A 53,634-nucleotide genomic window follows, 5' to 3' on the forward strand; every position below is an offset into this window, starting at 1 on the left:
AAGCCTTCATTTCTCCTGCTTTGATGTTATTCTTCTGGAAGATTGTCTCAGATATACTCAGCTTGGAGATAACCAAAACTTGGGATTTCTTGTTCCTAGGAAGTTTGGTCTCTTCAGATTTTGCTCTTGAGGGATGTGGAATAAGAGAATATTTTCTTAAGACTTTTTTTTTCCCCCACAAATTTTTTTTTAAAAAAAGATATGATAATTGTTAATATTATAATTTAGAGAGCATTAAAGCATTTTCATGCAGCATATATTTCCCCAGACTCTGGCAGCAAATAAAAGGAACTGACATTTTTGACAGCTACCTGCTTTAAGCAAAAAAAATAAAAATAAATGTAAAGTAGAAAGTTTAGGCAACAACTGAGGCATTTAGGTTTCCTGAGTTGGGAAGATTTTCTACCACGAGAACTGACCTTCAGCACTTCTGAGGAGCTGAGGCTTCTCTGCAATCTAATGACTGTGTTTTCTGTAATATTTTACAATTGGTGAAACAGTATTTTGTAATGAACATCTGGGATTTTTTTAGTGTAAACACTTTGGTTCTTCTGCAATTATGAGTGAATGTACCCCATAAAAGATCTGTGCCAAAGCCTGATCCTATAGACGAGCCTCAAATCAGGGAGCTATGTCTACCACAGCAAGACTAATCCTCCTCCGTCTGTGAACAGGTTACACAGTCTCTCTTAGACATAATCCTGTGCACAGAATAGAAGAGGGGGCTGATGCTTCTCCCATAAGTAGTTTTGTACCCTGGTGTCTTTATTAAACTTTTGCACTGGCATATGTTTCACTGAAGTTCAGACCTCTGCAGTGCAGATGTCTACGTGTGTCCTAATCAAGGGATGCACTTTGTAGTCAGCAGAGCAAATGTAACCTATGATCTGCATTGGACAAGTGTTTCTCTTCGCTAGCTATAAAGGAAATCTAGACAACCAGCTCAGATGCAGACATCAGTCAAACACAGGGCTGGGGTTGTCCACTGGATCTCAGCGTGTGGGTCCTGGTGTGCTCCCCTGCTTGATCATTGTCCGGCCTCTACAGCTGTGAACCAGCCACATGCCCCACATCAATAGAGTCACTTCCCATGGTGTCTTTGCTTTCAGTTGTCCCACAGAGCACAAGCACCCCATGGCCCTGGAGACACGATGCCCTCAGTGCTTGCATTGGTCTGCTGACAGACTGACTTCTCTGATGATTTGTTGGGGTACATTTGAATATATACTTACTGCAAAAGTTTCTCTATAAAGAGTGGTGTGCGTCAGTAGGACTTTGACAGAGCTCATAACAAAGTGGCTTTTTCATAATTCTGCACATGTTTAGGGTTTCTAGTTAGATAGATGTTATAAATTGTCACAAAAGTTTTGTGAAGTAAGACTTTTTAAGCTTTATGTCCAGGCTCAGTACAGATGGAAGTGTATCTGGTCTGCTTGCCTGGTTGATTTGCTGTAACATCTTCCACTACTGATCTGGAAAGCAGAGGCTTTTCTTTTGAAAGGTTGGCATGCAGAGGCAAATCTGGCCCCAGCACTGCAGATGCATAAAGCACTTTGGCAGAGGGATAAATGTGGTTCTGCTGCACAGACGGTGCTGCTTCTCTCTGGAAACCAAACTCTTCTCTCCAAGTATCTCTGTAGGAAAGATAGAGCAGTGTTGATGGCGGGGCTGAATCTGCAGCCCTTCACATTCATCTCTGGGACTGATTCATTGCATTTGTCCAAAACCTGTGAAAAGGAGAGCTCTGAAACCACGTCTGCATTTAATGAAGATGAAAGGCTATTTGGAGACTTCAGGAGACATATTGTTATTAGTCAAGGGTTGGAAGAAACATCTGTCATCAATGCTTTGTATAAGACAGAATTTTGGGCTTGTTTCAAGTCTCTGAAAATAGGTCTGTGAAGGGTACCTTTAAAAGACAGGAGACCAGAGAGGCAAATTTTGTTTTAATGCATTACCATGAGATATATCTGAGCAGTAGCATTTCAGATTCCCTCTGAATAAAAGGCTGAACGACAGAAAACTAGGCCTAGGATGGGGACAGCATTGTCTTTAAGTGGCTTTCTTCTCAAATTATTCTGGGCTGAAGTGGAAAAAATGGTGGGTTGGGAATATAGAACCATTATTTTGTCCTCACGCTATTATGACCAAGGCTTAATTATTCTTCAGATGAACTGCCTCAGCTGAGAATACATTAATACAAATGTTCTGCTTATCCTGCTTTGCTGGTCTTTCTGAAGTAGAAATTTGGAATAGCTTAGGTTTATCTATTTCTCATAAAAATGCGTTGAAATAAGTTAATGTTGCTTACAACGGGCATTGGAATCAAATCAATGAATAAAACATCACTGTTCCTACACAGTCTTGTAACTGAACAGAATTATATTTTAATAGTTAGCATATAAATATGAAGGCACTGAGAGACAGGGAAAATAGAGGGAATTTGGTGTTTTATATAAAGATCTGCACTAGCAAGAAGAAATATGTGCAAACTTTGACCAGACATGAAAGTGCTGCCCATCATTTTGGTCAGAGTACCACAAGTTGTCAGGCAGGGAGAAACAACCTAGCATGACAATCATCTCACTCAGACAGGATGGTAGGAAGTTAAATATCTGTGTCAGTGGGATTTGTTTCAGTAGGGAGCACTGGGCAATGGGAAGAGACAGGTGCCTCCAGTAAACAAATTATCTTCCCTGGTTTTAGGATTAAATGTATCATTCTCTGGAGATGCCTAAGTTTTGTAAGGAAAGTACCACACTATGAGACAATGAATTTAGCTATAAATTATATTATTTTAGATCCTTAACTTGGGGTGAATCCCACCACTAAACTAATGTGAGATGTGGAATCTCTTTGAGATTAATTTTTTGAGCTTAAGCATTTTATGGAAAACAAAACAAAACAAAACAAAACAGCACAACAAACCACCACCACCAAATCTTGACTTTAAAGTGATCAGTAACGAATAATCTTTTTTAGTAAATCAATCCAGCTGTTAATTATGTTAATACTGAGTTTAAAGCTTTTTGCTGTATTTGTAGCTCAAATTAGTATAGCTTCAAATTTTAGCTGATAGACATCATTAAAGCCTGGCCTGCTCCAGTGAGCTATTGCATAGCTTTGTTCCCATAGAGTGGAAGTGGGGATTAATCTTGCCTTAATTCACTTGTCTCAGAGTCAGGTGCCTACTCTGAACAAATCATTAGTTTCCCCCACTAGCCGAAGGAGACAGATAATGATGTACCCAACCTATTTGGGAAATTTATTTTATGCTGGAGGAAAAGCATTCTGTGGTGACGATACTTTCTCTTTCCATTGGTTATGGAGGGGGCCTGTAGCAGGTGGCTTATGAGAGATGACTAGCTTTAAACAGCTAAAATCAGGTGGAATAAATTCTTCTCTGAGATGCACTCACGGTATCCTTGACCTTTGCTTCACTAAATTAAACAGACTAAGCTGGTGAAAGCAGCCTTTAAAGAATTTTTTTTTTCTTTTTTCTTTCCTCTCTTCTTTGGTCTGTTATGTTATTCTTCTTTGAACTCTTAACTCTTGAAGAGCAGACACCAGACCTGGACATTCTTCCCACATACTACCATACTCTCCTTCTCCTACTTGGGATTTCCATTTGAAATTGTAAGGATCATGTTAGGGTATTGCTTTAGGACCTCAGAATGAGTAATTGCCTCCCTTGACCCCCAAATCCTTTCTGAACAACCATGTCCTGGAGCATGGTTGTCCATCCGGTGCACATGGCCTACTTTCTTTGAAAAGATAAATCTTTTGAGGGACTAAGCTAAGCCGATTTCTTTTTAAATTCCAGATCTCAAGACATGTAAGGCAGGCATTTTTTAGAAGGGTAATACTTCATCTGTAAAATTTGACCTTAACTGAAATCACAGGGATGTGGATCAGAGAAGGGGCAGTTTTTGTAAACCATATAATCTCATCTCTCACATATTATTTTTCTGGATTTTCAAAGGGAATGATTGATTTTTGTCTCAGGAGACAGAATGCAGCCACAAAAAATGGTCATAAATTAACTGTTGGAATACCTGACAGTCTATGCTGCACAGGAATCCTGCAGAATTGGCCTCATGTTCACACATACCTCATATTCGCAGTGGCAGTTCTGTAAAAGGAGACATTTTCTGTGCACATACAGATTGATTTGGCAGGAATCCAATCTCAGCTAAACTAGCCTGAATGCAGAGTAACACCACTGACTGTGCAGCTGTTGCTCTAGGTTTGTACATTTGTAACTCAGCCTGTGCTGAAATCTCAGAGATGGCATCTCCACGAGCTGTTACTGGCCATTTGTTTGCCGAGGGAGAAGATAACATAAAGAGAATACTGAAATGTTTCTCCATTTAAGGGATGTCCTCAGAATTTTAGAAAGTTGTGAAATATTTTTAAAGAAAAGACACAGACACTAATCTGGCATGCTTTATTCCAGATTGTTTTACTAAAGGTGCATGGGTATTGCTGGGCAATGCCTACATGCCCAGTGGCAGACAAATGCAAACCTGATGTCCTTCAGCACCATCCAGGAGTCAAATGTCCATTACTGTTGCCTGTGCTCGAAATATAAGATCCTGCCAAGTTTTTTTATTACCTGGCATTGAGTATAAGAATAAGCAGCCTATGGTGAGAAGAAGACAATTCAATGTTTCAAAACCATATTTTTAAAATGAAGCCTCAAATGCTCTGCCACAAATGTATGTATCAGAATATGTGTAAAGTCTGGGCCCCTACACCCCTTTTGTTCCATACTACCATACTAGAGGTCCTGGAGATCTTATTTATTTATTTATTTATTTTAGCCCTATTTCTCATATGTTCACTAAAACCTTCTGACTACAAACAATAAAAAATGTTCATGTCAATAAATGTACTGTTTTAAGTACCAGTTTTGTACAAAATAATTTTGTCAGAATATTTCTTTGTATTTATTTATAGATCTTCCCTTCTCTCCTTTCCATACAGCCTATTATGCAGCTTTTCCTCTTGTGGTGAAAACAGATCAGTTAAAGATGAAATTATTATTAAGCGTTTTATTTCTAATCCATAACCTTCACAGCTTCAGACTTATTCCTTTGGGAATGCATTTTATTTTAGCCAGTTAAGTTTTGACTGTATTTACAGAAGGCTAGCTTTAATAAAGGTGGCTGAAGAATTTTCTAGTGAATAATTTTCTTTTGGAAATGCTCCAAAGAACAAGTCTTTCCCCAGAATGCATCAGAAGATGAATGAATTGTAGCAGGAAAAAAAATTAAAACAGTCACAATAACATCAAAATGTTTTCTGCTGGTTATGTGGAAATATGGATTTTTGTGCTTCATTATTTTCATTTCAAATATGCTGTAGGTTTGGAGTTTGTGCATATAAAAATGTAGCATGAAATCTGTATCTCCTATTAAATAGTATTATATATTTTCAAAAGTATTTTAAAAATAGCACAATAAATTAATCTTAAATTAAAATAAATTATAGCTACCCAAATTCATACAGAGAACTCCAGACAACACAAAAACAGCTCCTTTTGTACAGTGGCATGATGACTGAGTCTGTGCATAAAAACAAAGCCTGAGCCCCACCACAGTTTCAGGCACCTGGAACAGTTATTTTTGGAGCTCATGCTTGAGCAAGGCCTTCTCTGAGCAGCTTTACTTCACACATTTCCTCTCCTTCTAGCATGATAGCTTTATTCTTTTTGTTTATTTGTTTTTCCCAAGCTGTCTCTGCCTCTCCTCCTGGTGTCTGCTCCCGTGGCTGTTGGCAGAATGATACGTGCAGTCCTGGACTGCCCCGTTTCTCACATAGGAAGCCAACGATGCCATCTTCGAGCACATGACAGGAACTCTGACAGTCGCTTTACAAAGCAGAGAATTGGGACTGGCTCTGAAACATATTTTCTGTAAAGATTTGGGCTTGAGGAGATACAATGAGAGCAGATGGCTTTAATGAAAATAGTTGTGGCATGATATGACTCAAAAGCCCTAGCTCTAGCCACCATTTGCCCTTGGTTATTTATATGCTAGTATCTAAAACAGGCAGATTTGAGCCAATTAGCAAGTATAAGTCACAACTGACTTGGGGAGGAATAGCTTATCCACTTGAGACTCTTTAGATGTGTAACTAATAAGAAGTCGTCAGCTTACATTAATTTTTACACATCTTGGCTACACCAGAGATGTAAAGGCAAAATCTAGCGTTCAGAAAGCTGACGCGGAGCTGAAGGTTCCACAGGGAACTTAATCAATGCACGCATTACATTGATCACAAATAGTTTTTCTTTGTGTCAGGCTACTGATGAGGTTTTTCTCCTTACATAATTCTTTCAGAAAAAAATGTGTAGGAGAAAAGATAATAGAATGGAAATTGCATCTGCAAAATACAAGAGACAGTTGTAATATTTTGTGAAATGCTGCTCTGTGAACTGAAACATCTCTCACAAGATGAGTTCTCTGCCTGGAAGATGCATCCAATGTGCATAAAGGTGAGTGACATTCAACCACAGGAGCATGGATTACTTACGAAAGGCTGGAGTCTGATCTCAGCTACACCTGCACGCCCTGAAATAAATTATTTGACTGTACTGTTGAAAATGGAATCTGAGTCTGACACCATTTTTAACCCGAGGATAGTGTTGCCCTTTTCTGTAAGTGTTACATTTTCAAGGTGAGTCGGTAAACATGAATATTTTAAAATAAAAGTTACTTATTTACAAAGTAGACAGAAAATTGAAAAATTATCCAGAACATAAACTTCCAGCCACCTACCTGACACCAGGAAGCAGCTCTTCTGCTCTTTTGCATTTGGATTAGGAAGACATGCAACATGGGGTACACACTTCCAGGCGGCTGGCAGAAAATTCTGAGTCTGGGTCCCACTTTGGTTTTGGATTGAGCTGAGGGCATCTGTAGCTGGTGGCCCCAGAGCAGCTGTCTGCATAACTGCCCCAGTGCCCGCACTGCTGCCTCAGTTCCTGGGGTCTGACAGTCCTTACTAGGGTTTTATACCCACAGCACCACTGTGAATCAGTACATGAACATTCTTCACATTTTATCTATGCGAAATTGAGGCACAGGTAAATTTAGTAACTTTGTCTGAAGTTACAAAGATCTTCTCAAGGTAAAAAGGCTCATTCCTTGCTTAGAATACAGTTTCAGCTTTAGTGCCGGTCTAAAGAGAAGCCTGGACCAAAATAGAGTCCACTCAGCACCATTTTGTGCTCTCCAGAGTTGGCTTTATCATCTGTCATGCTCATGTACAGCTTTCTGCAAAAGTGTCCCAGAGTGTCACAGATGCAAAGCGTCCTTAATGTAAAAGATAGAAAAAATCATGTCACATAAAAAGACATCATTCAGCTGAATGTTGGTAACTCCGAGCCTTTTTTTACTCCATCAAATGTGAAAAATAAATTATTAAGGAGCCCAGTGTCATGCTTCTGATGACTGAATGTGCCCTGAATACTTCAGTGTACTAGGATATAAATACTGTGGGAAATCCAAAATGTCTCAGTCAAAGTTCACACTTGGGGTAAAAATTGAGAAGAATATTACTAGTTTTGCAAATCTCCATCACATTGCTGCTTTGCTGTCAGGATCTCAGAAGAAAACAGACTGCACAGTGGGCCCTAATTCTGCTTTCAATCTAGTTTATTGTCATTTTATTATGTTTAGTAGTTTCTTCTGATGCAACCATGTGAAAGAGAACAGTCAAGCCCTAAATCTGCATGAGGCTAAAATATGTCTTGTATTCTTTATGAGTTTCCACTTCAAAATGAAATACAGCAATTAGCTTTTAATAAGGTCTCATTATTTTAATAGAAAAACCTACAGACATTAAGTTTTCAGATGTGTTTAAAATCACAAGCTTGTTCAGACTCCAGCTCTGTGTTTGTTAGCTGATAAGATTTTGAGACAGGTCTGACTCCTTATACATGCCACTTATTATGGACATCTTAATGTCTTCCACTGACGTGGTGAGAGATCTCTACCTCCGTTGTGGTTCCTCATTACTTCACACTGTAAAAAGAAATATATGATGTGAGTATAAGGTGGCTTTTGCTACAGAGGCTGGACCTCAAAAAAAAGGCAGAAAAAGTGGTAAAGAGGTAGCTGTAGTGAGGTGGCTCTGCCTTGCTCACCCAGCAGATCAATGCCCCATTTCAGTGGAAGTGCTATTGGAAATGCAATAGGATTTGAGGATGAAATATTTTAATACCTGAAAATACACCTACAGGTTATATCAGTAAGTAGTCAGCAGTTAAATGAGGTGTACTGTACACAATGAAGGCAACCCTACAGTCACATTGTTTTTGAACACTTTTTGCAATCACATAATTTTTTTTGTGGGGCAGAAGGAACATTTCTGTTCCATCTATGGTGACAGGCTCATCTTCTGAGCAAGGAAGTGAACCTCTTTCATTTTCAGAAGCCCAGCCCAGACTGTGCATTTCCTCCTGCTGAGTGGCACTAAACCAAACCAGCAATACCACTCTTTCATGCTATGCTTCCTTTACTGCAAGCAGACTCCAGACTTCCTCAAGGTCCCCAAAGTGTTTGACAAGTTTTCCCATCTTTGTACCCCAAAGACAAGTTAAACCTGCTGGCTCTCACAGAGGCTACGGAACAGAGAAAGGTTCACCTGGAATGATCAGCATTCTCAGCCACAGCAATATCTTGGTCCAGTGACTTGGAAACATTTGAAATGTGAACCCAAATGACACTTGGTTTGTGGAGCTGCTTCCCATGGTGGCCCATGCCTTTCCCAGAAGCCTAATGTTCAGTGCGAGACGATTTCAGGACAGAATTGCATTCGCTCTGGTGACGGAGTGACCACAGTTTGTCTGACAACTAATTTATTTAGCATCCTCTGGTACTATTTCAAACGCACTGTTGGGACAGAGGAGATTTCTGAATTACCATTTGTATGAACCTAAAGAGCAAAACCAAAACCAAAAAAAAGGAAAAAAGGATACTTCCATTTTGCTCATATTTCTAGAAGAAGAAGCAGCACACATGAACTATTTCAATTTCCAGTCACTTTTATTCAAAAGAATTTCTATGTAATCTTAGACAGTCTTCTGTTGCCAGCATCCAGGACAAGAAACCTGCAGGACAAGTCATGGGGCAAGGCTAGGGGGACCTAAACAAACATCTCTTACATAGAGCTATAGGGCCAAAAATGACCTTACAGATCCTCTAGACCAACACCGTACACTGAAGAAAGATCAAAGATGCCTACAGCATTTCCAGCACATGCAAGAGCCTCAGTCAATATCCTGTTCCACTGTTTTACTGTCCAGGTGGCCCGAAAGCTGTTCCTATTATCCAGCCAAGGCCAGTTAACTTGTCAGAAAGGAATCGGGTCAATACAATTTGTTCTTGTCAGATCTGTCAGCAGCTTTTATCATCTTAGTATGCTCCAGGCACTTATAAATTGGTTACCTAACCACTTGTTCCAGAATCATTCCAGGAACTGGCTTTACACTGAATAATCTATAATTCCTGGGCTGTTTTTTAAAAGGTAGGTATTGTATTTGCTCTTCTTGCATTATCTGGGAGCTGCCCATGTTTTGTGAGTTTTCAAAAAGATAATAGTGAGTACTTCAGAGATTTCTTCCTATTCCTTCAAACAAGCAAAAGTGAATGTCATCAGGCCCTTGTGGTTTCAATTGCACTTAGCTTATTCAGACATTTTTTCACCTAATTTCTCCCTATTCTGGCTATGTTCCTATTCTCACATTAAATGTGGTTAAGTATCTGATCAGAAATTAATCTTTGTGTGTGTAGACAGTGAACACTTCAGTACTCTGTGCATTGCCTGTTAAGCAAAGAGCTTTTACTTTTCCTTTCTTTTGTTTCTCATGTATTTATTATATCTTGCAGACTTTTGCTGCCTTTATGTCCCAAAACAACGTCAACACCTTAACCATTGTGATCTCTCTATGTTCTGTTTAAATTCATATCTAATTATGTTCCTTATTTCTACTTGTTTTATGATTCCTTTTGATTTCAGGTTCTTATCAAGGTCTTGGTGCCATGTAATGCACTTTGCCCCCCTATTTTTTAACTTGTCTCCTCTAAGTTTATTGTTGTGCATTTGATGTAGATATCAGCAATTCCTACCTTTCCTGATGTCCTCCATCCCTCAGATTACCTACTTCAGAGACTCAAGTCACACTTAATTTTACTGATTTCTAGGCTTCTCTTATTGTCCTTTCTTCTAAAATACAGTTGAAATCTTTTCTAGCTTTAACAGCTTCGCTGATGTTGTGATTGCTAGATAGTGGGTGACTAAATTGGAGGGTTTTGTTACTTATATTCTTAAATTGGAAACAATGATAGAAAACTGCAGTGGTTTTGTGCTTCAGCTGCCAAAATTAAAATTGCTCACAGACACAGTGTATTTATATATATTGTTCGTGTCAATCTGACAATTTCAGAGGATTTTTGAAACATTCAAAGAACCTCGCTTTGAATATTAAGAGATAAATTTAGGCTTTGGCTTCAATCCAGAATGATGTGTTCTATGTTGCCAGACTTTACCAGACTTTACCTGGATATTTCCAAATTATTCACTTTTTCAGGGACTCCTCGGGTCTCCTCTTTGGACCTCCTGGGTTCTCTTTGGACCTCTTGCTAGGTGCACATGTCAGCCTCAGGTTACCATGAGCAATGCTCATGAGATACAGAGAAAAGGAGATAAGGGAAAAAGGCTGCACAGGAGCCATGCAAGTAAGTCTGACTTATGTTCATGAATTCATGTAGAAATCAAGTGAAAACAAGAGCTTAAAAAAGTACTTCCAGATTCTGCTATTGTTCACAGAAAGAAGCAGAGCTGGTGGAAAGCAAAGCCTGAGCCCAGCTTGTCTCAGCAGATTGGTGTCAGTAACACACCAGTGCTACTCCATGGAGCAGTGAGTACTGACCGCTCTTTCTCAGCAGTGAAAGGCTTTGAATCCTTGTAGTGCAAATCAGCATTTTTGGCAGCTGGGAAAGGTCAGCTGGCATCAAATCCTCACTGATCAGCAGGGCTCCTTTCTGGCTACTACAGCACAGATCTAGACTTCAAGGGCTGGCTTCATATGTCAGATTTTGGAGAGTCTTCCAGCACAGATGTTAGAGAAACACACATGCCGCTGCCAACAGCGTCATGACCTTTTGAGAGGATTCAGAGAGTTAGACTATAGCATCATTTCCATAGGCTAATGTACATTCAATGACATTTGTCTCCCTAGATTTCCTCTCTCCTTTAACTATCCTGGAAACCTAAGCAGATGGCAGCAGGCTACAGTAGAGTCTGTTTTCGCCTCTGTGAAAATATTATGGTCACAGCAAGTAGTCATCATTTATTTGAAAATACAGTCATTGTATATTGGTAACAAAGGTAACCATCCATGAAATTGATAACTACCTGTGAAAGTATTTTTTCTGTAAAGTAGAAGGCAAACTTACTGTGGTGCCAGGAGACATTCAAGAAGGGTCCATGGTGTGGACAGATCCTAATATAATATGAGCTATTGTAATGCTTTCTGACCCAAGAAATCAAAACATTTTGCAGCTGTTGATGAATCAAGCTCCACAGGAATGCTCTGTGTCAGATATTAAAGCAGGCATTACCAAAATACCATTACACAGTACTTCTGCTGTTGTCATCCAAGGAGTCATAAATTGTGGCTTACAGTTTCCTATGCATGCATGAAGCTCCTTTTTCAAATCTTACAGGCCTGATCAAACTCCTCTCACAAGCTCTGGCAAAGAGAAATGTTCTTTATCAGAAAGATAAGGCTTATCCTAGTCTGCTTTATATCACTGTATTGGAATACCTGAAATTTGTGGCATCTGTCAGTTCTGGTGGCAGCTGCAGTTGGCAAAGCTATCAGACAGAAGAGCTGTGTTTCTTCTGGCCTTTATGAGGACATGCTTTCCCACACTGGCTGTTTGGGGAACCTTAGAGAGCCATCCTTACCTTTCTATATTTAGCCACCAGGGATGTACACACGTTTCCTCGTTAATGTGTCAGCTATTCTCCCACCACAAGGGTGCAATATTAATTGGTGAAGCTGACAGCAGCACACATAACCTGTTGCAATGTCACACCCTCTAGTGAATATATTTTTAAAGAAGAAAATGTTACATTCTGTCTTTAGGGCACAATTAAGGTAGTTACTTGGTTTTCTGTAGATGGAAAACAAAATCCTAAAAACTGCTACTTCATTAATGAGATTTTAGCATCTCTCCTGAAAGTTATTTATTTTTATAAGCAAGAGCTTGAAGATAGTTAGAGGTCTACTCAAAAGCACAGAAACTTAAGGAAACACCTAGGTCATTAGTCCTGTGCCACCTCTTACAAATCACTCCAATTATCCACTGCCTCTTAGGGATATAATGGATTAATATTACAGTCATTTTCCTACTGTGAGCTAAGTTGCCTAAACCCATGACATGATGACAATTAAAGATAAAACCCAGAAAGTATAAGGTTTGCTCATTTATGGGATTAAATGATCTGCATCTGCATTATTGAGACAACAAATAATGTTTCAGTTTGGTATACAGGAGGAAATCATTAAGGCAGTATTAAGATTTAAGATATTTTCAGAAGCCTGAGTTCCTCCCTAGGTACTGCTGTTACTTTCCAGTTTTCACACCTGATCCCTGCATGTTATTTTCTCACCTTTAACTCAAAGGGTAGCATTTCCTCTGGCAGAAAGGTCCCTCTATGGTGTTTCTATTTTTAATGATATAAATAATAATAATGATATAAATAATAATAATAATAATGGCAGCGTGGGGACCAAGCGGAGCTCACTGCTTCTGAGCCACAAAGGAACAGGGCCATCCCTGAGCCCCAGGCCTCACTCTGCCCCTTGAGCACCGTTTCAATAATAAGGACTACTCACACACCTCACCCTAATGAAATGCATCCTACATGGTACAGCAGAGGACATGCCTGCAGCAATAATGAGAAATAGTCCATAATTCTTTGTAATATCTGAATGTACCCTTTGCAATGCTTATAACTTACAGTGCCAGGCTGTACAAGAGCTGTGGGAAGTTTGTTATTCCCAGAGAGTGTAGTATTTTGCATAGGTCTAATTTGATATTGTTGTCTATACAAGAGAGAGAGAGCTCTATTTAAACTTTCAAAGAATATGAAAATGGCACAGTAATAACAGGGTAGCTTTATAACCATGCATCACAATGATGAGAAATTTAAAACTTCCTTCTGTTACATTTCTTTATTATGAAACAATTACAAATCACCATGGATGTGTCAAGTAAACAGCGTGTTGATCCTTCTGGCTTGCTTTCCAACAATTTCTCTCTGCTGGAAGGAGCAGGGTCTGGCCGCTTGTGTTCTTACCATCCCCAGGCACTTACAAGCCATGACAGGCACATGACTGAGCTAGGAATTCATCGCGAGGACTCTGCATAAAGCAAACGGCACTTTGCAATGGCAATTTTACAGATGGAGCACCGATGAGAATTCATTTTCTCTAGTACAAAACAATAATGTCAGCAGCCACGATGCTAACCCTATAAAATTCTTGCAGAATAAATGATGAGAATATGGCTTCTAAAAACCTGCAACATTTCTTAAACAAGACATAGACTCCACCTAAGATGAAATTTTATTGCAGGCCTTGCAGATGTGAGCTAAAATATTGGTATTCAGAAAGAAAAACTGTTTGCCTAGCTAGCTTAAGAGAAGAAGACTGTTTTCACAACTGATATGAAGTAGGTGTTGTTGAAAGCCAGACTGACTCTGCATTAGGTGCAAATTAATAGCTGGGACTACTAAAAGAAAAAGACATTACAACAATAAAGGACAAAAAAGATGTTTTTAGTAAATACCATGATTTCTGTCATTTTGCTATATATATATATCTGTAGTGGGATAGAAATCTTAAGAAAATTATATACCACAAATGTAGCAACAATAATAGCTGCATGTCTAAATATATTTTTAAAATGTGAAACGATGCACAAGACAACATACTCAACAAATCAACTTATCTCTACAGCACATATGGATCACAGATACCATTCACAGCAATACGATCATATTGCTTAAATTGTATGCAGTGATTATCTGTGCTTGAAAATAAACAAGCAAGGGGAGGCATATGCATTGAAAAGTAGATAAGCTATCTTCTTTAGGGAAGAAGAGAAAAAATCAAGGGAAAGTTCTCTCATCCCAGAATTACAAATCAGTACAACCAGGTTGGATTGCGATAATAAATGTCATTCACTTGTCCTCATAAATGCTAGTTTAAAAATTAGGGTTTGAAAGGATTTCAGGCAATAGGTCAAATATACTTTCTGCTTTAAAAAACAATGTTGAGAAACATTTATACCCTCTTCTACTTTGATAAACATCTTCAGCAGGACTCAGCCTTGATTGACAAACCTGAGTGTGCTAGCAGCAATAATAACATCAGACCAATACTGTTCCCTCCACAGCTTAAATCAGAATCTCAGTTTTGGCACTAAAACAGGAGAAACCTAGCTTTGTTTCCTTTCCACCGAGGTTTCAGCAATAGCTTACTGCCTGGGGAAAGACTTAAGATTTTACTTGTCTTAAATGGTTAAATATATATATATATAAATACAGTGGTTTTCACTGATTCTGGTGCCAGTTAAAAAGAGCAAAGGGGGCAAAAGTCAGATGTAGTCTGGTCTAAAGCTCTATCTAGTGCTATAAAACCCTTCAACTCCAAGTGCAAAAGGCTAATTGAACTGCTCCAGGCAACAGCAGTGCTTATCTGAGTTAATTTATTTTGTGGTATATTATTGCCGACAGCACCTCAGCTACCAGGGAAAGTGCTAGAAATCCTTTCATTTCTGTGAAAGGACATTGTGTCTTATGCAAAGGGCAGTGTTTACACTAGCCAAGGCTCTGTGCTCTGCAGAAGGAGCACACATCAGAGCTGCTAACCCCTTCTGGAGTTGTTGATTATGGCTTCTTTGGTCCTGGTAAGTATTTTGGTTTTAGACTCCACTGGCTATTAACCCTGGAGGAGAGAAGCTGGCAGCTCTTGAAAAAACACATTCCTTCCCTCCCTGATGTTTTTCCCATCTACTGACCTTCCCATCAGGGATACATGCTGTAGCAGCCTGTAGTGCTCCACACATAGTTCAAAAGTGCAAACAGAGGCACCGAACTGGAAAGGCAATCTGTGGTAGGGCTAAATGAGGATTTCAATTGAGTTTGTTGATCGAACTAATCTGATTGAAGAAAGCATCTTCCCGCATGTCTAGGAAAGGTCTGCATGATGCAATCTGGCTCTAGCTTGCCAAGGAAATACTTTCAGATGATCCTTGACTGTCCTCAGAAATATTCATGCAGACTGTACAGTCTCTCTGTATACCAGAGTTGCAAAAAATAATAAATGTTAACATAAACGTTAACAGAGTTGTTTCACATTATTGTTGTTTTTAAATCAATGAAGTTGATGCAAAAAGTTGCATGAATAGTCTTATTTACCTGAAAAATAATAGGCTTAAAGAGACTTAAATAACCCACAGTAAGTTAGTCAAATGAGACAGAAAATTTCAGTTAAATTAACACAAAGTTCAGGTTGATGCCTGGCAAAGAAAAAAAATCAGTTGCCAACTGACTTTTCCTGATACCTGTGTGTCACCAAACTGATTGTGCCATTCTTGACTGTCCTCTCCTCACACACCAAATGTAGTTCACTTCATTAGAAGAAGCAAACGAGAAGATATTTATTCCAGTTGATTAAGTTATTCTGCAAAGGAAGATATTATTTGTATCAGGAAAAAAAATCTACCTAATAGGAGAATAAAACAGTAGTTCAAAAGAAAAATGTTCTCCATTGTATCTATTCAGTTCTTTAATATTAAAATTAGAGCTTTATATTCAGTAAGGCAGAGAGGCACAGTCCTTTTACTTATGACATGATCTCCTCAGCAAAGTTGGGATGTTTTTTCTTCAGAAACAAACATTTATATTCTTACACTTTGATTTTTTACAAATCACTTTCGTATGTGTATTACTGACAGAACTCTGTTAGAAACACCAAGACCCTCCAGAATACCAAAAAAAATCTGTATTTAGGCAAACTCATAAAGCATTTAATCTGATGATTTTATCATGTACCCACTGAAGGTAAGAATTCAGATATCAGCCCTTCTAAAAATACTAACTTAACTTTGACCAAAATTATTTCTTGCTCTTATCCCCCTAATTCTCAAATTCTCTCTTATCCACATCTGAGCCCTATTGGACTAATTGCAAGATATAAACATAGTGGAAACACAAAAAATGACTTGAACATGCACTTTTTTTCCCATATATATATAATGATTCAAGCATCATTTACCAAAAAGAGCAAAAAGAAAGTCAGTAAAATCTAAATTGTCCTATCTGTAAATGAAAAGTGTATCCTGTATTTTTAAAAGCTTCTATTTATCAATGCCAGTTCCCATCATTTAGAAGCCATTTGGAAATAACTGTTTGGAAGTATCAATTAAATTGATCCAGCAACTTTGCAGTAGGTCCAGATGATATTGTCAGGAAATCAGTCTTGACATAGAGAACTATTAGGGACCAGGCTGGAAACAGTCCCTGCACCTGCCGCAGCCAAGGTGCAGCCAATATACGCAGCCAATTGATCAGCCTCTAAAGCCCCCTGACCTCACTAAAGAGAGAAATGTGCTGGGAGGAATGGATGGTGGCTGTCTACAGAGGACTGTCACTTCTACATTGCTTTAGAGAAGGCCACAATGTGTTCATCTTCATGTGGTCGCCTTCAGATACTTTTTTGAGGTCAAGAGGAGAAGACTAGCAGTCTTTCACCTGCTACTCTAGGTGCTGAGTAGGTGGTATTGTTACTGTTATGCTTGCTATGCAGTTATTGGTACAGTTACGCAGTTGCTACTGCACTCAGGGCAGGCCGGAGAGGCTCCATGCTGGCCTCACATAACTGCTTTCCAGCACATGCACAAAAACTTATGACTTGCAGACATGGGCAGTACTAGAAATACACGGCAGCAATGACATTGCCTCCGAGAGCCACCTGCGGCTGTTTTAATTATTTTTGATCTGTGAGACAGCCGGAGCTGATGCAAGAGATCCTTGAGTAAAAGAAAAGCCACTCACCAAAATTAAAGTAATGGAGGACCTAGGTTCAAGGGAGCCCCAAGAAAAGATCCTGTATTCAGCTATAGATTAGAGCCCTTTCCTACGATCTTCTGTGGCAAAATCAGGCACTGGAAGTAGACAAGAGAGAAAAAAAACTCAACCAAGGTTATCTGAGCTGCACATGGAAGACCTCCTGCTGGACATCCAGCACAGGCAGGGAGCAACCCCACGCCCAGCCATGCATTTTGCCAGTGGGTTGGTACCTCTGCCTTACTGCAAATGAGATTAAAGAGCATGGCTGGACTGGAGCCAAAGCACTCGACACCTTGCAGAACTAAGCTCACTCTGCATTAAAAATAACATACAGCTCTTTGGGGCTTGCTGGAAACAGTAACTTGAAAACCAAGATGTGTACTGATGGGGACAGCAGAGCAGTAGGACAGGCCTGCCAGACCACACCAGAGCTGCTGGGGTGGCACCGGCCCTGAGCCCTCCTGTTACTGCAGCTCCCCTGGGTGCCGTGAGGCTGTGCAATGGCCCAACAGTGTCGGATCCCAGCTCAGGAGCCTCAGTGGGGCTGGTTTCCTGGTGGGAAAAGAGGAACAGCTGCTTTCCCCAGGAAAAGATTGGGATTGTATATCCGTGGCATTGTTGCGGTATGATGAATATTCATTAAAGACTTTAGAAATCTTTATTAAAGCTGCACCTACTGAACTCAAGAGACTGTGATATTTAAAGCAGCAGCAAACAAGCCAACAGCTCCTCCAAAATATTCAGTTTTAACACCTTGCTCATAAATCACTATTGCAACTCTGAGCGCTTTGAAGCAGTCACTGAAATACAGTCAATTAATAACGACAGCAAATATCCACAGCTTAGATCAACACTCAGCTGCTCCACTCATCTGGCAGCGTTACTCTGATCCCACAAAGCCTTATGCTCTTCCAGCAGGATAACAGCCCCATGGGCAAAGGGTGTAGGATCTCTCCATATTTTATTTTACTTTTTAAGATTACATAGAGTTTCAAAAAGAATAGTTCAATGCTCTGTGTCACTGCCCTGTGAGCTGGAGAGGGGGCACCTGCTCAGCCCCAGCTGTGCAGGAGATGAGTGCAGCTGGCACTCAGCCACCAGGCACCAGGCTGCTTGCTTTTCCACTCCAATTTGGAATTGACCGTCAGCACACTTGTAAACATGGAAATCCGGGTCAATTAATGTTATGTATGACAACGGACCATGACATCTGCCCAGCACTGTAACTGAGACACACAGCTTTCCCCGGGAATATTTGCATCTCAGTTTCCTACTCTGTCTCCTCACAATTTCAGCCCAGTCCCTGATTCCCTCCTTGAAGAAATTGGAGGACATGCAGCACGAGTGGGGCAAATCAGAAGATCATGCAGCTTATTTAAGTCTTTTCAATTAAAAAAAAAATAATCTTAAAAAGGAGTCAGTGTCTTAAAAGTCAGGCCTTTCCCTCGCTGCCAGATGACCCAACTGTAGCACTCATTTCAGTTTTTCCATCAGACCTTACATGTAAACTTACTAATTTTGTTTTAATGTGTATTTACAGATAAAAAAGAGCTTTATAAAAAGGACACTGACTTGCTTGATAGTGGAAGCTAGTTTTAAATTTACATAGATAAAGGCATAAGCAAAAGACCCAAACCTTTGGTGATCCTTCTCTCCTAAATATTTATTATTTTAAGCCTAGAAAAAGAATTCCTATCTTTCATTTCCCTAAATATCTGAATGAAAATCTCCTGCAGTTTTTTAATTCCATGTACTTTGTGCACAACCCAGCAACACCGTTTCCTGATCTTATCTGTTTTCCAGCCAGCTTGCTTTCAAACAATTAGCTACATCAAGTCTTCCGTGTAGCAAATCAATTGTTGATAGCTTTGGCTCAGCCAGATGTAAGCTTGAGCATGACAACAGGCCTCTCAAAAGAAATCATGAAAAATGGCAAACAACTATTACAGTAAGCCTCACAAAAATAAATTACAGTTGCCATGTCCTGTGGCACTTTGACTCCGATTTTATTTATCCTTCTCCATTTCAGTATATTCCCCAAAAGCCTAATTAAACAGACACACTCCAATTATTCTTTGGTAAGCTGTATTTCCTTGTAAAACTCCTTTGAAGTTGGTAGCATTCAATGCGAGAAAGACTGGCAAAGCCCAGCCCAATCCCAACGTAAGCAAACTTTAAATAAATAAATAAATAAATAAATGGAAATAGCAATTATAAGTGTAAGTTCTCTACAATAACATGACACTTCATGCAAACAACGCTGAATGACCAGCCCAGGCCAATATTACTGAGTTCATAAAGTTTGGCAATGATACATTTGGGCAAGGAGGGAAGCAGTACGTATAAGACTGGGCCAAGCACGGAGGAAAAGCTGCAATTTCTGAATTCACTGTGTGTGAAGTGTTCTGCACTTTCAGAAATTTGTCCAAGCACTATTTCCTCCTTCAATAAAAAAACAAAAGTTAAAAAAATTAAGAAGCACATTTTGTGAGATTACTGGAACCAAGTACTCTGAAAGGATAAAATGAGATATTACCTCCCTTTTGTGAGGTTACCCCTAAACACAAGCAGCCCACCCCTAAGATGAAGCAGGAGCCGTGGTGACAGTGTTGGGCTTGTTCACCACATGTGACACCAAGCATATTGTGAGCACTGAAGGTTAAGACAAATGACAATGAGCAATCACATTATTGCAGCTTAATTAGTTACTGCAGATTAGCTCGAGTCCTCATGACCGAGAACTCCCCTAAGGCAATTACAAAGGTAACATGTTAATTTTTACCAGTTTTCTTTATGTGTCAATATTTATAAACAAATACAACTACATTTCATAAGCAATCCCTCAATTGAGATTGGAATAAAATGAACACACACATTTAAAGTTTTCACACAGTTCTTGGAAAACACATTATCAGTTTATGGCCATAAACTTTTATCCAGTACTTCTAGGCATCCTGGTGGCAAATCTAATCTTTTTGTTCAGATCAGTCCAGGAAAACTCTTTTCCTCCATGATTTTATTGTGAAGATTTTATGGACCTGTGAAAGGAACTGCAGGAAGGTTGGGCACTTTCCTCTGTAGCCACCTCAGTTTGCTCGTATGTTCCTCGCAGAGGAGGGGAGCACTCAGAAGAACCAAGAGTCTCGTGTGGGAGTCAGCATCTGCCCTGAGAAATCAGCTGTCTGCACTGAAAGCACCTTTAAATAAGCACGAGAGATGGCTGCATACATCCCAGAGAGTAAAAACCAAGGCTAGGCTTTCACCGAAGGCATTCACATGAATGCCACGCTGTTTGCTTTTCTCAAGCAAGGTACCCCTGTTGCATGGCCCTGCACTCACAAAAGAGAGGAGACGCAGTTCAAGGACTGACAATAGATACTTTTTTTTAAAACATTTTCTCTCTTTATTTCTTTTTCCTGATGGATGCTACAAGCAAAGGAGGTATTCAGAAATGTGACTGCACAATACAAACACAGGCAGCAAACTAAGTTGATGGCATGAAAGGTGTATCTGAGAACACAGAGTTGACGGAATCAGAGTCGGATTTTGTTCGAGTGGTTTTTAAGATGCTCTCAGCTATTGCATTGTCATTAGGAAACAGTTTTACTTTCCCATTCTGATTGTGTTTTGGTTCGTGTACAGGTTCCAGGAAAACCACTCGTTTGCCAGTGCTGGCCTTCTTCTCATCAGCAGGCAGCTCTTGAGGCGGTGTGGAGTTCAGTATGGATGAGTGGGCACTGCTTTGGTTCAGCTTCCTCTTCCTCCTCTTTGTCTTGCATTGACATGGGCAGGGGGTCAGATAGAGATAGAGGAGTACTAAAACAATACTGGCTACACAGGCAGCAAGGGTCGTAAAAGCTGTATTAAATGCTTCATGAGCATGGGACTTGTTAACTGTGAAATTGCTCACATTTATTCTAACCTCTATGGTTTCATTCAATAGTCTTTTCTTATTTATTGCAATGCAGGAGTACACCCCAGAGTCCTCTAGCTGGGCATCTGTTATCTCCAGGCTCCCGTTATGAAACACCCTAAAGTTGCCTGTCTCCTTGTCTGGCTCCAGCAATTTATTGTCTGGACTAACCCAAACAAAGTGCGTGCCTGCATCACTGATTCTGCTGTCACAGTGAACGATCAGCCTGTCACCAACCTGGGCATCATGAATAAACCCAAAGGCTTGGAAAGAGCTGTTGATGGTGCTTTCAGAGCAATTCAGAAAGTTGTCGTGCAGTAAAGGCAGTTTATTGTAACCTCTTGGGTCTGATCGCAGCAAACAAGTGTACTCGCTTTTGAAGTCCACGACAGAGTTGAAGTGCCTTTGATACCAGAAGATCAGCATGGAGTACAGTGTACAGTCACAGTAAAACGGGTTGCCATGAAGATAAACTCCACTGAGATGCTTGGCTGGCACCGAACTCAGGCGCTGGATAGGCATCGACTGGATGTGGTTATAGGAAACATCCAGCAATATGAGTTCTGTCAGCTTGTGTTTTCCAATGTACAAGTCCAGCGGGAAATGCGAGAGTGAGTTATAGCTTAAGTACAATTTCTGTAATTTGTACAATCCTCCAAAGGCTGAAGACTCTATCTGCATTATCTGATTGTTGTACAGCAGGAGAACTTCCAGGGCCTTCAGCTCCTGGAACACGGCGCTGCCCAGCGTCTTCAGGCTGTTGGACGACAAGTCTAGGTACTTCAGGTTTGGGGTTGTGGAAAAGCTTCCAGTGATAATGCTGCTAATGCTGTTATGATTGATTATTAAAGTGTTCAGCTTCTCAAACAGCACCGGGACCCATTCAGGCTCTAAGAATCCAATTCTGTTATAACTCAGATCCAGCCTTTTCATACTTTTATAGAGATTTCCTGGCACCCGAGAGAGGTTCTTACTGGTGCAGCTTACGATATCGCTGGCACAGATGCAGGCTGTTGGACACATCCCCGGGGCACTGCCACAGAGACTCACTGTGAAGACCAAGAGGCATGCCAGCCCTCTGCAGTTCACCTTACAAACTCCAAGTCGAGTAGGAAGCGTCCGACAGTTTAAAGACATTGTCGCTGGCTCTTAGCTGGATCCCAGTGCTCCTTGACACAGATTACATGTGCAGCTAGCTTTGCACTAATCGCTGTCAAAAGAGGAATACAGAGGTACAGCACGTTAACATTTAACATTCATACCCTGCCTGATTTCTTATGCATGCCTTCTGAACAAATACAGTGAATTAATCAATGTTTCATACAATTAGTTAGAAAATCTAGTTGTTCTTAGATGATTTTAGCTTAGTGTTGTCTTTATGTAAACATGACATTCTTCACTCATCTGTAAACATTCACATTAGAGACACGTTTTCCTCTTCAAAAAAAATGCAACCGTTCTTCAGTCTTGGACTAAGGAATGCAATTTCTGACAATTTACAGAAAAAAAATAATCAGAAATGCTCATCTGTGGAACCTGAATGGGCAAAAGCATCTCCTAGCTGTTTCCAAATCAGCCTAGGCAAAAAAATTCTGGTAGAGAGAAGAGGAAAACAAACACAAACAAAAAATCTTATCCAAAAATATTGCTTTGTCTAGCAGGGAGCAGTTACGATATGTGTTTCTTCCCAGAGAATGCCTCACATTTTTAAGCAAAGAATTTTATCAGCCTCTTTAACTTTAAAGGTCATATGATTTATTATTATTTTTATTTTTAATTCAGTAACTGATAGTTCAGGTATCAACAGTCCATTTTTAAAGTTATTCAAGGTGTTCAACTGGAATGCTTGGTATTCTGTTACTTCTACCTTTGCCAAAAAAATTGTAGGGGAGGAAATTTCTCATGCCTGTGCCTACCTCAAGCAGAAGTTTTGGGACCTTTCAGTTAGGATGAGTCAGACGTTTCTCAAAACTCATTAAAGGGAAAAAAATGTTTTGCTAATTTTCCTTCTCAAGTAATAAGAACAAAACCTGCCATACTCTTCTGAGAATATTTTAGTGTCACTATAGTTTGAAGCAGGGACTTAAAATTTGTCAGTCTAGTGGTTCCATGCCAAGGTATATGTTTTTTGCCATCTCCTAGGAAAATGTACACATAATTAGCAGAGCAATGAACATTTCTGTTCATTCTTGCTCTCCCTGGATACCTGTTAAGAGTTTGCCAGTAAATTCCCAGGTGAATCCATATGCATGGATTATCCCCACCCCTTCACAGATCAAGCATATTCAGCTCCCACATATTAAACTCAAACTCATTCCTCCACTCTCACCCACCCGTTGGTACAGTATCTGAGCAGGGCAACCCCACACTGACAGCTCCTCCGGGCTGCTGACACTGATATGTCCCAGAGCTGGGAGATGGGAGGCTGCCAGAGGGCAGCAGGGAGAATCAAATGGAAATTAAATGGAGAGAAGCAGAATAAAAGGTGTTGTATTCATTGATGAGGGGAGATGGATGAAGAAAGGATAGGGATGTTAAAATCAAGACCTAGAAGGTGGAGGACTAATGCAGAGATGCAGGCAAAGAAGGGGTTAAGGGGAAAGAGAAGATAAGATATGCATGGGAAAGGAAGGGCAAAACTAGGAAAGGAGGATGCTAATGGAGCATCATCATTGTAGCTAATGAAGCAAGCATGAGATAGTTTGGATGCCATCAGGGCACAGAAAGCTAAAGCGTACGATAAGCCTGGGAAAGCAGACGGGGAGGAGATAAACGACATAAAAGGGTTAAGCATAAGAAAGACAAGTGTATCAAGAGATGAACATTAAAACACACTTCTATGGAGAATTTGCATCTGCTACTTGTGAGTCTAAGATTACCTATGCAATCAATTAATTAATGTGAAATGCACTAATTTCCACTTGCCCCTCAGTTCCTTATTCCCCTCCTCTCTAACACGCTGCCAAGCTGACAGGCTGCTGTCTTCTGCCAAGTCTTCTATTCTTAAGTCAAATGGTAGAGGTTGCGGTATGAATCCAGAGAGCTGAACCTTCAAATGACCCATCAAAAGAAGAAATATGAAGGCAGCAGGAGGGGAGAATTCACCTTGCACGAGAATTTATATATACATTGGGTTTAAATGCTTGCATTCCCCAAAACTATATTAAGAGAGTGACAGGGCAGCCAAATCAAATATTCAAAAATTAGCATCACAAGTAAGGTTTTCTGTGCCATTTAAATTTTTATATACATCCCTTAGTTACACGATCACTTAGATTTCTCCCTTCCCAAAGCCTTTTCTCATACTGTGCACAGGATCTGTTGAAGAACATGGAAAAGAAAGGGTGATTACACCAAGAGCTAAGTAAATGCCTGTACATGACAACTGCAACATATCCTAGCTTCTGCCACAGAATTCCTGTGACATCAAGCAAATTATGTGAACTGGTGACTGTTAGAAAATCATGAGCTTATTACAGTCATCAGCTTGAGACTCAGAAAATAAGGAGCTTGTATATGTTAAATTTGGGAAGGACTGATCTGAAGAAGTGTCTAGATGAAAGTCAAAATGATACGACTCTAGCTGAGAGCTTTGACTATAAAGTTTTCTCCTTGCTCCCATGTGTATAAAAGAAATATAGAAACATAATGTTAAGTATAAGAATATTGTAAAAATAAATTAATTGATTATGAATCTTGATACTAAGCTTTCATTCTAAAGTCTTCTAGGTTTTTAGGTCATTTTGAAGTATCTAACGACGTGTGGTTGTCAGTGGGAAGTTAGGAACCAAGAGGAATTAGCTTTAACCAATCCTAAGCACCTAGCTGAGGTGTTTTTGCTAGCTAGCTAGTCGTTTATGGAAACAATTAATAGATATAAGTTCATCTAGAGGGTGAGACCTATGAAAGCGCTAAAGAATTGAACATCAGGAAACGATTCTGTACTCCACTGTGGATTTGTATGGCAAGCAGTACATAAGGCACAATGGAAACACTGAAAGATGTAAAAAGATTTTCATAACTGCTCATTTAGTTAGCACATTGCTCGAAACAAGGTATGTGAAAACTGTATATCATAAAACCTTGGTGCATAAAGACTGAATTATAACACATTCACAAAATGGGGGATAATTTAATGTTGCATAGGTTGCCTTTTCCACTAATATTTGACTGTCTGATTTTGCAGCCTCTGCAGACTAATTTTTCATGGAACTGCACTTGCAAAAAGATGAATGGCACTTTCAAAATCAGCTCCTGTGTTGAATATAACTGCAATCCTGGAGATACTCCAAACAGAAAGTACTAGGTCAATGCCCAGTTTGGGAAGGCTTACCAAGCTGAATACACTAAATAGCCTTGCATGTTTGTTTCTGTCCACACCTACAGTTAACTCCCCAGAAACTGTGAGATCGCCTGCAACCAAGTCCCAAAGGCAGATTTGGGGCTGGTGTAAATCAGCATAACTTTGAATTCCAAGGAGCAAAACCAGTCTACAAGTGCTGAAAACTTGCTTGTCCATTTCCAAAGCTCCTTAAAGTTGCCAAATGAGAACTGCTTCAACTTGGCTTGCTTGTCAAGGCAAAGCCAAATTATGGACATACACATACCAGGTTATTTTGAGAGCACCCTACCAAGCAGAAACCTTCCTTGCTGTGCCCAAATCACAGTGCAGTGCTTTTAACCTCAACAGGGCCTTTGCCCTTCTGGAGGTTTGGGCTGCTGAGGTGCAGCTTGCTCCATCCTTTGAGTACTTGTGTTCCTCCACACTTCTGCATAAATTACACTTGCTGGTAGCAAAGCTAAGCATACTGAACACAAATATTCATAATCTATGTGATCATTTGAACCCATTCAAAATGGCTGCATAAACAGTTAGCTGTTGGTTATGTGCAGCTGTTAAGTGGCAAGGAAGAAAAAGGCTTACAATTAGCCTTATGTTTAAAAGCATTTTGTTTCATCCCAATATGACTTGGGGTCTTATAAAAGTATCACTTTGCAAACTTCAATATTACATATTTTCTCAAGAATTAATGCTATTAAATACTAGCAGCTAACATGTGCCAACAGGCTCTGGCTAAGTACTTCACCATTTTCACTTCTCTTCTGAATGAGCTGGGTAAATGGCTTTTTGTGAGTGAAGGGCATGGTGGGGGGATTTGCACTTGAATTCTTTTCAAAGAAATCATTTCTTTGTGGTGTTAAGTGTGATATTTTAAGTTCACTGCCAAAAACACAGTACTTCCTGAGATGAATCATCTGTGCAGTAATGGTGCACATGTTTTTTAACCATTTAAGAAGAAATGCAGGATGTATTCTCATATCACGGAGAATATTCTCTGTTGTCAGCAACAGTTGACTACAACAGATCAACTCCTAGATGATTTGGCTCCTGGTTTTGATTTTTTTTTTTTTTATAAGGTTTTCGGAATTAACAAGCACCCAGAGCTGCTTATGGAAAATGGGAATGCTGGATGCCTGTGAATTTCCTCACTATCAATTATCACTGCAAAAATCAACTAATGTCCTAAACAGTCATTACCATTTTCTCTGGGTTCTCTCTCCTATTAATGTTACATTTGTAATCTCTACACCAGCTTTCTGTTTCTTCCAGGAAAACCTATATACCAAATTATTTCTCTCAGTTCATTTAAGACTTTGCTTAAAAATATATATGTGGCACCGTTTTTAATTTAAGTAGTGAAAGGGACTGGAAATTACAAGTCACCTGAATGCTTTTGCAAACACTACCACTAGTCTTTTCAGTGTTAAAGTGGATCGATCTGCTTTACAGTAGGAATAACATCTTCCTATACACTGGTGATGCAAACAGTCTCACTCCTGGCTGGCACTTTCTGCACAGTGAAAATGCAAATATTTGTATACACCCCCCCACTCCCCCACCCCAATGTTGAGTTTATAGAATCACAAGCTCAAACACTAAAAAATATTAAAGACCTCAGTCTATCTTCCAACAGGTCTGCACTATTTCCACATCTCCTAGCTCTTCTTGTGCCACATCCTCCCACTTTATACAGTCCCCTAGCCGATCTCACCAGCCCACAAGTCATTCACCCACCTCTGCACCTTCCCATTGACTTGCATGCCCGCACAGTTGCTCTCCCCCTTTCACTTGTCTAGATATCAGATGAATCAAGGACTTATTAGTTAAATAGAATAACAGATGAAACAAAATGGTGATGGCACAGGTGTTAAAACTGTTTCCTCACAGTCCTTTTTTTATGAAAAAAATAATAATTAAGAAAGCTTTCATCATGAACAATTGGGGGGGGGGAAGACCATCAAAATGGGGTTTTAGTCATCTATAGCAACAATATTATAGAAGTACAATTATTAATACTTTTAAGCCTAACTTTACAAATCCTGCTTAAGTACACGATAGAACCATTAATTGCAAACAGACTAGTGGCATCTCACATAATAAATCTTTCTAAATGTTAGACTTACTAGGAAGGTCTGCACAGACTTCCATTCTGTGTGTAGTGGGGAAACAGTCCAAGGAAACATCACTGTAGTGGCCACCTCACACATCTCCAGGTTTCACTCTGCTTTTAACACTCTAGGATGCAAAGGCACTCTGCATTGAACCTGCCTCTGACAGCTGTGCTCAGCGTTTCTGACGGAGCAGATCTGGATTACCCAGGCATCATAATCCATGATATTCAGTGACATGACAGACTGGGGAGCAGAGCCTGTTGGTGAAGTACGTCTGGGTGATGCCTTGATATACTGGACTAAATCCCTGAACTGGGCTAAGCTGTGCTTGGTGCAGGACCTAACAGAGATGAAAAAATGGCTTTACATCACCTTTGCAGCAAGCTGATCCTGAGGTCAGCCTGGCAAATGGAGTGGTCTCTCTGGCCAGCACCTGGCCAGATCTCAGCAGTGCTGGATCGGGGAGGAATTTGTCCCAGTAAACCTGGCCAACTAAAACTATTTTCTCCCACACATCCCTCACTAAGGACCGAATCTCTCTGAAGACAGACTTATTTATTTCTTTGCGCCCATGGTAATTCACTTGGCTTAAAGAAAACTGAGCAGCAGGGTGACGTGCCACAGGGACTGAGCTGGGCTGATCGCGGCAACGTGTCTACGGCACCACCATCTACGTGAAGTCAGCATCCCGCAGCTCCTGCCCCTCTTTAAGAGCAGAAGGGAAACACGCTCAGTGGACCAGCAAGGCACCCCTTTCGCCATGCTACTCTGTAAATCAAGCTGCGTCCTAGCTCCAACCTCGCGGACGACTTCAGTTGCTAAGGAGATCGCCAAATAATTAAGAAAAACGCAGTGACAAGCAGCGGTGCCTCACGTCCAGCACCACCAACCAGTCTCCAAGCGATGCCAGATCCCACGAAAGTTTACTTGCCCAGCGGAGCATCCCCACCGCCTCCAGGAGCTTCTCCCACAGCGTAAACTTCAGAGCCCCCCTCCTGCGCAGCGGGGGCTCGGGGCAGCACCCCGAGGACCAGTGCTGGGACCCGGGGCAAAGTTTCGGCGACCCTTTCGGAGGCGAGCCAGGCGGGGAGCACCGCACCCCGCAGCCCCTCGCCCCCCTGCTCTCCTCTCCTCTCTTCTCCTCTCCCCCCGCCGCCTGGCGGGCTGAGATCGCCTCCGGCCTCCCCCCCTCCCCCGGCGGGCAGCGTTACCTGCAGCGCCCGGCGGCCGCCTCATGGCCGGGGAACGCGGTGCCGGTGCCGGCCCCGCCGCCAGCCCCGCATGCTCCGCTCCTCTCCTCTCCGGCGGCTGGGGGAAGTTTGGGGTCGCGGCCAGCGCCGGCAGCACGGCTGAGGATGGTGATGATGATGATGATGAAGAAGATGAGGAGGAGGATGAAGATGATGAGGATGAAGAAGGAAGGCAGGAGACTGCCAGCCACAGCAGCAAGGCGCGGGCCGGGGCTTTTATCCCCTCCTGCCCCCGCCCCCGGTCCCCGCCGCCGCTTCCCCTCGACGGCAGCGGGACGGAGCCGCCGGTGCCCCGGGGAGGGCCGCGCCGCCCGCCCCGCTCCGCTCCGCCCCGCTCCGCACCGCCCCGATCCGATCCGCCCCGATCCGATCCGCGGGGATTTCCGCGGCCCTGCGCCGGGGGGCGCGCCCGATCCGCTCCGATCCGATCCGCTCCTCACCGAGTCGGCGGCGGCTCCCCCGGCAACTTTCGGGCTTGCCTTGAGCTGTGCGAGAGCCGCTGCCAGGTCAGGGAGAGGGAAAGCTGCAAGCTGAAAGCATCCAAGCAGCCTTCCCTCTGATCCTGGGCGGTTGTTAACCTTCCCCTATGAAGTTGCTGCCTAAATTTCCTTCATCGTTTCGAGCGCCCTGCGTGTAGAGGCTGAAGCTGAACAGGGACTGGCTTAGCTAATAGCAGGGGTTGGGGATTTATTATCATCCGGGCATACAGTTTATAGAAAAATTCTCAGCAAAGGGGGCTTGTGTATTAAAGCTGCTGTAAATCACACTTCTTCTTGCAAGGGCACATAACGAGCCGGTGTTTAATAACAGGGTTCGTGCCCACATGTAATGCTCAAGGGATCCTTCTTGCTCTAAAATTCATGCTACAAGCAAACTGAAATTTTTTAGTATAGTACAAGGAATCTGTTAAAAATGGGATTCATTTCAGATTAAAGCCTGGTGAGCTGTGGGTGATACTGCTATTGATTTCAAATACTTTTGGATCACTATCTTATGATAAAAATTCAGCTTTTTATTAGGCATTCATATTCTGTGTTTATTTTCTGCATTTCTGGGTATTTAGATGATGCACTGGTGAAATAATTTCAAACTCCAGGTTATTGATTTGACACTGATTGGTTTCAGACACTCCAGGTGAATATTCATTTGTTTAAAGAAGCTAGTCGTCTTCATCTAGAGTAAACCATCAAGCATTTCTAGTTGCCTCAATATATAAAATAGTGGGTAAAATTTGAGTTGTTCACACTGCCAACAGACTCTGAGGAAGGCGATATTAGTGTTTTGTTTCCTTCCCCTGCTATCAAAACTGAAAATGTTAAACCTGAATTCTTCTTACAGTCTTACTTGTGGAATGGTGACATGATAGCATACAGAGTAGCCATCCATTTGTACTTTGCATACTTTCTTTAAATAATCTGGTTTTAAAATGATAAACAATTTTAACTGCAGTTTGTTCAGACCATGATAAGTGTGAAACACAGGTAGGTGCAGTGATGGCACTGCTTGTAGCCAACTTATTTAGATTCCTACCATGAAATCTTGACATAGTGATAATTACTTTGGGGAAGCAGGATCCAAATCATAGTGAAGTGCCTAATACTTAAGGCAATAAAGATGTTGTTTTCCAGGATTATTTTTCTCATGAATGCTGATGGATTTACTTTTGTGTCGGAGAAGTCAGGGCCCAGATGCTCAAGAAATCAACAGGAGTTGTGATGATCCTTACATGACCTGCTTAGCTTATGAACAGAGGCCATCTGCCAAGGAGCAGACTTTGCACAGAAATCACGATCAAGCGATACATCGAACGGTCTGAAGGGAGTTCAGAGCTACAGAATTCTTGTAAGTCTGGCAACAGCTGGTTGTGAGCCCAGCAATTCTTTGTTCCCACTGAATGTTGACAAGTTTGCTCATGGCATGATGCAATCTAATGTATTGTGCTAATTCACAGCCTAAAGGTGCTTTTGACACTTGTTACATACTAAATTACAAAGAATATTGTTTTTAAAATTCTAACTTGGATGGGAACAATTGGTAATTAGCTTTCTTCTAGCAAACAGTAGTGGTGTGAAAACAGTACCTATCCAAAATCTTTGTTGATCGTATGTGGGCAGAAGCTGTGTGAAGCTGACAGTCCATTAATTAGGACACCAAGCCTTTCTTGTGATAATCTCTACAAATGTAGGGTTTCTGGCATCACCAGTAGAGATTTTTATTGCAGAGAATTGCTGATAGCTGTCTCCTTCTTCCAAAACCATCAGGATCCTGCCTGTGTTTCCCTGCCCCTGTACAAAACTATCCATTAGAGTCAAAGCTTTTCAGCGACGGAACTGTTCTTGTTTTCATGTCCTGTGTAGTACTAAGGAGACTGACGGGCTTGAGATGGGCTTTTAATAACAATATTTTCCTTGTGCTCTTGAAAGCCCCACAAATACATAAATGCCTGTAGTATCTTTAAAAAAAAAAAAATCTCTTTTTAGTAAATCAGCAACTTTATTACAATTATATCATTAAACTGATCATTAAAGGACTTTTTTCAAAAGCAGCATCCTGATTCGACTTGACTTCAGGGAATTTACAGTCCCTTGATGAGCAAGCAACAAAACTGTTCTGCTAGGGACTGACTAGGAGAAGCCAAGGGGCTGCTGAAAGAAAGAAATATCTTCCACCTCTCCTGTCACACTCTCCTTCTGGCTGGAGCATGGTTTTCTACCATAGTGCTCACACAGAAAGAAAGAGTGACAGTCTCCAGTCTAAGGTCTGCTATATACAGTTACAGCCACTGGGTAACATGCAGTAAAAAGGGTTAGACAGCCATCTTTCTTTCTGTGATTCCTCTGCCTCAGTCCTGAATTAATTCTGTTTCAGTGTAGGCCCACTCCGATGGTCAGTGTAATTCAGTGGGCTGGGGGCTGCAGTCCCACATGTATGAACTCAGAGCTGCTGCCGCATGAGGACTTAAACACTGATTTGTGTGTACCTAAGAGGAATAGTATCTCCTCTTCCCCCAGCCATGTTTTAGGAGAAAGCAATATCTAACAATATATTTTGTCTAAAACCAAAGAGCTCGGACAACACCTAGTGGAGCAAGCCCCATGGGAGAGAACACTGGGTCCATGGATCCTGTCTGGGCTTCAGTGTGAGATACATGCACAGGCACTGGGTCCTGTCAGGACCATAATGCTTTTGGCATGCCCTGAAGCAGAACATGACTGCTGTCATGTCCAGGGAGCTGGAGACTGGAGGGTCAAATACTGCCGTGCCTCAGGGGTTGACGAGAACAAAGAGGTCTGGCAGCAATGGCAGAGGCAGGCCTGGGTTTTAAGGCTGTCAGTGTATGTCAGATGATGAGCAGGACTGTCACCTGGGGGTTGTAACCGCTCTTTCCAGCTCCGTTTTCTGTCCGGTTTGAAGCTGGGCCCAGTGCACAGCTCTTCCATTCCACCACTGCTCACCAGCCTTCTCAGTCTCTAAGGGTTCAGCCTCTTTTCTTCTTTCTCCTGCTGAAAAGGTCCTTATCACTCCCCCATGTGAATAACTGCTATTCATTAGACTAAGGAGAAAGAAAATAAAAGACTGATTCTTTAGCCCTGTGACTGGAACTCTTACCTAGCAGGATTGTACTCACTCCCTAGAGGTTCAAGCTATTCCTTGCTCCCCATCCTTACATCCTCAGAAGTGCCTTTTGTTCCTCTCTGTCACTCAAACCTATTCTATTGCTCCTTATTTTCAGGTTTATAGATCTGCAGGTCTGGAGGGGATGTTCAAAGAGCTATGGAGTATCATCTGTCTGGACTATCATCTTTCCCCACTCTGCTCTCAGAATTGCCACCAGCTGGTAAATACTGTTGAACAGGGAGACAGTGACTGGCATTAAGTTGAGGTTCTCATTGGGGGGAGTATGCTGCAGGATAAAAGATTTTCAGTACTTCTGTTTATTGATTTGGCCCTGACTTCTTGCCCTTTCTCCATTCAGATGTTCCTTTAGAACCCCAAATGTCAAGTTTCTCAGTTGGGCAGATTTGCTGTTGTCACTTGCAGTCTTCTCTGATGTCTTTGCTACCTCTAGGATTTCATAAGACTGAGGATGGGAAAAAGACCAGCAGATATATCTTAGATGTCTCTGTCAGTTAAATAAATTGATTTACTTTAAGGGTTGTCTTGTGTGCTAGTCCCATCTGTATAACTTACAGAACACACAGTTTATATCTTGGTTGATTTCTAAAACAGTCAAAGAGCTTGTACCTTGGTGTTCACAATACAAAGGTGTGCTTCCTGTGTGTTATCAAAAGAAATGAGAATTCTAAGATGTGTTTATTTTGGACTAGATTAGCCATTGAAACCTGAGGGTTTAGGAATAACACAGGTGAGTAAGTGTCAGTGGCTGCTGTGTCCCCATGGATTGTTAGGGTCCTTGAATCTTAGAGTCTGCAGATCTCAAACACACATAGAAACTTTGTTCAGTAGTCTTCAAGTCTTTGGATCGCATTTACATGCAAGGAAGGCATCTTTAAGCACTGGAGGATAATTTATTTTCATTTTCTATTCCAAAGGCAGCACTTCAGAAAATGTTACAAATTAACAGAAAGTTATTGGTTCACTGAATTTAGCCTTTAATAGTAAGAACATTTGGGAAAGTAATTTGTCATGGCCTCGAGCACTCTCTTTTAAAGCAGTACGATAGCATTTGTGTGATAACAGGCAGGTAACCTAACCTTTAAAATGCAGTTCTCCATGCAAATAAACTTTGCTGATGGACTTAAAAAGGTGATTTTTGAATGCAGTCAGGTGTTACTTATTTCTTGAGACACCAAATGTCTCTCTCATACCCAAAAGCAGGAAAGCTTTTTAGAATACCATTCATTTTGCTGTATAATGGGCTGTAGTGAGTTACTACAGTAACTCTAAAACAACATCTAAAAAGAGAATATGCAAGTGGATTTTTTTATTAAAACATTAATACTACCCTGTGGCAATATATGCAGTATTTGTGAATAACCTCTAGATTTGCAATATGAGACACGGGGAAAAGGAAGATGGGAGATCTCCCCCTCTTGACTTTAATGGTTCACGAATGCAGCAATGGGCTTCTTTGCACTCGAGTGGCTACACTTCTCAGTGGAAACCCATCTTGTGGATATGCAGCACTGGTAGGAAACTTGAGGAGGTTCTGTGAAGTGTCTCATATTGAGTGCGTGACTCATTTAATTAGCTCCTACCTCCTGCTCCCCCTCACACTTTTCATGGAGTTTCTGCACATTTTCCCTCCCACACCAAGACCCCACATGCTGGTTATGGCAGTTCGGGAATGGTCAGTCTTAAGTTTGATCTCTCAGGTGACTCTGGCTTGAGCCTGGACTCACAGCCTAGGGGAGAGCACAGGAGGTGACACGTTGCAGACAAGGGTCCCATGCAAAAGAAAAAAAAAAAAAAGGATTTTAAAAGCTTGTCTACAAGATCAGTCCCCCCCTGCAGCCTTCCTCTGCATCTTTTCCTTATCATATGACTCAAGGTGCTAGACGTGGGCCACCGCTCTGTGACCAGCACAACTTGCCTGGGAGCATGGTGCTGCGGGTATGTGGAGGCTGATGCGACGACTCTAGGTCTGGTACATCAGCGCTGTGAGCTTGCTCTGGGGGATGTAGTTATATGGCTGCAAAGGACAGATAATTTTCTGCCCACAAATCTCTACAAAAGGCAGTTATAGATCTGTAACTCCTCATAATCATGCACTATGGCTGTAAGGGACTGGAAATGCTCTTTGGGAGATGTGAACCAATGTCATATTTTTACCTTTTGCAAAGCAACAAACTGGAATTCCTAACAATTACTATGACATCTTCTGCCAGCTGGTGTCCTTTTGTACTTCTTTTTTTTTTTTTTTTTTTTTTTTTTTTTTTTTAAGCAAACATTTTACTCCTAGCACTTAGCAAGCATTTGCCAAATAACATAGGAAGACTATGCAGGATATAAAGAAAAATATATAGTACTTTGGTGAACAACACATACTTTGCAAAGGCTTTTATGATCCATACTAGTCCAAGCCAAAACTGATTTGACTTCACTTAAACTAATAACAGGGATGAGAGCAACCATCCATTATCATTAGTCACTTTTGGAAAAAATAAATAAATTTGATATATGAAATAAAGTCAGGAACTGACACTGTGATCCTGGATATGAAAGCAGCTTCCCTGCTTATTTGTTTTGGCAATATATGAGCTGAAATAAACCAACACATTTTCCCATTATTTGTAGCCAAACATCTTGAAATCAACAAGGGTTACTGTAAGGCTACAGTTTTGTGCTGAGTGTGCTGCTCATAAACAACATGGTCCAGCACAACAAGATGTCTCCATAATGGCCGTGTTCATTTGCAATGTCCATAGGAGTACTGGTGTGCCCCATCACATTAAGCGTGCTTCTGACCCATTTCAGACCTTGCAGAGGACCTTTCTGTTCTTTGTCCTGCTCCTTAGATTTCAGGGATGAAATGGTCACAGTGTTGTTCAGAACAGTTTATTCCAAAGTTCGAGTTTGCAGCAACTGGAATCCCCTGCTTTCTTGGTCTGCCTTGTGTCTTGCACTGAAGTAAAAATCACTGTCAGCATCTAATCTAGGCAAAGTTTCATAATGAGGATTGGCTTTACGTGCCCTCTAAATTTTTTATTGGTATAAAGGGCAAGAAATATATATATATATATATATATATATATAGGTACTATTTGACTGTGTTTTGAGGCATATGATCTGGCAAAAGTAGAGACCAAATTGTGGACTTGACAGCATACCCTGTGCATACATGGCTGATGGCATTTGAGTACTTTAGTTTTGAGAAACTGAGAACTGAGAAAAAGATAACGTATTCAGAATAATTTCAAAATATTTAGAAACAGCTTGTCATTTCAACTCCAAGTATAGTTGGAAAAAAAACTTGACAAGCTTAGGACTTAAGATCAAATTTTAAATGAGGGAAAATAATATTTTGAAAAATGATTAATATTAAGCACCATTTGTTCTTGTGCAAGAGAAATTGCTGCAAGTGGAAGCTTCCACAAGCCACTGCTGTAGCCACCCGTGATAACATTAAGTAAAGCAGAAATGTTTGGGAACATGGAAGAGCATATGGTAGAGACTGATTTTCTCTGCCTCCCATTTCTATTCTCATTTTGGTGTCCTGAAAAAGGAACTAGTTCTTTCAGCACCTGAAACAAGAAAGTTGTTTATTTATTTTTAATCTTTGTGTCTTACATTTGATTGCAAGCTCCAATTGAAGCTTTTCATGTGATCAGAGCATCTGCCATGTGTCCTGTCCATATGGAGTTGCTAGTAAAGTCACAAAGCTCACACTGACTCGCTCAGTACTTTTTCACACAATTAGAGCATTTGCTTGTTATTTCTACTTTATCTAGGTGATTATTTTTATGAGGCTTGTAGGTCTACCATTATGACAGAGGCTTCCACTCCTTTGTAAGTTTGACTGAAACTTGAAGTCCCCAGGAAGACAGAAAGCTACAGAGACAGACAGCCTGTCTGCATAAACCTCATTTACTTGGGGTACTGCCTTAGAAACAGAACAAATGAGCATAAGACTACAGTACCCAGAGCCTGAAGAAGAGAAAGTGGAAGACCCTGTGCATCATCTCTGCCATTTGTGCCTTTAACTGTGGTGGACTGCAATCAGCTGTGTTTATGGCTATATACATATGGCATAATTTATTTCAGTAGGTACTTTCACTTAGGAGCCAGTGTAGCCTCATTTACAGCTGATCTGATTGACGAAACAGAGTTACTGTGGAAGATATTTCTGATTTTAAAAAGTCATTGGATAATTCTGGTAAACAACTCTTTACAGTCCTCTGGCCTGCTCAACTCAAAAAGCTTTAAAAGTGCAGGGCAGAATGGACATCCCTCCATCCATTATTCATTCAGGTAAACTCATCCCATCATTATCACTATTCCCTGAACTCAGCTTATGTTTTCCTTTCTTGGACTATAGTTTCATCTGTAATGCTTTTGAGATCTACCACAAATTTAAAATGCAAAATTTGAGACTGTCTAAGATCATGATGGTATCTAAGATGCCATTTTTTTGCCCAGGACACAGACATCTCTATCATTCGTGTCAGTAAGTAACCAGAGGGAAGAGATTTATAAAGCAGCAAATCTTGATGTTGGAAGAATGTCAGATCTGCCTTCAGCTGATTTTTATAAGTTTATTATTGCATGTTCTACTGTGCTCAAGAAAAAAGAAAAAAACAACAGTGCAATGTTTTATTTGTATTATTAAATCAAACACATTAAACAGGAATCCTGCATTTGAAGCAGTGGAAATAAAATGCCATTGTGACCTGTAGAAGGAGTTTTGCTCTTTTGCCCCTAGAACTAGATCAGCTTTTATCAGGCAAAGCCTTTATTACTTGATCAACTCCCTGTGCCCTCATGGATGACCATGTATTTTCCAGCAGAGAACTGACTGCTAGAAGCTTGAAAAACAACACATGTTGAAGTAAAATAACTGCTGTGCTTTAACCAGCCAAGCCTGCTTTTCTATTGCTGCAAGCTTCTGTTCTTTTGGCTACAGAGAGCATTTGCTTTTAATGAACACAAATAAGGCAGTACAATACATATGTATGTTATTACAAACTTTCCTTGCCTTTCTACACAAATATGATTAGCAGTTTGAATTCCAAATATCTTCTTTGGAGTTTAAAAATAACTCCCTGTTTTGATGGCATAGCTACAACAATTCTGATCATACACCTTGGGAGAAGCTGCAAGGAGATGACAACCTGGGAATCCTTTCTGGTTACTCTTTGCCTTACATAGATCCATTAGTACCTCTCTCTCTGGATTTGCTAGTGCTAATTTCTGTAGTTGTGTTTGCATTCAGTAGGACATCATGAAAGCTGGTATGGGTAGAGACAATGGTAAGAATCTGAGTTTCATTTTGATTTTGCTAGTAGTTCCTTGTAGTTCCTTTTTTTTTTTTTTTTTTTTTTTTTTTTTTTTTTTTTTTTTAACTGAAATGAGGGAAATTTTCCCAACTCATAGAGCTAAATTTTGAGAGTGAGATGGATTTTTATATTGGACCAACTTTGTCTTTTTCATCTTTGGTCATTGTTACCTGTCTTTTCTTGAGTCATCAGCACCAGCAATTTTTCTTTTATCTTTTTGTTATTAGATTTATGATGTGACCCGTGGCTTGGACCCAGCTAAGCATCAAAGCATGTCCTCAGCTGGTACATATGAATGGTTTTACTGAAGCTGTCAGGTCATCTATGCTGTTTATTCCACAGTTTGGGTAGTGCTGTTAGCAGCTGCAGGATGATTTTGTCTTTACATTTCTTCAGATCTTTTGGCTGGGAAACTGGGAGGATACAGTCAACACTCTATTTTCTGACCCTGCCTATTCACCTCTGGTGGTGAGTTTCCAGCAGTTATTTACTTCTCTCAGACTGTTCTGGACCCTGTCATAATGGTGGAGGAATAGTTCAGTTGTTTTTGAGGGGAATTTAATTTGGTATGATAGAAAAAAAACTATTCCTGGAAGCTCTGTGTTTAGCAAAGCTACTGCAACTGCTAACATTACCTGAGCCAAGACAGTGCTTGTGAGATGTGGCCATTCCTGTTTAGAGCTTTCATTTAATGAAGGCATATCAAAATTTAATTTTAGCCAGACTTGATTTTCAGTTTGGTTTGGACTGACAACATGTAGCTGGTAGATACTTGAAGTTATAGAAAAAGTATGTTCTCGTGTGAACTTATGGTCTACATTATTAGTCTGTCCTATCAATTAGTAAGCAGAGGACAAGGGATTAATTTTGGAAGGACTGCAAAATTAAAACTATTAAATTAAAAATTAAAAAAAAAATAAAACTATTCAAAATTAAAACTATTAAAACTATTGTTTGTTATGGGCACGAAGCACTTACCACTGCAAGTCACTATTTTCAGTTCCTTATTACCTTATGAAAATCTCACAATTGGAGACACAATATTCCACATTGGCCTAATATTTCTCTGGCCTAGTTTCCAGCCTCTCTGAGCAACCATTTCCTGTGTCCCGCTTCAACTTGTACAAGATGAGAAATCCTAGATCCCGAGTCCTGGCAGAGGTGACTGACAGGTTTTCTCCTGAGCAGAAAACCTCTGAATCAGTCAGTGCTGCTTTGGTTAAAAATGTTAATTACAGTGTGGGTATTTGCAGGGGCTAGCAGCTTTCTATGAGCTTTCTGACAGCAATTTTCTAAGACAACCACTTGTATACAGTGAAGCATATGGGTACTCTACAGCATCTGTCTGGAGTCACAGAGCTCTTCTCTGTATTCCCACCATTTTTGCAGAAGACAGAAATGTACTTTTCTCTCTGCCTTCTCTCCCTTCCCCCAGTTTATGTGTTTCTAATCTAATGGGAAGGAGATCTTACTGGAAGCTAAGCTTTTGTTCAGTAAAGTCTGGCTCTGCATGCATTCAGCACTGGTTAAGAGAACCTCCTCTTGCTCCCAATAGCTGCCCCATCCAGCCTGAGGATTTAACCTGGGAGAACTTAAGGTTCTCGGGGAAATCAGCTTTACAATTTATCCTTACATCCACCCAAGCATATCACAAAATGCTGCCAGGTAGCAATATTTTTTTCAAAAGTACACTGGGAGGAAAAAAAAAAAAAGCTAATTTTGTCTCTCTCCTAGTTGTACAACCTAATTAAGAATGTTTGAAAATCTACATTGATATTTTAATTAGCAGTATTTGATTGTTTCAATGTTGTATGACAAAGCCTCCAAGCCTCCTAAATAAAAGAGAATGTGTATATGTCTTGCATCCAAATATTGTAGAAATTTACAAGTGTGGGCAATACTTACATCAGCACCTGGTTTGGTTATGGCAGTAGGGTCTAAATAGACAATAAATAAATAAATAAATAAAAGAGGAAAAACTTTGTTAAGATTCTCTTTGAAAGTGTAAGGTGATGCATGCAGATTTCCTGCATGGGTTTCATTAACACAGAATCATTAAGCAGGTTTCCTAAGGCAATAAGGATTACGCAGTCCCTAGGTCCCTGTGTGCATCTCTGTTCTGTGGTAACAAAGTTTTACTCTACTCTCCAATGTTAATCACATTTCTTAGATGAACAGATGCTTTGTTATTAAGTTACTAAAATTTATTGCATATCAAACTGTGTAAAAGAAACCCTTCCTGAGGGAAAACCTGTAGGTTGCTTGCTTTGTCTGCTGGTCACCAGGTGAATGCTGAACAACAGTTGAGCACAGAAGAGCTGGGAACCAGCCCCAGCACCAGGCTGGAGGACATGGATGTGAGGGGTTGTGGGGGGAGATGGGTGGCACCATGGGGAGGTGATGGGGGCTCATCTCAAGGAGAGAACCTGGCATTATTATGACAGGGCTGCAAGGTCTGTAAGAAACAAAGCCTGGGGAATTCTGTCATTGAAAGAACTCGATACTTTGTAATTTAAAAGCAAAATATCAAATTTAAACTATGGTGATGCTTTATAGTGAGATACCCCCTACAATGAAATGCAATTCTTGCAGTCTTCTTGCAGTTCTCAACTCTGATCTGAGACTCTGCTGGACTTTGTATGAGTGCACAGTTCTGCTTTTATGAAGCCTGTGTTTGGCTTGGGATCAGTACACTCATTCCAAACCATTTAGTACATTGTGTGGTAGTAAATTTTTATTCTGAAACACTTAATTTACAATGACATTTATATGCTTTGTAAGCACTTATAACTTTAAAAAACATCTTCCTCTTCTGTCACAAAAAGATCACAGATATGACTGGTGTATCATTTCTGGTTGTGTTGTGGTATTAGATTGCCTTGTTTCCACTTCCTTTTCTGATAGCTCTGGGAGCTCTCCACATAGTCTTCATAATAGTTTGAGAAGCAAGGCAAGTCCCTTTGGAGCCATGCAAGGTTCAGGCAAGGCAGGAGGATCTGCCTTCTCCTCAGTCCAAAGTCACACTCTTAGGTAATGGCACTTTCAGGTCTAATTGCCTTCCAGAAAGGAAAACAACATGGAAAAATCTGAAGTGAGCAAACTTGAAAACCCTCAACTTTTCCCAATCAGATCAGAAAGAAAATGCTGCAAAGGAACTGCTGTCTTGACAAAGCTGGATTACTTTCTCATGGGCAGTCACAGAGGACAAAGTGCTTTACAAGTACTGTGTTAGTACTAGACTTTAGTATACTGGATACTAAAATTATACTGGATCGGACCATCCAGTATAATTCTGGAACTTCTCCAACTTGTTGGGATGAAAGAATGAGCAACGAATCAATTGCTTCACTTTTATGAATGCTGTTTGATTTGTGTAGTTCAACATTCGTTCTTTCTGAGAGTTGGGCACAGAGGAGTATAATGGTGGTATTGCTGAGCTCATATATTGATATTAGTGCACGGATCTGCAATAGCTTTATGAAGATGGCTCCTATGATTATTATCGTTTCACAGATGAAAAACATGAGGAACAGAGACAGCTAATGACAGACTTCCTAAATGACCTCGGGTAAATGGGGAAACTGGACGTATACACTTTTATTATCTTTTCCTCTCCAGTTTTTCCCCAGATTTTATGTAATATCTGCTTCTACTTTGAGGTAAGAAATGTAACTTCTAAAGTACTTTTTAAACCATGTATGATATGTTACAATGTGAATTCTTTCTTTGCAGGTTAATTAAGTGATCTGTCACTTTATTTGTATTTAGAGGTAAAGATTCCAGAAAGTGAAGTTTGAATATAGCACAAAAAAAATAGTAGCATCCCTTTCCTGAGCAGGTTTTGCTTTGGTGTCTCTGTTCTGCAGTGAAATCAGTATTTAAGTAAATGTCTTAAATGAGTTCTGCACAGCAATAAAAACAGCAGGCTTCCTCTTTAATGCATATGTGTATATATATATATATATATTAGAAAAAACTTGATTTCCTTTTAAATATCTGGCAATCAAAAGTTAATTTCCCAAATACAAATCTAATATTTACCATCATCAAAATTATCATCAATCAGCAATAAATTTCCAAGAATACAGACATGCACATGACACCTGATCAAATAGTGAAGTAAATGAAAACTGTTTGAGTTTCAAGGGGCAAAGCCAGGGGCAGAGTCATTTCTGTGACACTCAGCACTAAGCTGCTTCTTCATTGCACACACGTCAGGGAAAGAAGGGGTTGTGATACCTTCTTGTGTTGTCTGTGCAAGCAGCCTAAGATTCATAATGGTCCCCTTGTAATAACACAGATACTTGAACAATATGTTTTTCAGAAATGTATTCAGGCACAATTTATCAACATTAATAAATAGGGCGTCCACCACTTCCCATGATAGTTTTTTTCAGTATTTACTCATCCTCACCCATAGTAACCCCTGCTTTATTTTAACCTTGATTTGGTATGGTTTCTTTTTAAGTCATTGGCTCCGTTTGTATCTTCAACATATGCATTTCACTGATAGGTGTGGAAGACAAAGGCCTTCCAAGATGCCAATAATTCGACATGACCCTGACAAAAACCCATGCCCAAATCCGTTATCATGCCTTTCTGCTACATCATGCCAACACATGACTCAGTAGGCCTTCTCTGATTGGGAAATTAGCTTCAAGCTTGTGTATGTTTGAGTAGGAAAAAAACATACTTTTGCATGTAACAAATAAGAAAGCTATTTTTGTTTTATGATTAATTAAAAATTGACCTAGCTTTTCTTAGGAGTGATAAACATTACTGATACAGAGTCTGTCTGAAAAAGACTGGAACATGCAATTGTGAGAAATCCTTTTGATTCTGAAATTGTGTGTTTATCCTGGATATGTCTAACATGCATATAATTTGATTCAAGCTTAGTGCAAGCCAGAATTAGAACAGCAGATTGCTTACTTTTAGGAAGAAGTGTAATCCAGGGCTTTACTGCTTACATTATTTGTGTAATTAGAAAAAGACCATGGTTGATGTCACTGGTTTAATCTCCAACAAACTGGAGCATTTGATAACCTACTGACATTGAAGTCCAGAAGATTCTCTGGAACAATTTATCTAATTCATGACTGAAAGAAAAAATAATTTGTCTTTCACGTATCATCATAACATTGCAAGTGGAAATGAAACACAATTTTTGAATTATTTAATCTATTTGATTACTTGTTTTAGAAGTCAATGAAAGATTAAGCAGAGGATTGTGTCTAGTATTTTTAAAACAGCAGTTCAGTGTTTGGACTGTCAAAGAAAAGTCTGCTTGTTTCACTTTCACATCTTGTCTAAGGATAAATTCTCAGTTATTATAATACATGCTTCAGCCTTTGTCTGGTTTATGCCCATTAATCAAATTGAATCTAAGCATTTTAATTCACTGATTTTTAATCATGATTTAAATCAATGATCAGGAAAACTTAATCTAAGTATTTGTTTTTAACGTTTTTTTTTTGCATATTTACATGGTAATTAAGATTCTGCATAATAGTATGCTAACTATAACTCATTTGAATCCTGACTTTCAGTTAAATTTGACCTTTACACTTAAGTTGAAGATTCATCTTGATGTACAAAAGACAAAATGAAACTAGGTTGAACAACTTCTACACTATTGCATGTATTTATAAATGTTTTTAAAGGGTTTTCAAAGTAGAAAAATGCAAACAATACATTTTGTCTTTACTAAGTAACTAATGTACAGTTTGCAAGTTGTGGCAAGCTGTATTTGATTGGAAATTAGGATCCACTTACATGTAAACCAGATTTCCTTTCTATTGAATTAGAAACTCTTCTTCAGTTCTTTAATAAAAGCAATAAAAATATCAGGTACTTAAATTGCTCTGTCATATGAAAGAAATACTGGTTGTGCTTATTGGCTTAACTGAATCAGGAGATGACTGAGTTTTTCAAAGGTTTAGAATTAATAGATCCTCTGCGTCTCTTTTTTATTTCTGAACTGGAAGAATACAGGGTTTATCACTTTCTTGACTTTTGGTTTCTCAACCAAATAATCTGATTCATGGGCAAAAAGACAATGTCCTGAAAAAATGATAACTTTTTAGTCACTTTCTGTTCTAGGCAATTAGCCAATATATTCCATCATTTTCAATTTTCTTTAAACTTCCTAAAATCTTGTACTACTTCAGTGACTAACATTTTAATGCTTGGTGTGACTGATGGGTAATGACTAGGAACATGGAACTCTTTTTCCCTTTTGTGTTTAGACATTTAATTTAGTACCTTATATTTGGAGTAGTAGCAAGTGCTTTGTTGATCTACCTTTTTGCAGACTGCTATTTAATGTCAAACTTTGGCAGTTCCTTCATGCAATTTTTTGGAGGTCTTTCCACATCTCAGCAACATTCTCAGCAAAATTAATCCAGCCATCACCTAAAGCTTTGTTTGGTCGTAAGTAAAATATTAGATGGTAAAGCACTATTTTAGAAATTCAGAAGGAGTTTTGATATAGAATAGCTAGTATCTTTAAAGTAACACATATAATTAATAATATTTCCAGTATATGTATTAATAACACAAAGATAGATTTAGGACAATTATTAAGTTTCAATTAATATTATATTTTATGATAGTAGCTGTGAAGAAAGCTATGAATATGCTTTATAATAAAGAATAAGTAAGGAATTCTTTTAATTCATTCACTCATGCTAACACTGTTTCCAAATCATTGCTTTCAAAAGAATAATTATCCTAATGTCATTTAATTTTTATTGCTTGTTTTAATAACATTTGCATTTGCTATGCAATGAAATGCATACTTCTTTTTCTTTAAAACAATTCAAGACAGCAAAAAAACAAAACAAAACAAAACAAAAAAACAAAACCACAAAACCAACCAACCAACCAACCAATCAATGAAAACAAAACAAAACTTATTGAATCTCCTTGAGAATTCTCCATACAGGATCTTTATGGATATTTGTCTGTGTTATAGGAACCCCCTCTGAAGAATGACAAGAGACTCCAATGAACAAAAAACAGAAATGAAAATAAATGTGAGCTTTTAAACTGGAAAAAAAAATGATAATGGTTGGTAAAAGGAGAAATACTAGTGTTATGTCCATTACTGTGATTTAAATCCTCAATCAGTTACATGGAACTGTGTCATTTTTGTGAAGCTAGAGTTGACATAAGAGATTAAAGGTACATTTGCCACTGATTCTTTACAAAATTCAAAAAACACCCTCCATCCAGACAATCAGGGATGACTCTTTGATACTTTGTACAAGGATATGTATTAGTTAACGAATTTTAGTTTCTTTCATCTTGTTTAAACCGATCATAATTTGAAATTCATTTTAAACATATTTATTTAATAGAAAATATACTAACATTAAAAATATTTAAATAAATGTATAAGGAATTTTAGTCTTTTAGGAGTCTAAAAAAATAATGGCCCAGCAACTTGGGCCAGATAGCATCAATGAAAAACTTGCATTCTGTAAGACGCATGGGGGTTTTTGGAAGTTCACCTCTTGGTATGTGGTCAGTGAGGGGCCATTATTAATTTCAAATATTGAAATTGAACTTTGGTTGTTGGATTGAATTCATTTGTTGGTGAAATACTTTCTATATTCTTGACTAGATATGTACATTCCAGCTTAAACTCTAGAATGCAGAAGATATATGCATTTTTTTACCTTTTTTTTTTTTCTAAAGGTTAGTAGATGATCTTTTTGTCTTAGATATACACAAAATACTATAATACATGCAGCTAACAAGGTAAACAATCTCTTCCAGAAAAAGCTTTGTCCCTAAGACACTCTCACATGATGACAAAATATTCTGGGGGAGCAGCTCTCATTATACCCTCTCCTTTGCTTCTAAAAGAGGTTAAAGCTGCAAGAAGGGAATAAGAAGCCTCCTAAGGTATGATTTCTTGTTTCTTGTTAGCTGTTACCTGCTTTTACAGGGACGGTTGTGCTCCTGCCTCCTCACCTATCTGGCTGTATATTCCTGCTGCTTCCCTCCAGCTGGGTCTAGTGCTTGTCCAGCCTCTAGAAAGCCAGTTCTGCTTCCCAAACCATCAGCAAACTAATCCAGGGATGAAAAGTCTGAAGCTTCTAAAAACTGCTGTTTCAGTGAGCTGCACTGGGGAGTCAGACAGGAACTAGTGCACCAGAAAATGAGATGGAGAGGGAGAGAGTAAAAGTAGACTGGGATCTAGATGGGAGACAAGAACCAATCTGCAGGGTGTTGTGTCCAGCCACCTCTTTGGATAAATGTGTATTTAGGAAGGTGGATTTGGCATTGGCTAAATGAGGAAAAGCAATTCATTGCAGCCTTCGTTTTGAGTAAGCGCTTCTTTTTGAGTCATCTCTATGGAAAAAAATACAGGCAGAGCAAGGATACAATTGTTGGGGAACTCAGAAAGAGGAGATTGTACAAAGTACTTCAAAAGCAAATCCACCTATACAAGTACACAGCTTGACTTCTTGTGACTTCTCCATCTACAGCATTTCTGTAAATAATTTCCTGAGTAGAGACCTTGGCATTCTTTTGTGTTATTTACTATTCAGTATACAGTTCATGAACCACTGAGGAGAATGAGTTTATTGCTGCATCAGAGAGACCTGACTGAACACAAGGTAGAATGAACACAAGGTAGAATGGTTCAGCATGTATGTTATGGGTAGGTACCAGCATTACATTCACAATGCTACTGAACTTGTTATTAAAGTGTAGTTCACAACTGGACAAAGATAGATTGTACACCAAAACAGTAAGCAATTCTTAGTTGGCTAAAGCTATGTGTTGAGTGCAGCATACACTGCAGTAGCTGTATATGAAGAAAATGAAAATATTAAAAATGTTCTGTTACCCCTTTTCAAATTTGCATTTTCAAATAAAACATTTTGATCAACAAAAAAATGTATTTCAAATTGTCCATTAAACCGAAACCAAAATGCTGGAATGTTTGTAACAATCTTGCTATATGAGCTTTCTCTGCTGGAACAGAACCCTATAGTATATAGGATTTTGAAATGTTTATGTCTTTTTCTCTGAGTTTCTCAAGGCTTCTCCAACTGGAAACACTATACATGTGGGAAAAGTGTGGAGATCCAGAGAAGGCAGTTTCTGGAGAGCTATCTACAGAGGTTTGTTTAACCAGAAGCTGAAAGTAGCCCCTCTTTGTTGTAGCTCCAGCTATACTTAGGCTTTTCTGTATGTATGACAAGCTGAGTAAGACTCTGCAGTACACAGTGAATGCTGCAGGATTTCTCCTGCCCCTCTCTCTCTGCCCTTTGTACACACTGTAGAAGGATAACTCTGACATGGAGAGAAATGGTTTGGGCTGGAGTCCAAACTGTGAGCTTGGGAATGAGGAATGGGAGAGGGAACGAGGAAGAAGAGAAGGCATATGAAGTGAGATGTTTTGTGGGAAAGCTGGAAACTATTGCCATATAGTTATTAAAGGTAGGTTTGTAGAGCCCTTTCCGAGGCTAAATATGAGCAGAAAATGAAAGCTGTTCCATCTAGAGCTCTACTAGGGAAAAATAGGAGCTAAAAACTGAGCTCTTATCCATCTGCAACCTGAGAGCTCTTATCCCTTTGTCTTCGTATTACTAAAATGTAGTGGGAGAACCTGCTGAACATATTGCCAGCAAAATATTCTAAAATATATATCATTATTAAGTAGTCCTTCTTGTACTGACAGTTTCTTTGTAACAGGAGAAAGAAAATTTTCCTTTTTAGGGGAAAAGGAAGACAATGGGCCTCTGAAAAGAGTTCAGTGACCTAAGCGTTAGGAAAACAGGAGGACAATCTGCCAGAATTCTGTAAAATTTGCAATAGAAAATACTGTTAAGTGTGGAAAGACAGATAAATTAAAAGTTTCAGAAGAGCTGTTCAAATAGAGTGAGATACTTTGCTAAAATACAATTCCTTTCCCTTAAGAAAAAAAAAAAATCTTAGTTTTATAATCTTTCCTGGGAAAATCAGTCAGGGCTTGTCACCTGATACCTGTAGAATTTTTCCTACATTTACTAACAGAGCCACAGTTAAAAGCAGGAATGATGAAGTTTAATCTTCAGAGCCAAAATCTTTTCTTAATTGTACACAAATGCACCATCTGTATTGAAGTAGACTGTGAATACTTGCTGGTGTAGACTCTCATTTATTTGTTTGAGAGTTTGGAATATTTTTATGCATTATATGCCATGTGTTACATACATTACTATGTATATAATAAATATTTAAGTTTTATTGTCTACTGGTAGTGACAATATATTAGAAATATTTTGCTTAAATATATTAGTAACAATGGAACACTTCAATGAGCTGGAGGTAAAAATAGCACAACGTTCAATACTGTTTATCTTGCTGTGCTTTAGACAACCTGCATTACATGTACAATGCCTCAGCTTCACAGCAGCTAATACAGGTGCTGTGAACGTTTTCTTTAATCAAAATGATTTTTTTTTTTAAAATCTTGAAATTTTGGGCTGTTTATCATCCTATGTCCTGAGGGTCTCTAAAATGCCTTACCTTTCTGTTAGCCTAGGAAAAATCCATGGCCAGTCAATCAGGTGGAAAAATAGGTTATATTTTCATCTCACAGAAGATCTTCCAGAAATGTTTTCCTCATTAGAAAGCTTTAAAGTGTCAGAGAGGGAGATGTTCCTTAGCAGGAGAGCAGTAGCCATCAAATTCTGCATGGTTAGAAGTGCTTTTGTATTCTTGATCTCCAGTGTTGTGGCAAAGATGTAGACCTGTCCTGAAGGCCTGCAGTTTGAAAGCCACTGTACGCTGTACTTCAGTGGTGTGGATCAGTTCTAGACCGGACCATCACTTTTAATCACAGTTTCTGGAAATGACCCAAAATATTCTTCTTATAATATCTACTTACTGTCTGTGATGAGTTTAGAGGTTGGAAATATTTAGATTCAACTGGGAAGAACCTACCTAGCATGCTAGGGTTATTGCTTTGTTTTGGGATATTTGTGCTGATAAAGACTGAATGTAGTTTTAGGTATTTTACAAATTTTTGAAGTGTCTGACATGGAAAAATTAGTATTTGCAACAGATGTTTTACTTTGCAAATGGATAAACTCAGAACATGCACATACTCATTTGTGGATCGGTGATCAGCTGATCAGCAGGAACATGTTAAGTGTCTTAGTGTGATCATGTATGTATACCCTGAATCACCCTTAAAATAGTTTACCTCCATCTGAGAGTGCTGCAGAACTGTAATTGTAAGGCAGCATATGGGCCTTGGCCACTGCTGCAAAACACAATCTTCCACATAGATAATATTCTAGAAGACTATTCCCAGCAATGGACCTGTCTGCAAATGTAGCAGACTAAAGTAAATCATGCTTCTCTGGATCAAAACCCCTTCTGCTAATGAGAGACAAGAAACCAGAACAGTAGAAAACATATTGTGAACAGTCATCAATTAATTAAGGAAAAATGTCTGATTTGGGGATTGAGCCAGACGTGCTGTGAATGGGGCTGTCATGCACAAGTGGTGCTGAATAATGCTAGTGGGAGAGAAAGGGGAAACTGTAATCATCTTAGTCTCTGGTATATCCTCTAGTGGTGTGATCATAACTAGCTGGCTAAAGATCTGTCTAGCCCTGGAAGAAGCTACCTGCTGAAAGGCTCCTCAGCCGTTCAGAAAACATGGAAAAGGCAGGCTATGCAATGTTTTGACCACATTCATTTGAGAAGGACTGTGATATTATAAAAAATAAATGAAAATCAATGTAACAGAAAACAGTTGACATTGAATGTTTAGGAGCAATTTTCCTTATTATAATATGAACCTTGACACTGAAGTATTAGAAGACTTAGATCACAATAACATGCCCCAGACCAGGTTGTCTGCTAAGGGAACTATACCTCCCTTAAAGTAATTAAAGCCACTGGTAGATAAGTTTGACAGTACCGCTAATTACCCAACCTTATTCACTGAAAGAGAGCTTGTAAAATATAATAAGTGTAGTATAATGGAAATGACAGACTCTTAAGTTCAAGAGAAAAATAAGTAGTTCAGAATTAGAAGTGCAAGCATCTTTGTTTAGTTTCTCCTTGTATTTATGTAGACCTGAAATTCATTCAGCAGACAATTGCGGGGAGCAAAGAGCTAATGTGACTCATGAACATTGGCTCTTTTGTTGGCTTGATTTTGTTTTTTATTCTGAGTACTGCCTTTTTCCCCAGTGAACCCAGTGAAGCAGTATTGTGTGCTTAGATGTGCCACTCCTCATCATGACCATGAGTCAGGCTGCTAGAACTGGGTTGGCCTTGCTTAATAAAACATCATTTTTATAAATCTTTCTGCCTGTTTTGTCTTTTATCAGTAATGAAGTATGCACATCAAATTACTTTTTTTTTTTTTTTTCCCAGTTACCATAAGCTAAGAGCAGGAAGAACAAATAATGGGATAAAGGATTCACATGTCAGGCTTGAATTTCTTCAAGCATTCAGTAAGCAACTGATTGTGCCCACACACCCATCTGCATTTTTAAACGTTCGTATGTCATGTTCAGTAGAAACAGTATTGTTTATTTCCTAAGGGATGAGCAATTAGGAATGAACATAATTAATACACGTGATACAGTTTTGGGTCTTATCACAGTTCCAACAAGCCATCCACATCTATGCTTCGGTAGGTTTTTTGAAACATTTGCAAATGACAGGCAGATGGCCTCTTTGTGTTGTGGTATTAAACAACAAAGATTAATATTACCACTTTTCATGCAGTATGTTCAGTCACATCTTGTCTGCCAGAAGCTGGTTGTTTTCAGTGCCTCTAACAATAAATACTTATGGTCTGCTCTATAAATGAAAAAATAAACAAACAAACAAGCTTGAATATCCTTAAGAAATCTCAGCCTATAGATACACAACCTTTGTCATAAGGTAACACGAACCTATCCTCTTTTTCTTTTTCTTTTTCTTTTTCTTTTTCTTTTTCTTTTTCTTTTTCTTTTTCTTTTTCTTTTTCTTTTCTTTTTCTTTTTCTTTTTCTTTTTCTTTTTCTTTTTCTTTTTCTTTTTCTTTTTCTTTTTCTTTTTCTTTTTCTCTCTTTCTTTTTCTTTTTCTCTCTCTTTTCTTTTTCTTTTTCTCTCTTTCTTTTTCTTTTTCTTTTTCTTTTTCTTTTTCTTTTTCTTTTTCTTTTTCTTTTTCTTTTTCTTTTTCTTTTTCTTTTTCTTTTTCTTTTTCATTCTTTTTCTGTTTTCTTTTTTTATTTTCTCTTTCTATTTTTTTCTTTTTTTTTCTGTCTTTCTTTTCCTTATTCTTTTAATGTTTCCTTCCTTCCTTCCTTCCTTCCTCTCTCTCTCTCTCGGTGCCTTTTTTTTCACTGCTGATGCAGGCCACTGCAAATGGCAGTTTGGGGATCCAGTTGGGATCAACTCTATCCTTGGAGAGATCAGGTGTTATTTTATGGTTCTGCTATCTATCTATCTTTTTAAGAGACCATAGTGTCTTTTTGTGATTTTACTGACTGTTTCCCATTGAAGGAGGGTAATGTTTATTGTGATACCTTGTCAGCTTAGGGAAATTAACGTGATCATATGCTAAGGGTATCAACTTGATAGTGTAAGAACTACTTCAGATCAGCAGGAAGTACCTTTGGAGAAGGTAGCTCCTTCACCTAAAAGCTTGAATTCCCAGCACTTGAAGAAAGCAAATCTACATTGTTAGGCAGGAAATAGGATGGAATTGGATATTTCTAGCTTTGCAACACTTTGGAACATACCTGGCTAACAATGTCAGTGGTAGGGTATAGGTTAATACCTTACTTTTACTTTACCTTGACTTCCCAAAGTGGAAGAGCTCCAGATGATTCCCATTTAGAAACAGGAATTTCTACAGAATAAGGCCATTAGTGGAAAATGTTGAGTAGGTCTACTGAAAAGTCTACATATAGTGGCATATACTAATCTCTGTTAATCACTGATTAGAAAACTAGTTGGAAATGTCATCTTTTCTCCCACGTCTATATAACCCTATGCACACTCTTAGCACTTAATATAAATGACTGTAATTTCATCTCCTCTGCACCCCTGAGGAAAAACTTGCTGGCTTAATTATTTTTATACATTGTCCCAGTTTTTATCCACTTCATTTCATTTTCCTGTTTTAAATGACAACAAAAAGATAATTCTTATGTCTTACTACTTTGAAGGCATTGCATCTCTGTCATTTAGTAAACACCTGCCATACTAAACAGTCCCATTAGAGATCATAAAAGTATCTGAGAAGCTGTCTCATGCTTTATTATGTAGCTTATTGTTTTTTCCTTTCATATATGTTCTTGCTTGTGCTGATCAGCTGGTTCATTGTCTGTGATACTATAAATACTCACATCTTTCAGCCCCTATACAGCTAGTTGGAAGTCTTCCTGGAGCAATATTCGATCCTCAAATCTTCATGAATAAGAAGCTGAATTGGCCGTATCTGTGAAAACTGCATGTTGGAAAGTGCAAGCCATTTACATTGAGACATTTTATTTACTTTGGCATTTTATCATCGGTTATTTTTGCTGAGGAGTTCATTAAATGAGCTTGACTGGATAATATGAAGATTCTTGGCACCACATTTTCTTATTAGTTCTCAAGATATGACAACTGGGATTAAACTCAAAGTAAATTTAAAAAAGACAATTGCAGTATTATCAGTGCTATTAAATATAAGAGACTGTTTACGATACTGTGCCAAATATTTTTACTTTGTTCAGTACTATTTTCTGAACTGTAATAGCAGGATCTGAAAGAAATGGGGAGCTTGTGTTTTAAGAATATGGAAGAATTTAGGTTGTGTCTTGTACATCCCCCAAATGCTGCTCCTAGCATTAAGTCCACTGATATTATTGAGCCTATGTAATGGCAAAACACCCATGTTGGCACTCCTCCCTTCAGTCATTTGCATGTTATTGAACTTCTGAAGCGAGATGGTGCTTAAGGTGAGAGAGGGAACCACAGTCCCTCTGGATGAATAAGTGGATGAGTAAGAAGAAAATGGCCAAATATCTGAGAAATGGAAAATTAGATTTGAAGGATGTAAACTACTTCACTTTTTATTTAGGGGATTTGCACGTTGCAGAGCCTTTGTTATTGATGTTATGGCTCAGAATTTAATCATTAATCTTAACATGTAATCTTAACACCCTGAAATAAATAAATAAAAACAATTGCAAAAACATCAAATGCATAATTATTTTGTTTTCTTAATAATTTCTTTGACTATTAAGAATACCTTTATATTAAAACTGAATGTATCTTACATCAGCTTTCAGATCTTGTTGAGTCTAATATGCTTATTGATTCAGCAGACAAATATCTGTCACACATATATGTACTCGATATATTAAAAGCTTATTCAGTTTAGACATTGCAATCCCTACTTTAGGGACATCACTCTCAGAGCATTTTGGTGTATATAATGTATATAGGTCCTGTAGTTGTAAGTTTCTGGTTTTTTTTTTAGTCAGAAGTCTTGGGAAAGTCTTTTATGTCTAAACTGTTTACACTTGTACTAATGTCTAAAAAATTAATCTTTCTTCTATTAAAATAAACATGACATAAACACAGTTAAGTACACATCCGGGAAAACAACTTTGAATGAAAGAAGGTAAATCATTCCGTGGTTAAAAGCAAATATTTCAGTGTTGTTGATTTTAAACAGTTGTCTTGTTCTCTCTCTCTTTTTTAAATTAGAAATTAGTTCTTCCCAAAGGTAGATGGTTTCATTACGTTTGCCTGAATAGCCTGACTAATTTAATTTCATGCCATATTTAGCAACTTATGTCGCTAAAAATAATTATGATAAAGTTATAACAATTATGCTATGTTTTGGCAGTCTTAAAGTCACACATATATATATAGAATTGAATTGAGTTGAATTGAATTGA

The 53,634-nt window shown here is 39.2% G+C and overlaps 1 protein-coding gene and 1 long non-coding RNA gene across 4 annotated transcripts; one reads left to right on the forward strand and one right to left on the reverse strand.

Moving 5' to 3' along the window:
• Positions 1-20,545: 20,545 nt before the first annotated feature.
• On the reverse strand, positions 20,546-29,077 carry AMIGO2 (adhesion molecule with Ig like domain 2). 3 transcript variants are annotated; one of them, XM_040551925.1, is made up of 3 exons: positions 28,732-29,077; positions 23,401-23,492; positions 20,546-22,277 (listed from the first exon to the last, which is right to left on the reverse strand). In XM_040551925.1, exon 3 carries the CDS (start codon positions 22,202-22,204, stop codon positions 20,639-20,641), a length of 1,566 nt encoding a protein of 521 aa, XP_040407859.1. In that variant the 5' UTR covers positions 22,205-22,277; positions 23,401-23,492; positions 28,732-29,077; the 3' UTR covers positions 20,546-20,638. The 3 variants fall into 3 exon arrangements, with proteins under 3 accessions (XP_040407859.1, XP_040407850.1, XP_040407840.1); XM_040551916.1 differs by lacking the exon at positions 23,401-23,492 and adding an exon at positions 27,533-27,644; XM_040551906.1 differs by lacking the exon at positions 23,401-23,492 and having other exon boundaries at positions 28,732-29,076.
• A 652-nt stretch (positions 29,078-29,729) lies between these two features.
• LOC121064201 lies at positions 29,730-32,656 on the forward strand. The gene is made up of 3 exons (XR_005816406.1): positions 29,730-29,904; positions 30,448-30,612; positions 32,504-32,656. It is a non-coding gene; the product is annotated as an uncharacterized LOC121064201 (long non-coding RNA).
• Positions 32,657-53,634: the final 20,978 nt, after the last annotated feature.

The sequence above is a fragment of the Cygnus olor genome, chromosome 1 (genome assembly GCF_009769625.2).
Source record: "Cygnus olor isolate bCygOlo1 chromosome 1, bCygOlo1.pri.v2, whole genome shotgun sequence".
Classification (NCBI taxonomy): Eukaryota; Metazoa; Chordata; class Aves; order Anseriformes; family Anatidae; genus Cygnus; species Cygnus olor.

Coding starts and splice junctions, on each gene's coding strand:
- AMIGO2 (XM_040551925.1), bottom strand. CDS start 22,204: ATGTCTTTAAACTGTCGGACGCTTCCTACTCGACTTGGAGTTTGTAAG.